Source organism: Anolis sagrei, chromosome 4 (assembly GCF_037176765.1).
Source record: "Anolis sagrei isolate rAnoSag1 chromosome 4, rAnoSag1.mat, whole genome shotgun sequence".
In the NCBI taxonomy this organism is placed as follows: domain Eukaryota; kingdom Metazoa; phylum Chordata; class Lepidosauria; order Squamata; family Dactyloidae; genus Anolis; species Anolis sagrei.
The window spans coordinates 230,862,689-230,934,777 of record NC_090024.1 but is presented as its reverse complement, the minus strand read 5'-3'; positions in this window follow the sequence as shown (position 1 = coordinate 230,934,777).

Below are 72,089 nucleotides of genomic sequence, written 5' to 3'. Positions count from 1 at the left end.
ATTTTAAAGAAATAGAGTGCATAGAGATCAGTATACATAATTTAAAATACGAATGGCTAAAATATACCAAGAATGGATAAAATGCCCCCCCCCCCTTTTTTTAACATAACACACACTTTAGGCCACAGCTGTGGAAATCGAGGAAAATGCACCAATACACTTAAAGGACACTCAACTTGGGAGAAAGAAATATATTAAAATTGATTTAATTTCATGTAGTAGAAGAGACCTGAATTCTATTTATGGTCCCAATTAGAGGAAACCCACTGAATCACTGAATGTTCATAAATGTTGAGTCACCATTCCGCAATTGATTCAATGTGTCTACTGTGGTTGGGTTGTCAATAAGATAATCTTGATACAAAGTATAGATCAGAATAAAATGTTGATGAAATTTTTAGAAACTCAATAAAACGAGAATGTCACTTTTGACTCTTTGTGACCTCATGGACCAGCCCACACCAGAGCTCCCTGTCGGCTGTGGCCACCCTCAGCTCCTTCAAAGTCAGGCCAGTCACTTCAAGGATACCATCCATTCATCTTGCCCTTGGTCTGCCCCTATTCCCTTTTCCTTCCATTTTCCCAGCATCATTGTCTTCTCAAATCTTTCCAGTCTTCTCATTATGTGGCTGAAGTACTTCAACTTTGCCTTTAATATCCTTCCCTCTAGTGAGCACTCAGGCATTATTTCCTGGAGTATGGAATGGTTTGATCTTATTCAATCATATTAGTGTATTCCTTTAGTGTAAGCTAACACAGCCTAGAACACAAATGGACTGTCTCAGTAAGAATTTGTCTATGTATACTTTTGCATCCCACTTTTCTATGTGAGGAATTGTCCAATGCTCTGGTCAGCTAGTATCCCAGTCCGCAAGTAGTTGGAATACAGGTGAAAAGTTTTCCCATTTGGTGTAGGTTCATCCATTCTTCCATGCATGTATAGAGATGCTTATATTCACACTTGTTAGGATTGGGGTTAGAAGCATTTATAGCTCTGCTGGGGAAAAAACACATGGAGTTGATGAGATAGTTTATAAAGAAAATGAATCTGTTGGGCCTCTGCCTTTGACGGAATTAGAATTGCCTAACTTCTAAAGAGAATACCGCTGGTTGGAGATAGATTTCAGGTAACTGAAATTGATCAAGCCTTCTAAAGAAACAAATCCCAACATGTTTCAAGTCTCCATAGCATCTTTTCCAAGGTTCTCGTGCATAGATTTCATGATACTGGAATTATAGTGGACTCAGATACACTCTTAAGCACCGACTTTTAGCATAGATTTATTTGACTTGTATCATCCAGTCATTCACTCTTAAAATAAGACTGGCACTGAACAGAAGACTTTACTAGATCATCTCCAACATCTCTTCCAACTACATTCTCTGCTTCTCCCTTGTCTTCTCTCCTCCTCGTTATGCACATCCTATATTGCTTAATCACTGTCTCTAATAACAACAATAACACAGCTTTGAGGATGTGCCTTTAGGAGACAATCCCCTTCATCACACCACCTACCCATTTGTCTGATACATGTCTTGCCTATACAGAGCCAGAGATATTTATATGGAATGCATGCCCCAGTGCATTAATATTGGTGTGCCTTCCTCAAGGTTTTAAGTCAGTTCCAGATAATATGCATTTTTGCTGTCACCAGCAGTGAAGACTGACTCATTGTTTATGGAATATTTCCTGTCAAAGTCTGCAAGTTTTGAAGCGCTTATTTGAAGAAAAGGAATATGAGGGGAGAGGGAAAGCCCTCACTTGTCAAATAAGATAGCACACCTCCATACTTTTGGAAGCTACAATATAGTGGCTGTTAAAAAAGAAAACAAACCCGAACCCTGAAGAGTTGGCAACAAGAGATCCTCTACAGCTACAGAAAATAATAGGATTCCTTTAGTGTAACACCCTATTTAGATATGCAGTAGAATTAAGTGATAGCTGCCTGAGGTGACAAGAGATAACTATTGTCAGTTCACATTATATGTAGGTGTGTATATGTATACAGGTGTGTGCAGGGGAGAGAAATTCAATGTTAAATGTTCTCCCATGTCAAAGATTTCCTATTAATAAGAAAGCACATTGTAAAGTTTTTTTCTGCCTGCTACTGTATTAATTTTCTACTTGTTTGGTTTTTTTTTCATTTGCAAAGGCAACTAAAATGTGGTATAGTCCACGTCTACTGTATAAGGGATGTCTAGTACCTTCCATATCAGTAGAGTAGAGAATTCACTCTGGGGTTTAGTCTAAACTTTAATTTTATCCAAATTGCTGAAGCCTATTTTCCAAACAGGATCAACATCTTTCAAATCATAGCATCTTAGTGTTAGAAGAGACTACATGAGGCTTCTAGTCCAAGCCTTTGCCATGCAGGAAACATGCAATCAAAGCACCCCCTACAGATGGCCATCTTGCCTCTGTTTAAAAGCCTTCAAAGAAGGAGCTTCCATCACACTCTAAGGCAAAGATTTCCATCGTTGAACAGCTCTTAGGGTCTGGAAGTTCTTCCTAATGTTCAGGTGGAATCTCCTTTCTTGTAATCTGTACCCATTGTTCCATGTCCTAGTTTCCATGGCAGTAGAAAACAACCCTGCTCCCTCTTCCTCATGGCATCCTTTTACATATTCATACACAGCCATTGAGTCTCCTCTTAACCTTTTCTTCTGCAGGCTAAACATAACCAGCATTGTTAGCTGCTCATCATAGGGCATCTTTTATAGCACGTTTAAAGTCTGGAGTAAAACCTGGCATCCTACTGATATGGAAACCTTACCTGAGGGCAACAGGTGACCTTAAAGGATGCAAAATGACACACACAGAGATTCATCCTTCCAACACCTGGCTTAATCATCCTATGATAAGAATAATCTAACATTATCTTGGCATTGGTATATTTCCTGATAAATAAAAGATTAATTACTAGATTTAGGTTAGGTTTAGGAAATAGCATAATCTAGAAATTGCTGAAGATTATGAGAAACATGCATCCAATAAAAAAACACAGCTTAAAATGAAGTATGAAAATGTTCAGATCCTTTGGGTTAGATAAGTTCATAAAGCATAAAGGAGTGATTTACCATGATGGTGGAGCAGGCAGAGGTATTGCCTAGTCTGTTGGTGTGTGGGTGAATATCTAAACACCTAGCATTTCCCATGAAACTCATACCAGTCCACAATTTTCACCATGAGTAGAACACTGATAAAATAGCGAAGAGTAGAGACATCACACTGGCAATGAAGATCCGCATAGTTAAAGCCATGATATTCCCCATAGTCACCTATGGATGTGAGAGCTGGATGACAGGGAAGGCTGAGTGAAGGAAGATAGATGTTTTTAAACTGTGGTGTTGGAGGAAAGTTCTGAGAGTGCCTTGGACCGCAAGAAGATCCAACCAGTCCATTCTTCAGGAAATAAAGCCCGACTGCTCATTGGAGGGAAGGATTGTAGAGACAAAGATGAAGTACTTTGGCTATATCATGAGAAGACAGGAAAGCTTAGAGAAGACAACGCTACTGGGGGAAATGGAAGGAAAAAGGAAGAGGGGCCGACCAAGGGCAAGATGGATGGATGGGATCCTGGAGAACCTAGATAATTTCTAAAGCAGTAAATGTTGTATTCACTTTCTTATATTAAGAGTTCAAGTTCATCTTGCTTGTTTTCCATGTTCTTTGCATTAGTATAGAGACATCTAAAGTTATGTATTATTCTCCTCAGTTTATTCCTTCTTCTTTTTTCATTGGATTCTTTTACCTTTGGCCTAGTTCCCACTGTATCATTAAGATCATTATTCTAAGTACTTGGCATCCTTTGGGATGTCATCTTCCTCCCCCATATAACTCAGTTTAAACTCCTCCTAATCATATTTGTGAGTTTCCTTGCAAACCGATTCTTTCCAAATGCTTTGAGGTGCAACAGATCTACTGCTAGAATTCTGTCTTCATGAACATGTTTATCACAGTCCACAAAGACAAACCAGTCTTGATGGCATAATCTATAGAGTTGGTATTTCACTTCTTGTATTGTTCTCCCTCTTTCCGAGCCATGCCTTTCAACAGGAATAAGTGATGGAATAGGAATCTGTGCTGCAAGGTTCTTTAACTTCCTTTCATTACAATATGTTGAAGATTCTTTTCCTTGCATTATATATCTTTCTGCAAGCTATGCATCTTTCCAAACAGGTGAATAACTAGAGAAATGGGTGTAATGACCAAGAACTGAAAAAAACATGTTTTTGCACAATAGGGAGAATACTTTAGGGATTCGTCATTCTTGTCTGGGGAGGATGAAGTGCACAAATATTTAAATGCTTATGCATAAGGCAGCTGCTTCACTGTCTGATTGTTGTTTTCCAGTTGAGAACTGAAGGGGTTTTCTATAACTTTAATGATTGTGTAGAAGAGGAGATTTCAGTAGGTACTGCTCATGCAACCAACAAGAAATACTTGCTGAAATTGTTTCTGCTGCGCAATGATTAAAGTTAGCCCTCTCCAATTTTTAGTCTGGCAACTCCAGTCAATAGACTTGGTCCTATAATTAAGCAAAGGGTAGCAGCTGCCTTGTTCATAAGCATATAAATATTAAAGGTAAAAGAGCCTTCTCCAGTTGTCACTTGGTGAACTCTGCTGCTAACAAAGAGCTGGTTGTAGCAGAGCATGACAAGTCATTAAGTGTTGTGTTAGTCAACGAACCGCATCCACTGACAAAGACTTGTTTTCCCCAATACTTGGCCATTCTGAGGTTCAGAGTGCAGAGCGGTTTTGTTGCATGGTTTGAATATTTTGCAACTTTTAGCACACAGGAGATAGAAAAATATTTAGGGAAAAGGATAAAAAGAACTGTTCTGTTACACCTGCTGTTTTTTTCCGATATGCAAGATGTTTAAAGGTGAATGAGCACTGAATGTGCAATATTTCACACTCAGCCTGAAATAATAAATCAGGGAGCAGTTTTACCACTTGACTCTACTGAATGTGTAAAACTGAACTTTGTTCCTTTATTTATTTGTTTACTTTTTTGCAGTATCTGTTCTGCATATTTGTAGAGCACAGAGAGGATAACAACTTCTTAGAAACATTCCCACAAATAACACTGATATGAAAAATGGTGAAAAATGTTAACTAAAAGAAGAAAGAAATGAAAAGTTCAATTTGATTCTAATTATCACATATACAAAAATGTGATAAAAATAAAATCGGTCCTAACTTTAGTTTGGGGGAGACCCAAAAAACAGAATGGTCTGCACAGAAAATACAATTAATAACTATTTAATTATGGGAAAAAATAGAGTTCAAGAGTTATTTTACACTAAATTCACATGTGGCAGTTTTCTGCATGAAAAAGTAATTTTTTTTCTGCAGAAACTGCCACATATGAACTATACACAGAACAAGTCCCCAATTGCAAAGATTATGATTGATCCAAGTTTCTTCTCATCAGATTTTTTGAACACTTGAAAAAGATGGTTTGCCAAATTTTGCAGTTATTTAAAAATATTGTTTTTGTTGATAGATAACAGAGGAGCATGTGCAAAGAACTCATCTCTTTTGTGGACAATAGATATGCTATTAAAGGGGCACAGAAGAATTATGCTTGAAACATGTGACCCATTGATGGTAAGTAGCACAGTAGAAGAGGTGATTCATGGCAATATTTATACACAAGAATTTCTATATATTTTGTTCCAATTCTGTTTGGTTTCTTTCAAAGATTCATAATTGACAATTATCATAGTGGTATTTAGTATTTGACAAAGACAGCTTTTACGATTTTACAGTAGGTAGTTAACACCCTGGTTACATCCCATCTGGTGTACTGCAAAATTCTCTACATAGGGCCACCTTTGAAGATAGTTCGGAAGCTACAACCTGTGTCTTCCCTATTCCCTGATCTATCTTTTGACTGACCAGGAGTACCTCTGTCTTGTCTGGATTAAGTTTCATTTTGTTTGCCCTCATCTAGTCCATTACTGATGACAAGCACTGGTTTAGGGTCTGGACAGCTTCCTTAGCATCAGGGGGAAAGGAATAGAAGCACTCCAACACCAACCCTGAGACCACTCCGCCTAGCTCAGGAAGGGAGTCTGTTGAGAAGCAGGGTGAGAGTTACTGCAACAGAATACCTATTCCATCCTGGATAACCACCTTTAGGGAAACACACTCAAATGCTGTTGACTGTAGAATGGGGAATCTGGTTAGGGGGACAGAATCACAATAGACCACTGCAACTCCACCTCCCCACCACTCAGGTCAAGTCCTGGATAGCAGCTGTTTTTTCCATTTACTTACCTTGCCCTCAAGCTCTGTTTCTGAGTTTTCCCTTTGTATGTGAAGAGTGAAGAGAGAGGGGGCCAGAAGAGAGTTCCATCTTGTCTCCTGTGCTATGCTAATAATATAATAATATAATATAATATAATATAATATAATATAATATTTATAATATTACAATGTAAAACAATATAATACTACTAATAATACAATATTATAATTATATATTTATTACATGTAATATTACTAATAATATTACAATATAATGGTATAGTACAATATAGTAATACATAATACTGATATTGTAGTATGCTAATAATATAATAATATAATATATTGTATGTCTGTGTGTGTGCACATATATGTGTGTGTATGTGTGTGTGTGTGTGTGTGTATGTATGTGTGTATATATATATATATATATATATATATATATATATATATATATTGTAAGTCGCTCTGAGTCCCCTTCAGGGTGAGAAGGGTGGCATATAAATGTCATGAATAAAAGTAGGAGACATGATCCTGGTTAAGTCAGAGCTTCAGTCCGATCACGTCTGTACCTTCTAAGATTCTGCATTGGACATATGAGCTTTCCAGGCACAACAGACCCATATACAGCATGGCTTAATAAGCCATAACAACAAATGTGCTAATGGAACTCCTGCTGTGGGGAAGCAATTTTTGGTGGCAGCCACACCTCCCACATAACATGATGTGCAGATTAGTTTATAGTTCTAACCTCCAGTAAAAAAAAAAGTGGAATGCTGTTAAGGACTAACATAGCTTAATTGGTAGGCTGAACAATTAAAACTTTACTTGATTAAACAGGAGGGGTGAATTTGATTAAATTGAGAGGGTGGTTCCACTTCTTGCTGTCTGAGACCATTCCCTGTAATAGGAATGAAAAAGAAAATATTACAAGTGCTCTTTGCTTCTCATGAGGAGCAGCAGTTTTTTCTAGCTGGATTGTTTGTATTGTTACATTTTTTCAAGAATTTCAGTTCAACATAACACAAGAAGCTCAGTGGAATCTTTTTGCTATTCACTTGTTTTTGTCTATTATCCTTCCTATTATCCTTTGATTCTCCAAAACTGGCATCTTTGGATTGGGTTTTGAGGGGTACAAAGTTGGGAAAGATGATTTACCCCAAAGTATTCCATGATTATGGTCCCCCCATTAGATGGATATCATTTTCCCTGAAAAATCATTTCTATCAAAGGCAGCTGTGTTTGCAAACATATTTCAGATTCATTAATTACCTAATTGGTTGCTAGATTGCTTTGAAAATCATCAACTGGATTCCGTCCCTTGTGCTAATTCTTGTCAAGAAGTTTGAAAGCAAAAGCCCAGTCTCCTTCACTTTTTGTGATATGTCAGAATGCAAACACCATGTTCAAGGCATGTTGCTATGGAGATAGTGATCCATTTTGGGGACTGAACATTTCCAAGAAGTTAAGCCCCTTTCCACTAAACAGTACTTAGAGATTTTAATGTAGGCTTCTCTGTTTTATAAGAAGCTGGTTATGGATTTGACAGGTACAACCAAGGCTGATGAAATGAAGTGGTAACTAGGATATACATAGCTTGAGCAAGATATCTGATAAGGCATGTTTGCAGTGTGTTTTTGCTAGAAAGGGATCTTTAATATATGGGAGAACTACCACCGCATTGCAAATATTGCTTTTTGGGGCAAGCTCTCTCAGCATGTGGTGGACGATGAATTCCAAACATTTTTGGAGGAAACAGATTATCTGGACCCAATCTGATTTCATAGGTCATGGTATGGAGTAGTCTAGACCTATGACTTAATGTATATGAAAGTGAGGGAGGTCTGTTTATCTGCCCTGAACTCTGCGCAATAGTCTGGATAATGGTATCTATTGGATTGACTCTGTCAGATGATACTCACTGAATCTGTGGCCCTATTTATAGATCCAGTCACTATTCCATTAGACCTATGAAAGTGCTGTACCAGTAACTCTTTGCTGTAATTAGGTGGATGGACAATGATGTTAAGATGTAGGTTTTGTCCAGGAATTGAGTATTTTTATCCATTTTCTTGTACCAGTCTAAAAGGTTTGGGAAAGAGAATGTGTCTTGTTTGAACATGGTCTCAATTCGCTGTACAGGTACCAAATTCATTCTCACTCTTATTTTATAATGCCAATAACTTTCAGTGGTTTGCTGAATTCAAAATGTTCTCAACAGATTGAAGAACTGAACTGAAAGTTACAAAATGAATTTCAGGAGACATAAAAGTAAGGTACTAGATCTAGGCAGAGAAAATGAAATGTACAACTATAGGATGGGTAATGATGACCGGCTTGAAAGCAGTACATGTGGAAAAGCTTTTAGGAGGTCACAAGTAAAACATGAGTCAACATGCATGAGCCTGGGTTGTTGCAGGTTTTTCAGGCTGTATGGCCATGTTCTAGAAGCATTCTCTCCTGATGTTTCACATGCATCTATGGCAGGCATCCTTAGAGGTTGTGGGTCTGTTGGAAACTACAAAAATTGAGTTTATAAACAGACCTCACAACCTTTGAGGACGCCTGCCATAGATGCAGGTGAAATGTCAGGAGAGAATGCTTCTAGAACATGGCCATTTAGCCCAAAAAATCTACAACCGGCCATGAAAGCCTTGGACAATACATGAATGAGCCTATTTACTGTCAAGGGAGATATTTAATCAAGACAAGCAATTATTTGGTTTTAAACTGAGTAAATCAGAATTTGAGTTGCAATTTTGTGCTAATGATGAACATTTAATTACCAAGATGTATAAGATGTTATTGAAATAGGAAATGAAAAATGAGCATGTTAAAGAATGTATGACAAGGTGTGCACAAATTGCTGGGTACAATATAATGTTGGATCAATGGGGGAAATGTAGACTAAAGAGTTAGCATTCACATTGTGTTATAATTCGAAACAGAATTTCTATAAAATGATGTATCAGTGGTGTATTACTTCTGAAAAGCTTTCTAACATTTTTAAAGAAGTCTCTTACATTTGCTGGAAATGTAAATGACAAGTAGAGTCATTTTATTATATGTGGTGGACAGGTAGGTATGCTAAGAAATACTGGATAAAATCCATAAACTGAATCTAGAAAATTTTGGCAAAAAATATCCAGAGACCTTTTTACTTGGATTGACTGATAAAAACGACTATGGTAGATTGTTACAATATATGACCACAGTGGCTATATTGCTTTACTCACAGAAATGGGGGAACACAGCAGCACCACCAACAGAAGATTAGATGATAAAAATGATGGATTCGCCTCAATGCTATGGAAACTGAATGACAGTTACAGTGGTGTCAAAATGCATTAATTCTACAGTGTAGATACACCCCAAAAGGCAGACCTTACCATGCAATGAGCTGGTTCATTCCACTGCTAAACAGTTCTTACTGTAAAAAAACAAACAAACTTATTTCCAATGTTTAGGTGGAATCTATTTTCTTATAATTTAAATGCATTGGTTTATGTACTTGTTTCTGGAGCATCTTCTACAAAACATCTTTTTGGCTATTTAAACATAGTTATCATGTATATTGGCTATTGGCTATGTATCATGTATATTTGGCTATTTAAACATAGTTATCATGTATATTGCTAGCATCAAATTGTGCCTTTTGTAAGCCGCCCTGAGTCCCCCTTCGGGTGTTGAGAAGGGCGGGATAGAAATGTTCAAAATAAATAAATAAATGTCACATCTCTGTCTTTGCTTCTCCAAGCTAAACATACCCATTTTCTTCAGTTTTCTTCAGATAAGGCTTGATTTCTAAACCTTTTGGAGTGGATCTACACAGCAGAATTAATACAGTTTGATATCATTGTAACTGTCATGGCTCAGTACCATGTTATCCTGGGCTTTATAATTTGATGAGACACGAACACTCTGACAAAGGCCCAAGATCTTGTAAGGCCACATTTTTCATCATGGCAATTAAAGTGGTGTCAAATTGCAGTAATTCAGCAGTGGAAACACATCTTTGTGGGTTTCCATAGAGGCTGGGTGGGCATCTTTCAGGACTGTTTTAGTCATTTATTTCTAGCTGGCATAAGATTGGACTAAATGGCCACAGGATCCTTTCCAACTCTCAAGTTTCTTTGATTCTCTGAGTGCCTGTGGAACAGGATTATGAACCTGTGTTGTGTCTTCCCTACATGGCTGGCAATGCAGCAGTCTCTTAGAATTGGGATGTTAACTTTTCTTTCTTTCTTTCTTTCTTTCTTTCTTTCTTTCTTTCCAGCTATGAAAAACAGTGTGATGATTACAGAGAATAAAGGCAACACAGAGACTGCCTTTGCACAGGAGGTGGCACAAGAAACATGCTGAGATCCACTCCTTTCCCTGAATGTTTCATTAAAATAAAAAATGCTGTGAGACCAAAATTTTGTAGCAGTTAATTTTCTTTGGTTTATAATATTCTATTCTGACTCCATTCTTACAGAAGTCAGTGGTTTTTCATCTGATCCACCATTTACAAGCTGTGTACCCCTGCCCAGATTTTTATGCACGCAACTGTTTTCCTCATGCAAACATGTTGAGCTTAATCAGTTATTCTGACTATAAAGCTCATATTTGCTCAGCACAAATATATAGATTACATTTCAAGGATTAAGGAGGGTGCAAAAGAGGGGAAGTACCTGAAAAGAGCTTTGTAGTGTTACGATTATGAAGCATGACAATGCTATATTATCTTTGGTTATCCACTTTTTGATCTTAAAAAACATACAGTGGAGTAGCAAGATAATCCGGGGCTACATTCATGGGATTACTCTCTCTCTGTGTGTGTGTGTCTATATGGGGACATGTGCCTTGTGGCAACCTCGTGAGTTTCTTAGGTTTCCTTAGGCAATAAATATTCAGAGGTGGCTTTGTTAGTTTCTTTCTCTGAAACAGAGGCCCCTTCTAAACTGTCCTTATATCCAGAATCTGATCTCAGATTATCTGCTTTGAACTCGATTACACGAGTCTCCGCTGTCATATAATCTTGGATCAGATTCTGGGATATAAGGACAGTGTAGAAGGGGGCAGAATCTATAGCATCTGGTAACCATTGGCAATCTCCCATCTAATCATTATTTATTTATTTATTTACTATATTTCTATACCACCCTTCTCAGCTTGAGGGTGACTCAGGGCGGTTTACAAAATGGTGCATTTCGATGCCACAATAATACAAAAACAGCTAAAAGAATATAACATGCATAAAATTTCATAAACAGTAAAATCCATAAAAAGCATAAATCCTCCACATCTCAATACCAAAATCGTTATCCAATTACAATTATCCAGTCGTTCCGAGGTCAAGAAGTTATGTGCTACACTGCATTTGAGAAAGCCTGCTCACAAAGCTAGGTTTTGACTTTTTTATGAAATATTAAGAGGGTGGGGGCTGATCTAATGTCCCTAGAGAGGGTGTTCCACAGCTGAGGGGCCACCACAGAGAAGGCCCTATCTCTCGTCCCCGCCAACCAAACCTGTGAAGAATGTGGGACTGAGAGCAGGGCCTCCCCATAAGATCTTAAATTCCTAGATGGTTCATAAGGAGAAATACATTTGGACAGATATGCAGGGCCAGAACCATTTAGGGCTTTATAGGCTAAAGCCAGCACTTTGAATTGTGCTCAGTAGCAGACTGGCAGCCAGTGGAGCTGGCACAACAGAGGAGTTGTGTGCTCCCTGAGCGCTGCTCCTGTTAACAACCTGGCTGCTGCCCATTGGACCATTTGAAGCTTCCGAACAGTCTTCAAAGGCAACCCCATGTAGAGAGCGTTGCAGTACTCTATAGGGGATGTAACCAGAGCGTGGACTACCATGGCTAATTCAGACTTCCCAAGGTATAGGCACAGCTAGCGCACAAGTTTAATTGTGCGAATGCTCTCCTGGTCACCGCCGAGACCTGGGGTTCCAGACTCAGCAATGAATCCAGGATCACACCTAAGCTGTGAACCTGTGCCATCAGGGGGAGTGTAACCCCACCCAGCACAGGCTGTAACCCTATGCCCTGTTCAGCCTTAAGATTGACCAGGAGTACTTCTGTCTTGTCTGGATTCAATTTCTACTTGTTTGCCCTCATCCAGACCGTCACAGCAGCCAAGCACCAGTTCAGGACCTGGACAGCCTCCTTAGTAGAAGGTGGGAAGGAGTGACAGAGTTGGACGTCATCTGTGTACAGGTGACACCGTACCCCAAAACTCTGGATGATCTCCCCCAATGGCTTCATGTAGATGTTAAACAACATGGGAGATAGTCTTGAACCCTGTGGGACTCCACAAGACATGTGCTTGAAACCACTCCAGCTAGCTCAGGTAAGGAGAGTGTAGTGCAGCAGGTTGGACGGTACACTAACAGAATCCTTATTCTGCCCTGGTCACCTATCCTCAGGTGAACACATTCAAAGTTGGTAGACTGTGGGATTGGGCACCTGGTCAGCGAGATGGAATCCCTATAGACCACCGCAACCCCACCTCCCCGCCCTCCAGATCTCGGCTGATGCTGCACGGAGAATCCTGGTGGACAAAGCTGGGTCAGATTATCTGATTTGAACTGGATTGTATGGCAATGTAGACTCATATAATCCATTTCAAAGCAAATAATGTGGATTATCTGCTTTGGTAATTTGGATTGTATAGCAGTGTAGAAGGGGGCTATGAAAGGACCTTAAAGCACAAGGAGTCAAGTTGATTGCCAGTGGAGCATTGTGCATTTTTAAAAAATAATCAAACATCATAAGTGTCAATCTTGCATACACCTTCACTGTATTGTTTAATAATCATCAATATAGGCAAGAAGGCTTGATCAGGTTTCAGTGGGCTATCTGCAACTGCATGTGGCCCTGGGGCTGAAGGCTTGCTACCTGTGTTCTAATAGCTTCTGTGTCTCAGTTGAAAATTTATGCACATGGGTATCTTTGCATCACAGTATCAGGGCATTCAAAATGCTGATTGAGACTAGTTATAGAGAACATAAAACCTTATTGTTGAAACGGGTCTATTTCTGGGAGAAATCAACATGCTCCTTACAACTTTTAAAGCCCAATACAGCTTTATCCAGGCATTCTGAAAGACCATACAAGACAACTCCCATATGAATGGGAAGTGCATTCCATATCTTACTGTGAAAACAAGAAAACATGGATGATAGCAAACCTTATTGAAATAAGGACTTTTCACCAAATGTTACCACAGAGACACCCAGAGGATTCCTAGGGAGCTAATTCTCTAGAAATGCACTAGATCTTCCAGGGTAACTGTATGGTATCTTCTGAAAGAAGCATGCCATGGAATCACCAGGACAACCAAGAACATTCCTAAGGAGGATATATTTTGTCAGATGTAGGTAGGTGTAACCATGAGTATTGGTCCTATAAGGGTCATACCTTATGGGAGCCAGTTCCAACTTTAAGATCTGTAGGGAAGGATGGACTCAAAGTTCTACCACCTTCCCAGGCAGATTTGGTGAGGACAAGAGAGCAGGTTTCTTGGTGGCTGCTCCCATGTTTTGAAAAACATTTTTGGGGCAAATATGGTTGAACCCATCCCAGCTTGCTTTTGGTTTCTAACTTGTTCCAACTTTTAATGGAGAGTGTTGTGCCTGTACCTTATTATGCTGTAAAATAAATGCACTTTTAATAACTGTTTTTAAAGTTCTGTTTTTGTTTAATTGTCCTTTGCATTGATTTTTTAAGCTCTACTTTGATAGAAGCTGTGACTGTAATCTGCTTTGAATCCCATGCTGGGAGAAATTCAGATTATCCATTACATAAATAAAAATTCTCCCAGAATCCCCTAGTCAATGTGACATTAAGGATATGTAGCCCCCCCCCCCCCCAAATAAATGCAAATAAAAATGAGAGGGGAAAGGAAAATTTGAAGACTTGTTTAAATGCTGTTTTCATTTTGATATGATTACCAATAACTGTAGAGGGGAAATAATTGACAAAGTTACATTATGATCACTTGGTCTAAGCAGAAGGAATAGGGCAGATTCTAAGTACCTAGAGACCAGTCAGTCAGCTGCCATTTGGTGCTTCCCTCCCTTGCAAATTTCCAAACAGTTTTGTTATGAATACCTTTTATCACCAAGGGCTCTATATCTTCCAGACTCTACTCTGCTGCCACTACAGAAGCAATAGTAATAAGTAGCAGCTGGGTCAAGGGTCAAAACAATTCCCACTGAGCGTAAAAACCCAGCAAAAAAGCATTAAAAAGATCATGAAGCAAATGCATAATAGGAAAAGAGATGATTTCATTACCATTTTCATTTATTACAGGGCATTTGCCCTTTACGGACAAAGGCTATGAATACCACGCATAGGTAACTGCAGGTTCATCACTATTTGTTTATGAAACTCATTGAAAGCAATTTACCTCTGAACATGTTCAGAATTCTCTCTTTTTTCTCTGTTTGGCAACAAAGATCAATTAGGGAAAGGGAAATGACCTCTTTGCCAATGTGGCAATAGTTTCAACAGAATTTCTTGTACTTTTAGTAAGGACCACATTCTGACTCAGGAGCTATCACACAACACTTGTACTGTCAGAGATGGGGTTTTGGATTTGCCATGCATCATGGTAAATTCATGGGGTCCTGGCAGGGTATGTGGAGAACCTGTCCCATGCCCTGCATTGTTCAACTAACCACTGACTCCATCCCACTGGGGGAAGGGTCCACTTCCCTCCCGCCAACTTCCCCCATTGTTTCAAAGGCAGCATGGGAAGCCTCCCATATCACTGAAGTGGTCTGTGCCACTTCCTCACCCCTTTCACCCCGGAGTCTGACCGGAAATAAATGTGTGATGTAATGGGCTCCCTTGAGAAAGGAGTAGAGGAGTACAACAGAAAAAATCTGTCCATCTAATGAGGTTGCAAGATGACATGAAAAGGCAGCAGAACTTGGAAAAGCTGCCTTTATGAACTCCTGCTCTCAGAATTCCCTTGTCACTTTAGTTCAGTAACTCAGAAAGCTGTCCATAAAATACTTTGCAAGCTTTAGAAGGACATTTTTCAATTGTTGAGAATATATTTTATTTTTTATATCTCACAATATTTATAGCCTGCCCTATATCTTAACATCTGAGGGGTAGCATAGAATCAAATCAAATTTTAATATATATATATTTGCAATTGTACCAAAAGATTAAAATATATTAAATAATTTCTCAGTTAAAAATTGTCAGTTTCAGCACTGGTCATGTCAGAATCACAGACGCCTTAAAGGGCCAGACTCAGAGTTAGTTCCATAACAGAGTTTATTAAAACAAAGGAAAAAGACTCAGAGACACTTAACTCAATGCCTCTGGTCAAAACACAAAGGTAAAACCAGTCCTGGTTCAAAAAGGTAAACAAAAGTATAATCCGGATTATCGGGACAAAAGAACCGAATCAAACACAGTACTCCAAAGTCACACAAAAAAAGCACAGCATGCAAATGGTTAACAAAGCAGAGAAGCCGCAGAGAGGTAAGCATAGTCAAGCGAAGCCCAGGGTCGTACCACGAGAATCCAAACTAGCGAAGTTCTAAAGTCCACAGAAGCAGAGTCGTAGTCAAGCCGGTCCAAGATCAAGGAAGGGGGAAATCCACCCTCACGAGAATCCAATCCGAGTAGAAAGCACACACGAACAGAAGCAGCAACCTGCAGATCCCAAACCAAATGCCGAACACGAAACAGGCAGCGACAAATCCAAACAGTACCCAATGCATGAATGTATACCAACACCTTGCCTTCTGCAAAGATTCCCCATTTCTGAACCCACTTTTATTACACATTATTATCATCAGAAGATGAACTGACCACCGCCCCATGATTATCCCTTGCAGCTGCTCCCAACTCTTCATGTGAAGTCCTATGCCCATCCCTCCATCTTATCCATCTCCTGTCAAGACTTAGATCCCCCCAAGACTCAGTTATATTCCTCTATTGCCAGCCTTCACTTCCAGAGAATCCCATAAATGTATCACTAAATGTTGGCTAAATGGGCAAACAACAGCTTACAAACAGCTTACACTTCTTTTACCTTAGTCCAATCCACAGTGTCATCCCTGTCTTTCCCACTCTGTGACCCATCATCCCCAGAGAAACTCTCAAATGATTCATCTGTAGGTGCCGTAAGTATATCCCGGATCCTCTTCCTTTGGCGCTCCTCATCCAATTCCTGCTCCCAAGTAACCCTCTTTCTTCCTCTATTCTCATCCATTGTGTCTCCTTCCTCTCCCTCACTCGTTGACCCTTCATCCCCAGAGAACCCCTCAAATGAGTCCTCATCTGTAGGTGCCATAAGTATATCCCGAATCTTTTTCCTCTGTTGCTTTACATCTGACTCCTGCTCGCAAGTAACCCTTTCCCCCCTTCTGGCATCCATACTACTGCTTGCAACATTACTTACAGGCTCTACTACAACAGGCCACATACCCTAAGGCATGAGTTCCTATACTGTTATGGAAACTAAGCAAAGAAAATCTGGTTGGGACTATAGCAGGGACTATACAAGGGACTATAGCAGGCATGGGCAAACTTCGGCGCTCCAGGTGTTCTGGGCTTCAATTCTCAGAAATTCCAGTCATCTTAACAGCTGTTCGGAATCATGGGAATTGAAGGCCAAAACACCCGGAGAGCCCAAGTTTTCCCATACCTGGACTATAGGCTATATTTCAGAAGTGGTAAACAACCTCTGAACATTCCTTTCTTAAAATAACACTATGAAATTCATTTGGTTGGCATGTCAATAGATGACTTGAAAGCACATTGTTGTTCATTTCTGACTTATGGTGACTCTTTCATAGTATTTTCTGAGGTGAGAATTTGTCACTCACCCACAGTAGGTTTACTGGGTTTTGATGGCTGAGGGGGGATTTGAAACATGGTTTCCAGAGTCATATTCCAACATTCAAATTACTTTCGTACAAATTCTATCTGGAAATTTGTACTCAAAAGGCAAAGCAAGCTATCTTGCTGAACTTGGAAAATTGTAAATTCAAGGAAGTTACTTTATCAACCTCTGTTCCAGCAGTAGTCTTCTGAACAAAACTATTCCTTGAATAGCTTGATGTTCATGAAAATTGGTATTGGGTAAGTAGGGATCCCAAACTGCTGCCAAAGAAGGATGTTGATGGGTGATGAAGCCTTCAATAGCCTGTTGAAAGCTCTGTCACGAGCTGGGTCTGCATATACCGCTTATCTATATGTTGTGCCAACCCTGTCCAGATCAAACAGAAAACCTAGAATTGTAATTTCTGAAATTACTACAGCCTTCATGACTTAGGATTGCAGCAACACAACAATAACCACAAATTGAATGTTTAATGCATTAGATGGGCATTAAAACGCAAGTTTGAGCTATCTCATCAGTCGAGTACTTGGTTTGGCCCTGATTCAGTTTTCTGTCCATTTTATTTTAAAATACATGCATTGATCCTGGGCAGAAGGAACTGTCTGAGAACAAGTAAATAACATTGGAATCTATTTTGTATCAAAACAGGGGCACTTAAAATGTTATTTTTTGCTCATGGAGAGGAGTCAAGATACAGGGTCATTATCCACTGTCCTAGTTATCCTATATATTCTGAGATTGATAAATTACATGTAGATTAAATGAAATTCAGTCCCAAAGGAGACACAGTATGGTGTAATGGTTTGAGTGGTGGATTGCAAGTCTGAAGACCAGGTTCCAAATCCTCTTGTCCATAGAAACCCTTTGAGCAATGATGCGTATGTCAATAAACCCTGTGATAGGTTTGGCTTAGGGTTGCCATAAGCTGGAAACTGCTTGAAATTGAACTACAATGAGAAATTCTCACAACTTAAATAAAAAGTCATGTCTTTAAAAAAGTAGATTTAAAAACAATTCAGCACAAACTAGGCCCAGATAACATATTGTTTTGGGAATTGGGATACTATTTTTCTTCCAACCAGTGTAACATTTTGTGGCTAAAAGGATGAAATGCTATATTGGGGTAATATAATGCAAACCTCATATAGAGAGATATGCATTAGGGCTCTGCAAAGAGTCATTTGTACCTTGTATGTCAGATTTATTTTGTAAGATTCATACATAGAGGTAAGGTAAAGGTTTTTCCTTGCCATTAAGTCTAGTTGTTTCTGACTGTGGGTTGATGGTCATCTCAATTTCTAAGCCAAAGAGCAAGAATTGTCTGCAGATGCCTCCAAGGTCATGTGGTCATGACTGCATGGAGCACTGTTACCTTCCCGCTGGAGCAGTATCTATTGATCTACTCACATTTGCATGTTTTCAAACTGCTAGTTTAGCAGAATCTGAGGCTAACAGTGGGAGCTCACCCTGCTCCCCAGATATGTACCACTGGCCATTCAGTCAGAAAATTCAGCAGCTCAGTGGTTTAACCTGCTGCGCCACTGGGTGCTTCATAAGATTCATACCTACAACACAATATTAAAAAATGTGAGCGATGCTCATGCAAAAACCTTAACATTTTAAACACTGATGTATAACTTTTCGGAAGAGTTATGTAAGTCTCGTAAGTGGCTCCAGGTCTCTGTCGCAGGCACCACTTCTCCCCCAAAAGGGCTGAGTATGGTTTCCCCAAAGGGCCCTGAGGCTCTTTCCCCAAAGGCGAGGCTGGGGGTGGGTGGGCAGAATGGAAAGGGGGGTGCCTGGCTGGATGGGTAGGCAAGGAAAAAGCCCCTTCAGCGCATGGTCAGCCCAGAGATAGATAGGCAGACACCATTATATTGAGGCTTTAACAAGGGCAACCCCAGTATTCTGAAGCAAGCAGAATTCTGGGAAATATAGTTTAGCATGGGGTCTTTTGAATTCTCTGCCACAGGGGTCCTCACCTTCCTAAAATACATTTCCCAAAAATCAGATTATTGCCTTGTGCCTCCTCCTTCTCCCTGAAAGTTTTGGTGGGGAAAAAGCCGTGTTCATTCTTCTAAAGGGATTTTGAGATAAAAGGGGATTGTTGGGAGTGGAATCAATCCTGTGAGTTAGGCAAAGTAAGGAGGCAATAAATTCAAAGTTTACCTAGTAGGTTTCATAATGATGATGATGATGATGATGATGATGATGATGATGATGATGATTCAAAGGCTAGATAGGCCACTGTTGTGGGTTACTTTAACTATGATTTTCCTGCCTGGCAGAAGGGAGTTGGACTGGATGGCCCCTGGGTCTTCAACTGAAATGGTACTGTTAAGTTTATGTTGTTTAAAATTCCCTGAAACTCAGTAGATGCACAAATCTTTCTGAAACATGGGGGGAATGATGCCCTGGTTGTGTTGTATCATTGAAAATAGAAATTCAAGGAGATAGCTCTTGCAGTTTTTTTTAAAAAAATGTTGTTCATAAAAACTTTAGAAAATTCCCAGAAATCAGTTGATGTGTGTAACGTTCTGAAACTTGGGCACGGGGATGGACAGTGGTAAATGTGTTCTATAGTTGTAGCAAATTTCATCCCAATAGCTCTAAAATGAGGGAGAAAGGAGCCTCAGAAGCTCTCCACTTGTGCAATTACATAACTTAAATGTAATGAAAGTTTCATTATGTCATAGTTACGATGCAGACCCCTACTGACATTTTAGGAACACAGTATAAACACCCCCCCCCCCCCAATTTAGTAATAAATTTCATTGATTGCACAGGCCAAATATGCATTATGTGTGCTATGCCACGTTTGTGTTGAATGGCAATTTTAAACTACCAAATGTGTAACTGAGTGTTCAACCAAATATGAATGTGCATCCACATGTATCCATGTACAGTGTACACCTGTGAAGAAAGCACTTTGAATATCTACACAAATCCATCTACATTCTAGACATGACTGCAATGGTGTCACATTCACAGATCTGCCTCTGCGGTCTTAAACTGAATGTGGACATTCCCCATGGGACAAAAAGCTGTCCACTTTGCTCTGCAGGGGAACTTATGTATACACTAACATGGTTCCGCCAAACTGCTCCATGCTATTCATGAGACACTGAAGCTAAAGTGACAAGCAATGATGGAAAACTTGGTTGGACCCATTCAAGGGAAACGGAAAACTACCAATGAGGTGACACTAAAATTCTCCTTGGGATCAAGAAAAAAGAAGAGGTGTACCGAAAACCCTAAACACAACCCTAACCCAGGCATTTTTCCATTTGAATCTTCTCTAGGGATTAAAAAAAATAGGTGACAAGTATGTGTCTCCGTGATAGCATTATGATGGCACCTTTATCTATTTTTGTTTCTTTTGTTTTTGAGTTATAAATGAGGGTCTGCCTATGTTTTAACATTTTATTTTTATCTATAACATTTTATTCCTCCTGTTTTGTTTTCTCTCCTGTCTAGAGGTCACAGGTTCCATCTAGGAAATACATGAACCAATATTATTAACTCTAGGTTGATGTACATACAGGATGACATTATAAATGCCATTGCTGTGCAGTCATGGTAGAAATGCTGTTACTATGAATAGTTGAGCAAATAAAAGCAAAGAGTGGATGGAAAATAAGATAAGGATCACCAAATTCATGCTGGAATGATCCCAGATTGTAGAAGGGGGCATAAAAAAGTAGGAGAGAAAAATCTTACAGAATAAAGGTGCAAATCTAGGCAATTTAAAATTTCTAGTATTCTTCATAATTCTGACAGCTGCTTCCACATTTATTTTTTAATGCTAAAAGCCCACAAAAGGCTTGCAATAACATAATCCCTGTCATGTATATATACACAATATGTTTACAACCCTTATAAAACAATTAAAATTGGAAGCGGAGCAGGATAAGATATATGCAAGCACCAGAATGCAACAAATGTGAGAAATTAAAAGAAGCAAAAGACAAAAACTCATGTCAAGTTGCATGTGAGACAAAAATAATTTGAGACTTCTCTGACATTCAATAGGGGTGTGCAGATTTCTGTTTGGCAATTTGGGAAAGTTTGGTGATCCAGCAGCTGGATTGCAGAAAATAGATTGAGCAGGACCCAACCAAAGCCTTAACTGGAACTGGATCTTCTGGGGGTGATGGTGGAGGCTAAAGTATGTGGGCTGAGCCGCAAATCAGGCAAGAGTGGGCACCTGGTGGCAGAGGTTCCTCCTCTTCTTTCTTCCCCAGCAGCCTCCTCCATTCCCTCCCAAAGCCTCCCCTAGCCTGGTGAAGAGCCCGCTTGAGGCAAATAGGGCTGGAAAGAGAGAGAGAAAAAGAGAGAGAAAGGCAGAAAAGGTTTTGCTAGGCACCCCTCCAGATAGGGCCCCACTGGGAACCTCTCACATTTCTTTCTCAGCCAATCAGAGGCCTGGTTGACTGTGTCCATTCTCCTCCTGCGTGCCAGTTGAGACTTCAATTTCCAGAACCCCCTCTTGTGGGTTTTTAAAAAATGTTATGGTAAAACCTTTTTATATTTTCTCCAAAATCAGTGGATTGGTGAAATGCTCTGAAATATAAATAGGGCTAACAATTGAGGTAAGTTTCATACTGATAGGCCTAAAAATGATAGAGAAGCAAATCTCTAAATTTCCCCCATTTGTGCCAATGGACCGAATCTTACTGGAATGAAAATGGCAGCCCCCCCCCCCCCCCCAATGTTGAGAATTTCTTGGAAATTAGGGAAAAATAGGGGGGGGGGGCAGAAAGGGGAAACAAAACAGCCCTAAAATTCAAACCTTTCAAACCTTACAGGCTCGGTGCCACAACAGAAAAGGTCTTGATCTGATCCTAGCTTATCATATGTCAAGGATCATACTGGGTGGGCAATAATTTGTCAAATTAGAAACATTCTTCCAAATTTTCTACTCTAACTACAGATTAAACCTCCCTTGCCTGGAATTCTAAGATCTGAAATACTTCATCGACCAGAATTATCCACATCAGTCACTAAGATAGAGATATCATTGCTTTCTAGTGGCTCGATATACACAGACTTATGTATTATTTATTTATTTATTTATTTACGTATTTATACCCCACTTTTCTCAACCCCAAAGGGGACTCAGAGCGGCTTACAGATTATGGAAACATTCAATGCCGCATCATACAACAATTAATAAATATAACATATCAAATTATAAAACAAAATATATAGATGCAATTAGTGTAACAACAAATAATAAATATAACATATCAAATTATAAAACATATAAATGCAATAAAACATATTAAAAATAGTTTTAACAGAGCAGATGTTCCATCAGGGGAAGAATGAAATGCCAAACCGAGGTGGCAGTGTTCACTCAAGAGAGGGCTCAGGTGAATCAGGGCCATGGCTGGAAGAAACAAATGTTGGTATCTCTGTGCTGACCCAAGGATGCTGAAATGGAGGCCAGTCAAGATAGAGTCCAGCAGCACCAGAAGCTGAGTGAGTCCCTAGAAGCTGAGCCAGAGGCAGCAAGAGAAATAAATGCTGCCCCTTCCCTCAAAGCCCCTGGAGATGGTACCTTCACTTCTTGCTTAGACCTGAGGCCCTGCAGGCGTGGTTCTTTTTATGCCCCAGCCTCTGGGGCAAGCAGGTGTTCTTGCTGGCCTTCAGCTGCAGAGTCAGGGCCTCAATTCTGCCAGGAGTGAGTCCACAGGAGCTGAGCCAGAGGCAGAGGCGGCCCTAGGTAATTTTCAATGGTAAGCAAACAGTATTTTGGCACCCCTCCCCCCCCCCAACCAATCAAATATATATATTTTCTGTTCGTTGTGGGAGTTCTGTGTGCCATATTTGGTTCAATTCCATCATTGGGGGAGTTCAGAATGCTCTTTGATTGTAGATGAACTATACATCCCAGTAACTACAACTCACATATGTCAAGGTCTATTTTCCCCCAAGAGCGCCCCTGGGCAAAATCAACTATACTGCAAATGCTTACTTTGCGTAATGGGTTAAGCCGCCCCTGGCCAGAGGCAACAGGAGAAACAAACGCTGCCCCTTCCCTCAAAGCCCCTGGTGATGGTACCTTCACTTCTTGCTTAGGCCTTTGTACTATGCACCAAATTATTTTAAAACATTGTGTTATTAAATTTCCACCAGGCTATGGATATAAGGTATCTATCAAACATAAACTAATTTAATATTTAAGCCTCATCTCCAAGATTTCTCATTATTTATTTTTTATTTATTTACTATGTTTGTATACCGCCCTTCTCAGCCCGCATATACGCAAATACAGGTACTCAAAAGTTTTAAAAAATCCAAAATCCCAAACTTCAAAACCCAAGCATCCTAAGTAAGGAACACAATTGGTTGGAATGAGAGAGAAGACCTTCTTGGTGTCTGCCCCAGACTCTGGAACTCCCTGCCCAGGGAAGTCCGAATGGTCCCCTCCCTGCTGTTCTGATAGTAGGCTAAATCTTTTTTATTCTGGCAGTCTTTAAAAGATTTTAAAGATCATGTCAGGGTTATTCCAGATAGGCCTTTATCCCAGGAGAATCCACGTTTAAAAGATGAGGATCTTCCTGGGGGCCCATCTATACTCACCCCAGAAAGTGCACACTTTCTGGGGTGGGTGTCCAGATGTTCTACTGGAAATTCCCAGTAGAATACCAGGACATTGTAACCCCCTCCCCAAAAGCCCCTAAACAGAGTAAAAAAAAGAGAAAAGAACTCACACAGCCTCCCTGGGATGGCTGCCAGAATTCTACTGGCACACACAAATAATGGACCAGGAGAAAGGGTGGGGGCAGGAGCAATTTTCCTCTCCCCCCCCCCTTCTTCTTGCACGTCATTTGTATGCACCAGCAGAACCTTGGCAGCTGTCTCATTGAACCCAGGTGAGTTCTTTTTCTTTTTTTTGCTCCGTTTAGGGGACTTTTGGGGAGGGGGGTCAGTATTCCCACAGTTTTCCAGGCTAATTTAGCCCAGAAAACTGTGGGAATATGGTCTGTACTAAATACCAGAAGTAGTGGGTTTATCCTGTGCCTTTCCTTTTGTGGCAGATTAATTTGTGGCAGATTAATTCTAGCTTGTCCAGGATGCTGTCTGGACAGCCCCCTTTTAAAGTTTCTGCATTAATGGGGCTGTCTCAATCCGCTCTCAGGAGCTGCTGTGCTTTTATATGTTTATATGGATTTAACCTTAATTGTTTTTAATACTTATATGTTTAGTACTGTTTTAATATTTGTATATTTTAAATTGCATTGCAATTTTTTTAATGTTAGCTGCTTTGATCTCCTTATGAAGAGAAAAGCGGGATATAAATAACAGCAGCAACAACAACAACAAAAATAATAGAAGATAAAAAGAGAGAAATGAACCCACTTACCTTGAAAGATGGATCGTTGTCCTGCATCTAAATAATTTATGTCATTGGAGGGACTGAAGGAATCAATTAATGGTCGTAGGATTTCAGTTGAGGTCAAAAAGCAAATTTTCTTACCTCTATATTCAACCATACCTGAAATTAGTTGGTAAGAAGTGAAGCCAGAGGAGTGGATTGTAGAGTAATTTAGTGGACAGTTTTTTATGTAGACACTCCGTTTGTGGAATCTGAACCTCTAAATATTTAACACCACACTGTTGGGAAATATAGACTGTATTATAATTACAAAGTGGGCAAAAGTTCTACTTTTTCACTTAAACTTACATTTGCAATAAATATATCACTTCTATTTATTTTTTTACTGTTTATTCATCTTCTATACTATGGGCGTAATACTTTTTCTGGCTCTTGTCCTTGTTCCTTCTTTGAATTTATCCTTTTTTCCCATTTAAAACAATGCTACTCAAAGTGGCAGTCCCTGCATCAGTGCTAATTCTCATGCCATTGGCTGCTAGTTCTTGGAAAGTTTCCAGGAAAGAAAGATTCATTCTAGTATCAGTTCTTGGCAGACTGATGAAAGTTTTGCTGGTCCTCTACATCTGATAGAAAGCATGTCTCTTCCTAATGTTTAGTGGAATCTTTTCCCCCCCCAGTAATTTGAATCCATTTCTCCATAACTTGTTTCTGGGGCAGAAGAGACCAAACATGCTCTATCTCTCCTTTCAAATCCTTAAATATACCCATCATGTCATCTTTTGATCTTTTCATCACCTCTTAACCATCTCTCTTATAGGCTAAACATACCCAAGTGTGATAGGATTAAATTTGAATATTTTTTTAAAATGACTTTTTATTGTGATAAACTGTATTCTCTATTAGGATTAAGATTTCCAATGACTTTAAATTATTTTAATACTATAATGTAGATTTATGTTGATGTGGCGGCAAAAAAAGCCAATGGGATTTTGGCCTGCATCAATAGGAGCATAGTCTAGATCTAGGGAAGTAATGCTACCCCTCTATTCCACTTTGATTAGACCACACCTGGAATATTGTGTCCAATTCTGGGCACCACAATTCAAGAGAGATATTGACAAGCTGGAATGTGTCCAGAGGAGGGCGACTAAAATGATCAAGGGTCTGGAGAACAAGCCCTATGAGGAGCGGCTTAAGGAGCTGGGCATGATTAGCCTGAAGAAGAGAAGGCTGAGAGGAGATATGATAGCCATGTATAAATATGTGAGAGGAAGCCGGAGGGAGGAAGCTTGTTTTCTGCTTCCTTGGAGACTTGAACGTGGAACAATGGCTTCAAACTACAAGGGAGGAGATTCCATCTGAACACGAGGAAGAACTTCCTGACTGTGAGAGCCGTTCAGCAGTGGAACTCTCTGCCCCAGAGTGTGGTAGAGGCTCCTTCTTTGGAAGCTTTTAAACAGAGGCTGGATGGCCATCTGTCAGAGGTGATTTGAATGCAACATTCCTGCTTCTTGGCAGGGGGTTGGACTGGATGGCCCATGAGGTCTCTTCCAACTCTTTGATTCTATGATTCTATGATTGTTTGATAACTACCTAATTTGTATCACCATCATCATATCTTCATACAGTGCAAAGAAAAGTTGTCTTTATGAACCCATATTAGTCTAGAAACTTACAATTAGATTAGTTTGGTTAAAAATGTGGACTCAACTAAATTGTACCTCATATTTCACATGCCAAGAGCAATATGGCCAGATTTGATGAATTCAGAATTTTATGTGTATTCCTGTATGTGTAGAATCACAGAGAACAGACCATTTATCTGCAATATACTGAGGACACAATTGTGTGTATCTGATCTAACCCTGTAGTTCTTCATTCTGAAAGCAATATTTGTAAAGAAGCCTGTTTTCAGAAACACAGTTTTAGCTGGATCTGAATGATGATCTTTCTATAGGCCATCCTTTACTTCTAAGTCATAGAATCATAGAAAGATAAAGTTGGAAGTGACCACAAGGGCATCACAGCACAACCCCAATTTTATTTTATTTTTCAGTAGTTGTACTGCTAGTGAATTGTGGACATCCAAACCCAGGATGCAATAAAAAAAACTTTTTTTAAAAAAAAATATTTTCCTCTGAATCTATTCCTGTAAGAAAATATCAGTGGGTGGGAAAAATGTGCAAACTCTAACACAATATTGTATACTTTTCCTATTCTTTTTTTTACAAATGTACAACACATTTTTTCAGCCTGACCGAACCACAATTGTCTCTAGTATTGGATAAGGATATACAATGTGGTCTAAAGCAAATGATTCTTAAACTCTAGCCTTCAATGTATTTTGGACTTTAACTGCCAGAGCCCTTAGCTGTCTTGCTACCTCATCACACTAGAGAATGAAACCACTTTAAATCTGGTTGCTGTCTCCTGCAGAATTCTGGGGTTTGTAGTTTAGGGAGGAGCTTTTAACAGCCTCACTAAACTACAAACCACAGAATTCTGCAGGAAGCAGAAACCAGATTTAAAGTGGATTCATTCTCTAGTGTGATGAAGCCCTTGCAATGATCAGGGATGCTGGCAGCTTACATTCTAAACAACTGGAAGACCCGAATTTGGGGATCATTGCACTAGAGCATGAAATGTTGGTTTTCTGGACATTAGTTCCTATATTCCTGATGATATTTCTCTCAATTACAGGTACATGGGCTACTTCTAATTTTCATTTTGACAATCCTGCCCATGAGGGACCAAGTCCTGAGCACTGCACTTTATGGATACTAAAATCAGGGCTGACAGATAGCTTCTGTACCTTTAATGATTGCATAGATGTGGGATTTTAGCAGTGTCATTTCTAATACAGCCAGGTAACAAGCAACATGTACTGAAATTCCTCTTCTATAAAACCATGAAGATACATGGGTCTACTCAGTTTTTCATTCCACAACTCTGCTGCTTACGCTAGATTTCCACCAAGAGTCTAGGCGACTAAGGATACATCTACACTACAGGATTAATACACTATAGGATTGGGTATCACTCTTTAAATGCTATGACTCCATACTATACAGTCCTGGAATTTGTAATTTGATGAAGCACCAATAATCTTTGGCAAAGAAAGTCAAAGACTTTGTAAAACTACAGCTCCCATGATTCCATACCTTTGAGCCATGGCAGTTAAAGTGATACCCAACTGCATTAATTCTACAGTGTAGACCCACACTATGTGTTACAGGATTTCCACCCACTTTCCACTTTCACACATGTTTTTGGGTGGCTGACATTTACCAAAATCTAGCATGAATTTCAGTGTGTGTCTGTGTGTTTTCTCTGATGCTCCAGACTTTATCCCAATTGCATATTTAGCACTATCTCCCTTCTAAATAAGGCATTGCTCTTGCGTTTCAAATGTGTGTTATGAACATAGAGGCTGGCCTAATTTATCACATTGAAAATGGACTGGCTTTTTCTTTTTTGTGTGTGGCCACGACAGTATAATTAGATACCCTCTTCAGGAGATGTATTAAGCATATAGAAATATATTAAACAGCTGTTGTGCTTCCATTCCAGGCCACTAATTTGTGCCTTTTTCTTGCTTGCTCACCTTATCACGAGAACCACTGCATCGTCATACATTCCCTGTTGCTGCTCCCTGAGCAAACCAAGCAGCCGGGATCCTGTTAACAGCAGGATAGGTTCTCTCTCTCTCTCTCTGTGCATGTTAAGCAGTTGGAGCTCCGACTGAGATTCGTCTCCCTTTGTAGCCATTTCAGCAAACATTAATTATGCAGCCATCAAAATAATTTCCCCATGCATAATGCTGACCTCATTCACTAGAGGGCAACACAAGCCCAGCTTAAAAAGCCTCCCAAATTCTCCTCTTGACTTCTCCTTTCGGTGACAGAGCACATTTAATAAGACTCTGCCTGGGTTGTCTCATGAAGAATGCCCTATTAATTTTGCATAAGTGCAAAGTTACTTCTCAAAAAGCCAGTTAGCTCTGTTGAATAATCATGATCCTGTCTCCCAACAGGAACCTAAGAGATAGGTATTCCTATTGTATCTTGCTTCCATCCTTCGTGCGAAAGGCAAACTAAGAATATGTCCATGCTTTGGAGACTGATCCTTTATCTAAAGTCTCCCTCCAGAGCATCATTTAATAAAGCCCCTTCTGAACATTAAACACTATCTGTAGATCAAAACATGTGGGTTTATTTGCAATATCAGAACAACTACAGTTTGGACTCTGGAGAGTATGCTGCATTAGAGGAGAAAAAATTCAGGAACCTACCTGGTTCACTCAAATTAGACTTTTTTTTATTTGAGGAGAGCTGTTTCACCTTAGCCTCTCACCAGGTGAATTGATAATTCTTTTTTAAAATCCATAGTCTCTGGAAGATGCAGGGATTTCTAACCCAAATTCTGACAGCTGCAAAGCCCTCTTTGCCAGCAATCCACTCCGCTATCATAAAACAAAAATGAGAGGGCTGACATTGTCTCTGCCAAGAGCCTGGAAAAAGTAATTAGTTGACAACGAGCCTCCGTTGTTAGTGCCGCTAATTTAATTTTTAAAAAGTTCACTCAGCATCGTAAAAGGGAAGGGGAAAAAAACTGACTCCTAGATCTTCTTCTTCTGAGCAGTAAATATAAAAGAGCTATTAAATGCTGTGTTTTATTGGAAAGAACTCTGGGTATGAAGGGGGGCTGATTATATGGGCATGGACCAAACCAACTGGAAAATAATTATAGGAATTTATCTTTTGTTCTGAGATGCAATAATGGACACTACAAATAAAGACTTGGTGAGTTATTTCCTTTTTCTAGTCATCGCCTAGATAATGCCCTATTTTTCCAGTTTTAAACATTTTTAAATGGAAGATATTTTTCCCCTTCCTCCACCCTTTTGCCCACCAATGTCTCTTTATAAAAGACAATCATTAGGAACTGTTGAAAACATCCATAGTATAAAGCGATTGCTTTCTCTCACACACATACATAGCTAGTGCATTCCCTTTCAAATCCTTTCTCCTCAAGGGAGGATGCACATGTAGTAATGTATTGTTTTGCTTTCAAATAGGAGGAGCAAGGGAGCGGATGAAGGACGGTGGTATGGAGTGGGGTGGATGGAAAGGGAAGATGTGCAAATATATTTTTCTATTATACAGTTGACAGTGCCTTGGGAAAACAAGCCTAAGAAATGTGCAACCTTGAGGAATGTGTATATGCTGCCAGGGACGGTTTCAATGTGAACCCTCTGATTGCCTCTTCAAAGTTCATAATCATTCAGCTGTGCTGGGCAAAGGAAGCCCTTGGAATCTATGAAGTAACTAGCCTTTATGGTTTGGGGCAAGTTACATTGTTAGCCTTCTAAGAATATGTACCTTCTGCTGAAATTCTCATCAAAATTTTCACTGGTGATTTCTTTTCCAGCAGCAATCAGTTTCTGACATAGTTAGTATTCAGCCTTTGACAGTAGCCAACAGCTGAAATTCTGCGGCAATTATTATTTGGAAGTCTCTTCCTTGCTGTAGCATTTCACAAATATTGCTCTAACTCAGTTCCATCAGAAAATATCTAATATCATCTCAGTTATCATTGTTATCATGATTCGACAGTATTTATTTAACATCCAATGATTTGTTTTCAGAAGCATATTTCAGAGTGACACATGTCATATCTATTTGGGAATATACATGAAGAACCACCCTCAAAAAATCAAACAAAACCCTTCATGACCTCAGAGAACTTTCAAAGATTATGTAGAATCATAGGGTTTGAATGGGCTGCAAGAACTATCCAGTCCAACCTTTTTCCATGCAGGTATACACAACTAAATCACTCATTAAATTGTGGTCACACAACATCTGTTTTATCTTGCAAATTCCTTGCAGCACTGGCTAGTTGGAGGAAGTCGGCAAAGCCATCAATCAACTAAAAATAACAAAGCCAGTGGATCTGATGGGATCCCTGCTGAAATCTTTAAAGAGGGCAGGCTTGAACTGACACAACAATATGCTGACAATAATGTAGTTTGTGCTCATTAAGAGGAAAATCTACAAGCCACTTTAAACACCTTCATTGAAGCATATGAAAATCTTGGCCTCTCACTGAACACTGACAAAACCAAAGTCCTCTACCAGCGGGCACCAACCAATCCCTCTTTTTTGTTGTTGTTTATTTGTTCAGTCATTTCCAACTCTTTGTGACCTCATGGACCACCCCACGCCAGAGCTCCCTGTTGGCTGTCACCACCCCCAGCTCCTTCAAAGCCAAGCCAGTCACTTCAAGGATACACTCCATCCATCTTGCCCTTGATCGGCCCCTCTTCCTTGTTTCCTTCCATTTTCCCCAGCATCATTGTCTTCTCTAAGCTTTCTTGTCTTCTTATTATGTGGCCAAAGTACTTCATATTTGCCTCTAATATCCTTCCCTCCAATGAGCAGTTGGGTTTTATTTCCTGAAGTATGGAATGGTTGTTGGATCTTCTTGCAGTCCAAGGCACTCTCAGAATTTTCCTCCAACCCCACAGTTCAAAAGCATCTGTCTTCCTTCATTCAGCCTTCCTTATGGTCCAGCTCTAACATCCATAGGTTACTATGGGGAATACCATTGCTTTAACTATGTGGATGCCAAAAATAAAGCTTAATGGTGTAGTGATGGAAAATGTTGACCATTTTCACTACCTAGGCAGCCTGCTCTCCACAAAAGTCAACACTGATGCAGAACTGTGAGCGCAGCATTTTTTTTAATGAAGCAGATAGTGTTCAAAAATTGGGACATTCATAGGGATACCAAGATGCTTGTTTATAAAGCTATTGTCCTTTCAACTCTGCTGTATGCCTGTGAATTCACTCTTGAATTCTGGAACGATTCCATCAGTTTCCCACCCCACCCCCAAAATCCTGCAGATCTATTGGGAAGACAGGCAGATAGATGATAGAAGATTCTTGAAGAAGCAAAGAGGTGATGATCCTCCACCATCACCAGCAATGTGGTGATGACCCTCCACCATCAATTTTGCTGGACTGACCACATTGTCTAAATTCCCAATCACCATCTCCAAAGCAACTACTTTATTCTCAGCTCAGTAATGGGAAATGGACTGTCAGTGAACAGCTAAAGAGATTTGAAGATGGACTAAAGCTAATCTAAACAAATATTGAGTAAACACTGAGAACTGGGAAGCCCTGACAATCTAGTGCAGGTATGGGCAAACTAAGGCCTGTGGGCTGAATAAGGCCTGTTGGTTTTTTTCCCCCCCACCCGGAGGGCAATGAAGAAAAGAAGAAAGGGAGTGGCGGCAGAGGGTAGGCAGGACGCTTTGGCATGGCATTACTAGGATTCGAAGAAAGGAAGCAAGGAGGAAGCAAGGAAGAAGGAACAAAGGGCTTTTTCTTATTCTGGTGGGCTGTAGAGGTGGGGAAAGGGGTGCTATCGGAGAGGAGGAGGGGCCTTTGGGAGTAAAGCAAGCCAGAGACAAAGAGGAAGATATGTAAGTGAGAAATGCCAGGAGAAGAGCCGCTGAGGTTGGAGATTGGAGAGGTGAGGGCAAGGCGTAGACAGGACAGGTGATGGCTTCATTCTTCTCTTTCCTTACCTGCCTTCTTTCTTACCTCTAAGCCCACAGGACTCTCCACCACCCCTCCACCCTCAAAGGCCAGGGTTCCACCTGTTTGAGCCACCCCTCAGCACGTCCTTCCTCCTCCTTGCCTTTGGACTTGTCACAATGCCAGGGCTCTGCCAGTATTCAGGCAGAGGTGAATCAAACAAACACCCAGTTTGTATCAAACAGTTTAATTAAAGCAGCACTTGCTTTCTGCCTGTTTTAATAGTCCAAAATATAACCTAAAGATAGCACTTAGCCACAAAATATAAAACAAAAACTGATAGCAAGTGCTACACTGTCCAGTGGTCAAATGCCGAGAGTTCAATGAGCAAAGTCCAGAGATCAAGAGTCTATACCATAGTCAAAAATCAGCCCAAAGATTCAAGGTTCCGGGGTTCCAAGAGTTCAGGAAAAAGGTCAGGACACTGAAAATCCAGAAACCTGGGGAAAAACCAGCAGCATCTACCACCAAGATAAGACAAATACTTTTCTCCCAAAAATCGGCCAGATCAGCCCCAAAGTTAGCTCCTTAAATCCAGTAACACCCAGCTGCAACCTATCCCTTGCATGCCTCCACCCTGAAATTGCTTTTACCTGTAAACTGTTACTTACAAATTACATTAACCCTTCCATCACCAACTGCTAGGTCTGCCACCACCAACCATCATCACCTGGGATCCCTCTAAAAATAGGAATGGGAAATGATGTGATTTCGTGTGGGCTTATGAGGGGTGGCACGGTGACTTGAGGTCTCTGGAAGGGAAACTGATCACATAGCTACTTTGGGTGGAGCTTCACATTCTACCAGTATGAGCTAGGACACTGCTTCTTAAACTGTAGGTCCTGACTATAAATGTGGTTCTGTAAGAGAAAATGGGAGTTACAAAATTTGACAATAGTAAAAGATTTCTGAACCTAGTGGCTGTTATAGACATTTACACATATCTGTAAACAGCCATGTGCATTGTTTACAGTGGAATTGTAAAATGTTTCAGTGACCGTTCATAAAAAGAAAATCAGTCTGTTTAGTAGGGGTGTGCTTTTTTTTTTTTTTGGTTAGTCCTTGTAATTTGGATGAAATTTGTTAAATTCGTCCTTACGAGACAATATCCAATATGTGGGCATGGCCCACACCAAAAATTTAAGAATAGAAAATTACCCCATACTTTTTTGTTTTAGTTTTGTAAATCTCGGAAGGCTCCCAAAGTCAGTTTCATATTTAGTGCAAAGAAGAAAAGCTGAAGAAGCAAAGCCAGAAAGACTGCCTTAGTGCCTTGCCTTTGTAAATTAATGGTCTCTCGGTATTAGGAGTGGGGAAAAGAGAGAGCAGTGTAGAAATGAAACGGTAGCACCCCCAGTTTTGTAACAACTTTTGAACCATTTTTTATGGATCACACATCCCTACTGTTTAGCAAGCTTTGCAAATTCTGATTTATTACACTATGTAACATTTTTTTTTTTAAAAAAAAATGTTCCTGGTTTAAAAGTGTTATTTGTTTAATTGTATTGTACTTACTTTGAAAGTAGTTATTATACTCCAGAAATGTTATTTTGTGGCTGCCACGAACTGTATTGAATTGGTTGAGACTCTGTGATATATTTATTGAACGACTATACCAAAATGTGCTGCAGGATGTCCCACAAAAACTTTTTTTTTAAGTTTAATAAACTTTCCCCATGTTTTTATGATAGAACCAGTTAGAAAATTACATTTATAACCCAGGGACAAAACTCATGATACATAGTGTTATTAGTAAATGTTTGATTTTTATACCTATTTTATATACCCATATACCTGTGGTCTCAAACAAATTCTCAGGTGGAAAGGAGTCCTGAGTGGAAAAAGTTGAAGGAGCCCTGATCTATTGTCCCTTGTGTTGTGTTGCCTGGAAGGTCCAAACATAAAAAAAAAAAAACACTGGATTTCTGCATCCTCTGGGGTTGCTCTCCTATAGGTATTAGGTACCTGTTAAAATAAGACCAGATCATCAGAAAAGGTTAAAAATATTATTTATCAGATGTGCACAATCCTTCAATTTTTCCCCATACCTCCTGTATCAAAACAGACTTTAAAACACACCACTTTAATGTCACTCTCTGAGTCCACTGAGCAATTTTTTTTCCTTTCCTCAAATGGTCCATTCCCTCTTTCACCTGGGTGTTTAACAATTTCCTTTGAAATGTAACTCATTATACAAAGCAGAACTAAATAAAAAGAAATACTCTAGAGAGGAGAACAGATTGCTAGATATAGATTAGATGTGCAGCTTAATCCTTCACAAGCATTAAATATTTAACATAATCACACCACAGGTGACAGGAAGATATCTGCATTGTTTAATTAGACTTAATTAAACATAAGAAAAAATCTAATATTAATTTAGGTCTAGTTTCTGAATTGATTACAGGAAGAAGAAAGGAACCCACTCCCCCATCTTTTATTGAGAACCTAATAAAACATATTCCTCCATCCATTAAGAGAAAACCTTGGCATAGCAGTGCTTACGATCAATGTTTTAAAAAAACCCTTCAGAATAAAATACTTTATTCTGTTTGGAAGTTGCCACATCCATTCTTGGTAATTCATGCAACTTCATTTAATCAAAAGTAGGAAGCCTGTAACAAAGATGGACTGAACAACTGTACCACCATAGTAAATGAGAGAAATTTAATTTAAAGTAAATATTGCTAAAATAATTGAATATCAAATCAATGAATACGAAGATCAGGACTGTCTTTATCACAGTATTTTTCATTTCTATGTATAGGTATGAAAACTGGAAAACAAAGTAAACTGCTGAAGGGATTTTTTTTTCATGTCAAGAGCGACTTCAGAAACTGCAAGTCATTTCTGGGGTCAGAGAATTGGCTGTCTGCAAAGAGGTTGCCCAGATGTTTGATGTTATACCATCCTTGTGGGAGGCTTCTCTCATGTCCCCGCATGGGGAGCTGGAGCTGTCAGAGGGGACTCAACTCCACTCTCACCAGATTTTAACCGCTGACCTCTCGGTCAGCAGTCCTTCCAGCACAAGGGTTTAACCCACTGTGCCACTGGGGACACTGAGGGAAAATAATTCACTTGAACTGCCGCCCTGGAGGAGAGCTATACCATTGACTTCCAAAAGATGTATGAATGTGCTTCTGGAGTATATTAAGCCTGAACTAGAAGTCAAATATATTAAGCCTGAACTAAAAATCACAGCTAAACTGAGGCTATTTGAACTTTAGTGATACTTTGAGTAGATTTGACTCATTGGAAAAGACAAGAATTCTAGGAAAAGCTGAAAATAGTAATGGTTGTGGAAAGCATCCCGTAGCTGTGGAAAGGAAGTTACGGTCCTGGATTTGCAAGATTTGTGTGGGACTGTCAATCACAGTTTCTTTCAGAAATGGCTCTTTCATTTCAGAACAGGTACTTTTAAAAATGTAACTCCAGTCATATCTATCGACTACCTATCTATCTGGGCTAACATCCCCGTTGCATTTGCTTTGCTGTCGGTTCCCCTGTTCAGAAGACTTCACCTTACTTTCTGTCCCTGTGAGAATTAGATATACACATAGGATGTATATATATGTGTGTGTGTGTGTGCATATGTGTGTTTACATGTGTGTGTGTGTGTGTCCTATTTTGGGAATAGGACTCAGAACGTTCAAATTGTACTTGGTTACAAATTACAAAGTACTTGGTTACAAATTCATCTACATTTTTCTAGGACTAACTCTCAATGAACCGAATGGGATAAACAAAATTGGATCACATGGTTCTGTTGGAAAATGATTCTCAAACATATAGCCTGAAAATGAGGTTTCTAGGTGCAGAATCCATTTCAGTATGTCTCTAACACAGGGGGTTTGTTTTTAAAAAAATGCTGAATCCTTTTATATTTGTTGTGGTACTTTGACTACATTTGCATAGGAAGAGTATAATCCCTCTGCATAGCCTTTTTTGTTTGCATTGTTTACAAGAAAATGGAACATTTAATGATGAGAGGGACCTAATGTCCTATAAAAGTCAGTTTTATTCACAATTCATATTAACACAGCTAGCTGGGATGGGAAGTAAGCCAAAGGAGATGTTGCCTTGCAAAGCAGGGATGGTATCAAATGTTATGAATCATTTTCTGATAGCATTTTGACACCTCTCTCAGTGGAAAAGTTATGGCCTAGGACTCTATTTAAGAGCAGATGAGATGAGCACATCTGCCATAGTCAAGATCTATGGAAGCTTTCTGTAATTTAGCACTTACTTTGTAATCCTTGTCATTAATTGGTAGACCTGCCAATGGATCCAACTCAATAAGAAGTCTTTGCATTGATTTCAATTACATTGGGTATCTTGAATGAATCTGAAATGTCCTCATGCTCCTGCCCAATTTCCTTTGCATGTTTTTTCAGAAGTAAATATTACTATACTCAATAAGAGATAGTGACCAAGATCCTATATCTCTGTGTAGCCGTAAGGATTATGGGTGCAGCTACACTGTAGAATAAATGCAGTTTGATCCCACTTTAACAACCATAGTTGAGTGGTATGGTAGCATGTGCAGTGTAGTTTTACAAGATATTTAGTCTTGTTCTTATTTCAGTTTTCTGGTGACTTCTTTCAGGCATAATCTGACTAAGCATCAGAGCTAGGGACTGTAATCCAAAAAGTAACCTTTCTAAACTCTGCAAATACTTTTGCTTCTTCTTGATCAAACAGGTGCACTGGCATTGATAAGCACCACAAATCCAGACATGCCTACAGTCCCACAGAAATGGGATATATACGAGTAGCCTATAATATTCCATTGGTGTTAGTGAAATGGCCTGGATGTTGCTTTTAGAAGTCTGCCTAGAACAGATGTGAGGAACTCTTATTTCTCTACCCATAGATGCCACCAATGATCTTACCATGTTAAAGATCTCCTGAGATTCTTTCACAGATTCTGTGCACATCTCCCTAGCTTTTTCTATGAGACTGCCAACAAGTTTCATACTACAGAAAATGCCATATCTATGCTTTGTAATGTTTTGCTAAGCTGAAGGAATTATGACAGAAGCTTTCTTAGGATGTGTACTGTTACTACAAATTCAGCATTCAGAACAGCTAAAAGAAGGGTCCAGCTTGAGAAGAGGTTGTACTGTTGTATGGAAGACTTTCTTTTAGTTCTTCAAGTGTTCTCACCATCACACTGTATAGTTCAACAGAACATAACACTACATTATGTCACTCAACCCAATGAATTTCCCAAAGCTGGTCGTTTGCTCTTGATTCAGGGAAACAGCCTTTTATGTATTTTTTCAATAGTTCCAGTCTGATGTATTGCACACAGATAATATTGATCCTTGGCAGTTTCTGACAGGTGGAATGCTGCACAACTTTGCTAAGGCTAGATTTTGTGAGTGAATGTAGACAGCCATTTGATACTTCTGTGATATAATTGCCTGTGCACCACTAATATGACCACTCATATTAGCAGCTCCTTCATAACCCTGTCCACACTAGTATTGCAAATTCAGCCCATCTTCTTTCCAGTGTTTACAAAATAATGTCTGCAAGTCCTCCACCTGTCATATCACTTATCTTCACAAAGTCTATAAAGTCTTCTCTTATTCCTGCTGCTTCCAGATTGATGTACCTTACTGAGAGTGAGAACTGTTCTGAGGTACTCACATTCAAAGTTTCCACCTACCAAAACAGAGAAACACTATGGTGCATTGTAATTTTCAACATTTTTTTACTATCTTGTTATCACAAATGTCTATTAGTTTATTCTGTATTTGAGAACTAGCATACTGGGCATTCATAGCTGCAGTTTCGAGATGACTTATGGTCAGTGTCTTGATCTAAATTCCACACAGTACTTACAGAGTGCACCATGTACATGAAATAAGTAGACTAGCCAGGGAAATTGTTGAACCATTTTAATTGAAAAATTAGATTCCTCTTCTTAAGCACAGGAAATTCATATCATGGCAATGGAGTCTGTGGATTTTACACTAAATGGGCTTTCACACAATTATCAGAAACAGTCTTGTTTATATAAAGCCAAAGGTCTAATAATGACACAGGTTCTTGTCTTTGCTCCTGTTTCATGGTTTCTTTCTAAGCCACCCTGAGTCCCCTTTCCAGGGGTTGAGAAGGGCGGGGTACAAATATTTGAAATAAATAAATAAATAAATTTGGCAGGGCTTGGATTAGATGAACCAGTGATAGACACAATAAGTGTACACAATTTCCTTGTTTTTACCTGCAATCCAGGTGTGCATGTTCTGGGGTCTTCATCAGCATCAGCTTCTGCAATGGTTCTCAACCTGCTGCTTATTTGATCTTCAATAATTGGCTTTTCCTTTTTCACCATGAACTCAAAAATGTTCTGTTGCTTTGATAGACATGTAGGGATCTTCTGGAGTCAGGTAGATGAACAGAAACACTAACAGCAATCAACAGGGCTTTAAGTCTCTGAACAGCAACTAAAGCTAGCAGACAATTGCAAAGTAAGACAACTGTGTTTGGAATGACCCACAACTGCTTTCATGCCTTCCTTTTATACCCCAGGGGGAGGAGCAAAAAGATCTCTGAAAGGTGGAAGAGCAAGAGAGCAATGATGTGACTACTTTCAAGTATTTTTAAATAATTTCAAAAACTATTAAAGATAATTACATGGTGTAAAAAAAACAAATGAAACTCCATAATAAAATCTATAATTCTGTTCAAATTTCACAAAAAGTTTGATTAGAATTAGAGATACAGCATTTTGAAAGATCTCTCATACATATATCTTCATTTTAAATTGGAATATCTAAAAATCAGGATCTATGACCTACACATATTATTACATTTTTAGAAACCACCTTTAATACCTCATTATTTAAAAAATACTTGATAGTTTAGGAGAAATAAACATGTAAACTTTTGTATTGTATGTCTGGAAACTTCATAAATTGTATTTTAAACTTATTTTTTCTAGCGGAGTTTAACCTGGAGAGACTGATTCTGATTCTGATGTCTGTTTTGGTGATGATGTTGTCTTCATGTTGTCTTCATGTTAAAGATTAAACAACTGTGACATCAAAACTTCCACTATGTAATATATTAATATGGTAAATAAATAAATAAATAAATAAATAAATATGTCAGCTATCGCTGCTATTACAATGTAAATTGACAGAAAGGTTGGTAATGATAGTGCGAATAAATTATTAAAATTCGGTAGAGGGAGTGCTTGCAGTTTTGGAGGAACTCTTACATTTGCTTCTCATTGACCTAGCATGGGGATTTGGTTAACCAGTTAAAATTCATAGTAAACCTGATTTTAAAAAAAACCCTGAAATATTTCAGGGTGGGGGAGGTTTGAACCCATAAACTGCCCCTTGACTATGGGTTGGCTGGTACTTGATCAATGCTCTCAGAGTTTTATCTCACTGGTATTAAAAATTGTCCTCTATTATTTATTTATTTATTTTATTTATTTATTTGCTGCATTTGTTAACCGCCGTTCTCAGCCCTAGGGCGACTCACGGCAGTGTACAACATATAAAAGACAATTTACAATAAAGCCAAGACGACAAAAAACCAACATATCACTAATACACAATCATCTAATTATACTAAAAATAATCCGCTCCGTCTTATCGTAGAATCATAACCAAGCTCGTAATCCATATACCGTTCCAGTTGTCATTTCCAGTTACTGTAGCACTCAGTTAAATGCCTTCTCGAATAGCCATGTCTTCAGGCTCTTACGGAAGGACATAAGGGAGGGCGCCTGTCTGATGTCAACAGGGAGGGTGTTCCACAGCCGGGGGGCCACCACCAAGAAGGCCCTCTCTCTCGTCCCCGCCAGACGTGCCTGTGAAGCAGGCAGGATCGAGAGAAGGGCCTCCCCAGACGATCTCAAGGATGTCATATCTGGTCATACCAAAAGATTTGTGCTTTTTTTTTCTGAGAAAGAACATCAGGGAAGACAGGTGATTATGTTCTGTCTGTGGACTTTCAAAGGAATGATCTGACTCATCATCATTCTATACCTTTAATGCACTTTAATTATTTGGATTTTGTCATGATGCCAATGCGTATGATAAGGCTTATCTGTTTTTAAATATTCTTCGGTTAGTCATTTAAGTTTATACATTTATATTGATGCTATTTATTTATTGTTTTGATCTGTTTTGTTTGTTCATTATGGCATTGAATGTTTGCTACTTTTGTTCTGGAAACCACCCTGAGTCCACTTGGGGAGATAGGGTCAATAACAAATGAAGTTTATGTTTGTATGTATGCATTAGGTTTGTTTGATCAAGGAAAAAATGGTTCAAAACTCGTTTCGGATGTAGGGGTGCTGATGATTTAGTTCAGAAATTATTTCCAAATTTTTACAAAAATGTTTTCAGAATTTTCTGAAATTTCTGAAATTTACAAACCATTTCGGTAATGAAGGGCTCGATTGCGCAATATGCGAAAAGCTGCAAACAGAACAGGGAAAACTTCCGGGGATTCCCTCTCCCTCAGTTTTAGATTGCTACTGATAAAACTTCCCACTGTGGTAAAAAACATCCTCCTCTGTCAGCATATTAAATTTCGACATGTTTAGACAATCCATGGGTTTTAGAAAAAAAAAATTAAGTAATTTCAGTAATCTAATAATCTGAATTTAGTAATCTGACTGCTTGTGCAAGGAACGTATTAGGAGACAAGGGGATTTCTGGTATCCCAAAGTACGAAGTCTAATCCAAAGGGAAAGGAAGGGTCTTGATAGTTGATTTGACTGCTTGTGCAAGTAACTTATTAGGAGACAGGGGGATTTCTGGTATCTTAAAGTACAAAATCAAACCCAAAGGGAAAGGAAGGGTATGAAAAGTGGAATTGGCTGTATGTGCAAGAAAACTATTAGGAGAAAAGTAGATTTCTGGTATCCTGAAGTACTAAGTCTAACCCAAAGGCAAAGGAAGGGTATTCAAAGTTGAAATCACTGCTTCTAAAAGGGAAATTGGCAGTGGCAGGCAAGAGAACACTTTTCTCAGCTGCCCTTGTGTGCTGCCCTGCCCTGCCCTTCTTCCCTCCACACAAGTGGAAAGGCAAAAAAGCTTCACAGGCAACGTGCCTTCTAACATCCGTTCTCCCCTGTTGTTGCCTTCCCAAAAAGTTTGTTCTCTTCCCTTACCCTGTTGTTCCCTTCCCAAGGAGTGGCACCATTCCCACCCAAGCTCCCTCCGCTTTCACTTCCCGGGCTCGCAATGACCCACTGAGGCACACGCAGCCCTTTTTAAAGTGCAATGGCTGCTGTGACGAAACCCCTCCCATCCCCACATGGTTTCCCCTCATTGACTGGAGGCAAGAATCCCAGCTTGCAAGCTGCTGCTTGCCTCCAAATGCTGAGTAATTTTGGATTCACTTCCTGAGTTGAAACAAAGATGGCGACAGTGGCTTTGAAAGGGCAAGGATACTTCCAGGTTCAGAAATCTCTGCGAAATCGCTTCAAAAAGAAATTTGATCTGAATTTAATCCAAATTACGAGAGTTCTGACTGGACGTAACCATGCCTAGTATGCATGTATGTATGTATTTAAATAGGTTGAAAATACTGTAGATAATAGATGGCCTTTGGGGATGCGACAGCTGGGCTCTTCTGTATTCTCAAGAAAGTCTACTGTTCAAGCTCCTATTGCAGAAGTGAATATGTTGGGGGTACATATACTGACTTCACCATTCCTTAAAATCATCTGCTCTATGATATTGATTTCATGCATATACATTTTTCTTCTGAAAACTGTCAGGGAGCAGCATTTACTCACAGGCACAAGGATGTGTTCCTTCTCCCAGTGAAGAGAATATCTACCAAATGATGATGCAACCACCAAGAGAAGAGTGACTTTTCAGACCCAGTTTCCTTCCTCAAATGTAAGTGCAAAGCAAACCTGAAATAAAGTGCTGGAAGGAAAACAGTGTTCTAAACATATTTGCATTGATGGAAAAGATGATTTCCTTTGTAGGCATCAAGATCACACATTTCAAACACACTGGATCAGATAGACACAATATCTGCAAAGTGAAAAAAGATGAAACAGAGCATCATTTCTCTGTGAATACTAGCCTTTTCCCCTTCTTCCTCCCCCAGTTCTTCTTGTTAGTTTTCAGTGTGATCTTGCAGACAAAACCGCCATCCTTTCTCTGCAGGAGGAAGGCATTCATCAAACAGTGATTCTTTAAAAGGAGCACAGTGGCTGCTATTCAAAGAAGAGACTTTCTAATAGTGATCAGGGGACCTTATAGAGATAGTTGAAACCCTCCCTGGAAATCTTATACAGAAATCCATTGAACTTTCTTCAAATTTTTTACAGATGACTTGCTTGGGAAGGACCTTCTGGCTTCACCTCAGATGTTGCTTTCAGAGAAATTTGGTGGCAAGAGTTAAATGTGTGTTCCCCCTGAAGGCACTTGGCAAATGCTATTGAAATTTTCTTCAAGAAAAGACATGAAGAACTACAGGATGCCTGTATTTTTAGTTGCTGTGCAAAAGAAGAACATTTATCAGGGGTGTTAAATCTCCTTCTCTATGAAACTCTTAGCATAGAAAAACTGCCTCCTTTTGCAACGATCACTGTGACACTCCTGCCTTCTATTACATTACTTTTCCCACCAGATGTTAGTTTCTGCCTAAATCTCTGTTGTCACCCTAGGTGAAGACTTTCATCAATCTCTCAGCTACCCCCAAGAGTGAGGGCTTCCCTTATTCCTTCCTCTGCCACTAGGACCTCATTTTGTCTTTGGCGACCTTCTAGATATACTTAAAATTGATAGGCATGATATCATGGAATTTCTATTCCCACTGGACACCACTTTTCTCTATTTCCTGCTGTCATAAAAGATGCCATGTATGGACTATTTGAAGCAAATATTTCACTCTCACACTTTTCTACAAAATCTACTAATGTGGACTCTTAAACCTCACTCATTATTTCCTAAACCGGAATAGCTCTCTAAACCTTAATCTCTGAACTCACTCATATACTCCACACCAAAACCTCAACTTCCAAACATCAAACCACCTATCAACCACCAATCTTATTCAAATCCCATCAAATATTCTACCAGTCACCTCTCACTCTCGGCAACCCATTCACTCACACTCTCCCAACAGCTCAGTGCTTTACCATAACAACTAAGGCATTTAAAAATTCCATAAAAAGCCCAAGACATCACAGCCACACTACTAATGTTGGGTTCCATGCATCCAAATGATATTTCACTTATGGAGTTCTTAAGGTAAACCTATTATGTGGTTTTCTCGGCAAAATGTGCTCAGAGCACATTTATCATTGTCTTTCTCTGAGGCTGAGAGAATGTGGATTGCCCTAGGTCATACAGTGGGTTTCCATGGTCTAGGAGGGATTTCAACCCTGCTCTGATAGAGCCCTAGTCCATAGTCATATTGCTATACCATGGTGGCTCTCTTGTCCTGTGATGTCCTGGACATTTATTGAAAAATGTAGGTTTTTAATTGTTTGCATAATAGAGTGCAGTGTGCCCCTCTTATTCCTGGGACCAATATTTGCTTTTTCCCTTACTTGATTTCTAGGCATTTGCTAGATCCTCTGATGCAATTCTGTTGTGAGTTTCCAGCAGATGTTAACCATGGAGTCAATCTAGAGGACACAGAAATTATAGAGGTGTTATGTGTATTTTCTAGGTCCTCCCCTTCTCTCTCTCTCTCTCCGCCCACAATTGATGCCTGAGATCATCTGTACCCACTGGAATTGACCATAGTTATGCCTTAAGATCTAGAAAGGATGAAGAGGTGTTCTTGCTATGCATTTTCTGGATCTTCCAGTGTATGTTTCCATGTATGCCTCATTTCAATAGGTATTGCTATTATTTGCAGTTTTACATTTCTACAGTAAATAAGGAGTATGTCCTCCCAGAGATGGAGGTCATGCTGTATAAAGTAAATTGCTTTTGGGAGAGGGAGGGGGAATGAAAAGTTGGACTGAATGCCAGTTGGTGGGATTTTTTATGATATTTACAAAAGGCTGGTGAATTGTTGATAGCTGGTTTTGGTAATGATCACAAATATTGAATTAGGAAGTGGGAATGTTTAGTCTGGGTCAAAATGTGTGGAAGGTTAAGGGCAGTGGTTCCCAGCCTTTTTTGTTTTTACCAGGGACCATTTTGACCACTCTCCGCTCTCCAACATTAGTACCAAAAGGGTTACAAATCAGTTTTTGGTCAACTTTAGATTTGGTTTGGTTATTTGGGGTACTGATTCAGAAAATTGCATTGGACAGCTAGATCACATCAGCTCTAGTTTCTGATACAGAACATATGCCATCCAGTAGTTGTCGTCTGCTTGCCCATAGAAAACTGTATTTAATAAGCCTCGACACTATACGAGGGTTTTGCTAGACCAGTTGCTCTCATTGCAATAGTGTAGTAATGGTGAGACTGCAGACTATAGTTTAGTTCTTGTGGACCACTGGTGGTCATGGACCACAGGTTGAGAACCACTAGTTTAGGGTAAAGAGTCAGACAGATAAACTGTTTTAATGTAGCACAAATTCTATGTAAAATCATACTGCATTATTTATTTATTTATTTTAAAAAAATTATATTCCGTCCTTCTCACCCCGAAGGAGACTCAGGGTGGAGCACAGCATATACACGGCAAACATTCAATGCCGGGACACAAATTCACATACACATACATAAATATTAAAAAACATTTATCAAAATATTAAAATACACCATTTAAAACCGTCCTAGTCATTCGTGTCAAGTCTAATTGGCCTGGTCATCTTTCCTATTTCCGCTTTATTGCCCTGTCCCGAAAGCTTGGTCCCACAGCCAAGTTTTTACCATCCTTCTAAAGGACAGGAGGGAGGGGGCCGACCTGATCTCACCAGGAAGGGAGTTCCATAGCCAGGGAGCAATCACCAAGAAGGCCCTGTCTCTCATCCCCACCAATCGTGCTTGTGATCTTAATCTCCGTGATGGTTCATAGGAGGAGATGTGTTTGGACAGGTAATTTGGGCCGGGACTGTTTAGGGTTTTATAGGCCAAAGCCAGCACTTTGAATTGTACCCAATAGCAAACTGGCAGCCAGTGGAGATGGCGTAACATGGGAGTTGTATGCTCCCTGTATGCCGCCCCAGTTATTAACCTGGCTGCCTCTCGTTGGACTATTTGAAGCTTTTGAGCAGTCTTCAAAGGCAACCCCACATAGAGTGTGTTGCAGTAGTCTATCCTAGATGTAAGAAGAGCGTGGACCACAGTGGCCAAGTCTGACTTTCCAAGGTATGGGCGCAGCTGGTGCACAAGTTTTAATTGTTTTTGAACTCTCGGCGTTTGACCACTGGACCCTTTTCACTATTAAGTTATTTTTGCTATCAGTTTTTGTTTATTCTGTAGCTGACTGCTATATTTATGTTTTGGTCTATTAAAACAGCCAGCAAGTAAGTGCTGTTTTAATTAAACTATTAGATAAAACTGGGAGTTTGATTCATCTCTACCTAAATAAGGTAGAGCCCTGGCAATGTGACAGATACTCTCTGGCCTATTTAAAGTTTGATTTTCCTGGAGAATTGCCAGAGACCTATTCAAGAGGGGATGCACAGTTCCGTTTTGAAACACCTTCCTTACTTTAATTCCCCATTCTTGTAGGGAGGGCCTAAGTGCATATAACTCATATATGGAGAGTATCAACGTCTCCATAAGTTATTAATAAACAAAGGAAGTTGATGTTGTACTCTCTACGAAGCTATTTTGTGGCTGTGATCTTAAATTCCTTCTTCCTAAGAATCTGACTTAGGGACACCTTGATAGCTTTAGATGAACACCATCTCCCTCTATTCAAATGAGTATCTAAGATATCAAAAGCCAGCTCGTTTGGTTGGAAGATTATTTGTTGCACATCACTTTCTGGCTTGCAGGGTGATTCATTTCCCCTCCTAGTGGTGGTAAAATGATTCTCTCCCCCTCAAATCTTCCCCTCCCCCTTCCCTTACCAGATCCTCCCGCTCCTCCCTCTCCGTAGTTCCATCTTTAGCATGACATGAGGTCACCCCTCCTCTCCCTTCCACACACAAAATGGGTCTATTGCTAATGAAGAAACATATTTTGACATTAATATTGAAATCTGAAATATATACAGGAAGTCTTTACTTATGGGTGATTTACAAAGATCTGAGTTAAGAGAGGATCCTTATGAGGATATGAAGTAATTAGATAAGAGACTGGTGGTGTTTATGTGTAATGCTTTTAATACAATTAATTATTTTTTGATTTGTTATATTTAATTTCTGTAAATGAATACTTTTTTGTTTTTATACAATATAGGCAGGAGCGCTATCTAACTGAAAGCTTGGAGTCAGACAAGGTGTCTGTTGGACAGCTTTGAGGACAAAGGGGTGGTATCCAGTGGAGTCAGAAGTTGCATAAAACTTCATAGGATCCTTGAGGGCATTTAAATGGTTTCAACAGTTGGTGTCACACAAGGGGGACAGGAGAAAGTCTTTACACTGTGGCAGAAGTAAGGTTCTGACTCTTGCAGGGAGCACTCTGGAAGTTTTCATACTTGATGAGTTGAAGGGTAGAAACTTCACATTTGGGTTCGACAATACACTTCACATTTGACCACAGTGGTGGGATATCCCAAGGTGAACCCTCACTATTGGTGGAAGTATGGTGGGATAAGGATGGGAAAACCCCACCGTTATCATAACACTTTCCACAAAATCCTCTGTTCATTCTGGCTGAATGATTCTGGTAACTTTCCCCCATTTTCAAAATATTTAACCCTGAAAATCGACATTCAAATAACAGTCCCAAAATAGAACTGCCCTATTCAATTGGTGGAATTTACGCAACTGGTGATATTATTAAGCAGCTGATTCAACAAATCTTCTTCAATTGGAGTTATAATTTAGATTTTGGCCTAAGTTCTCTCCATTTTGTGTAGTGGTGGCCGATCAGTGTCAGGTGTATTTTGGTCTAAACTTTAAATGAGCTATCTAATGGCTACAGTTCAGAATAACTTGAATAACTCTATGTGTTTGGGTAAGAAAGTATGATGTAACACTGGTAGGTATGCAGCAATTATTTAGGATAAAGAGTCTGACTCTTTACCTTAAACCTCACCACCTCTGGGGATGCTTGCCATAGATGCAGGCGAAACGTCAGGAGAGAATGCCTCTAGAACATGGCCATATAACCCAAAAAAACCTACAACAACCCAGTGATTCCAGCCATGAAAGCCTTCGACAATACATGCAGCAATTGTGTTTGCTGTGCTATGGGTACACCTGGTTAGATACATGGTAGGTCAGTTACAAATTCTGGCCTTGAAAAAAAATAACTGAATTGGTCAAGGAGAGCCTATACTAGCAGCTGAGCTACAACAGGAACAGCAAATCAATTCCACAATGGGATAAAAAACACAACAATCCATTAATTACTGTATTTTGTGGGTTTAGTCAAACAGTTTCAAACCAATCCCCCAAATTCTCTAAAAGTGAAGGGGAAATTAAACTAGTGTCATGTCAATCTTATTTTTTTTTTCACCTGGAGAACTTTCTGCGATAAGCTTTGACAAGGCAATTCATCAAATTATTGAAAAGCAAAGACCGGCAGAGCTGTGTTTATTGCCGCAGGCAGCATTTTAGCACTATCAATACCCTACTGTATTTGTCATAAATCTGACATTCAAATCCCACCTAACTAGAAAACTACCTTCTATGCCTGGGTCAGGAAGGAAACACGAACGGGAAGGCAAAGGGCATGGAATCATTTGCATTTCCTTTCTTCTAACTGGTAAGCTGATTACACACATTCAGTATTTTGTTAGAAATAGTCAATCATTTCAGGAAGAAAAATGTCTTTAAGTGCTCATTATGGCAAGGCATTCATCGTTGTGAGTAAACCTACCCTGCTGTGATTGTGAGATTGAGTTTGTCTTGTAAATATGGAAGGTGAACCTCTTGGCTATATTTTTGTAAGCTCTGAAGGGGATGGGAAATGACTTCACATTGCTGATGGAACAGGAACCACTGACAAATACGGCTATAACAACCTTGGTGTATGTGTGTGTGTGTGTGTGTGTACACCAAGGTTGTTATAGCCGTATTTGTCAGTGGTTCCTGTTATATATCACAATTAGAATTCTATAACCCTCATGGCCATGGCGGCATATGCAGGCATAAACCTCAGAGTTCTGGGATTTGGGGACTATAATAATCTAGATCAGTGGTTCTCAACTTGTGGGTCCCCACAGCTGGTAAGCTTGCTGGGATTTCTGGGAGTTGTAGGCCAAAACACCTGGGGACCCACAGGTTGAGAACCACTGCTCTAGATGGCATGCATAGGCATTACCTTTCTGGGCTAGTATGAAGTCTGTTGCAGAAAAAGGTAACCCATATCTATTTACACAACGCTACACCCCTGATAGTAGGTTTACAGCATTCCCCAGGAGATTCACAGATATAGCTCAATCCCCTCAGTTGTTGATCAGCTGCTGCATTGAGAGGGTGGTGGAGGGGACACACTGATTCTATCTTCCTTCTTAGATAGGCAAGTCAGTGCCAAATTTTGATAGTATGGTTTTTCGCTGTGCTTTGGGGAGGGTGCAAATGACTGGGCTGGGTCACATACAGCCTACAGATATGTTGTTTACCCTTTTAAAAAAAATACAGGATAGCCCTGTGGCTTCTCCCAGCCATTTATGCACAATACAATATATCAGAAGTAAAGTACCCCCAAAATCCTGTGCATAAACGTGTTTGTGTAAACAAGGTATTCTCTAAAGACCACATAAACAACCATATTCTTACTTGATGCCCAAAGAAATCCAGTGTTGAGCCAATTTGGTTTCAAATGGGAGGGCATTTTACCACAGGAGTGCCAAATCCATGAAGGCTCTCTCCCATGTCCTGACACTATATTGACCACTGATGCACTTGAACTGCACAGAGAGGAAGACTTGTCCAGCAAACCTCATGGCTGACAATGGTTACCTATTTTGCTGTTTCTTGAAAATAGACAAAACTATTTGGGAGAGTGATCTCTTACGGGAGCAGTTGGGGCAGTCTGTCATCCCTGGCTTGAGCTCCCAACCTCCCCTTGGGCATGACACCAAATCTCCTAAGAGCAATTCTGGGTTTACATGGTTGCTCAAAAGCCACTTCTTAACCTGAAAGGCTAATTAAGATGTATAAGCCTCTAAAGTCACTTTTGACTTCTAACTAGAGCCAAGACCACAAAGATCAGCATCAAGAACAGGATATTAATCCCCCCCCCCCAAAGATCATTTGATCCACAAGGAAGGGTTCAAAATTCCCATCCAACAAATAGTGTCAGTAGGTAGCATCATATTGAGAGAAATAATAATGTTGATGTTCTTATTCAGCTGAAAAATGTAGATGAACCTTAGCAAAAACCCTATTTTCTTCAATAGAGCCCACCACACATGTACTTTACACCTACTAATATTTGCTTCTACTCCTTAATTAAAATAAAGTGTTTTTAGAGGTTTTGTATTTGTTTGTGGGCATGAGAGAGTGACTATCACAATATAAATAGAAACCACACTTCATGGTAGCTTTTTTTCTTATATAAAATAACTTTGATGCTTTTCCAAGTAATTAATGGACCTGGTTACCCAAGAAAACAGAATAATGATTATAATTAGAAGTATTCAGTGACTTTGCTTTCCACTGTTAAAATGTAGTTATAGGCAGGGTTTTTAATTAAAACCCTCTTGATATTTAGGTATCTCTCTGTTTCTTTGTGATTAAAAGAGAGGATTTTTATTGCATTGGTGGAATTGCTTCATAACAGAAATTCGTGTGTGTGTGTGTGTGTGTGTGTGTGTGTGTGAGAGAGAGAGAGAGAGAGAGAGAGAGAGAGAGAGAGAGAGAGTATGAATGAATGATTCCGTTTGACTGATTTGTTGGTTTTAATGATCTTAAACATGAAATTGCCGTCTTGGGATGGTATAACACAATGTCTAGAATCCCATTATAATTATTAGTTTTTCAAATTCTCACAATTTAATCATAAATTGATCTAGTCCCAATCTGTATATTCTCGCTCTTTTGCTAGCATTGCTCCATCCTAAAACATTCCAGAACTTTACCTCCTGGCTTTTATACATACTGATGTTTCTGGTGGTGACAAGTAAAAATATATAATTTGCAGATTGAAGCCATGCAGTGCCATGTTCCAATGTCTATTGGTTTCTCCTCATGCAAGCAACAAAAGGAAATTAATCATTAGTACTGACTAGAATCGGTCTCATTGGCTATTAAGAACTTTTCAGCATACTTGAGAAATCCATGTGAGAAATCCTGGTGTGTGGTTTCTAGGTTTCATTAGCTAGCACACAAAAGAAATCTGTGCCCCTTTACTGCAATTTGTTGGTAATATGTAGAAGAAACTTTAAAAGGAGCTCTCTTGGAAAATGAAGTGTGTAGGGGAACTATTGCTAGATTCTTTTATTAACACAGTGATACCCTGACAGGAAGGGGGGGGGGGAGAGAGAGAGAGATATATAATTCTGCTCAGTCTCAGATAAAAAAATAATTTCAAAGGAAAGTCACCCTTTGAATGGTTTTATAGAACACCAGAACTCTGAAATCTAACCTGCACCGGAAAATTGCAGATTAATGAATTAGCCTGAAATCTCACAGCCCTGTCTACAAAACTTCTATTTTCAACACTACAATTGGTTTTTAAAAATAATGTAACTTCATCTCTTAGCAATGCACTTCTTCATTCTCATGTTTTTGGGAAATGCAGAACAAATGCAGCCTTGATTAATGAAATCCTGATTATAAAATCAGAGCTATATCACTGTTTTTCACCTGTTTCCTTTTCTCATGCGGTGACTAGAATACACCAACAAAGCCCTCTCACAATTTAAAACAACCAAAGCTTAGCTAGCATATAATAGCCAGAGGAAGACAGAAGGGGTGGTGGGCCAAATGTATGCCTGCGTCCTTGCTGCTGGATTCACAAGATGATATTGTAGGAATATTTGGTTACTATAGCAGAGTGCAGCATAGCAAGTGCTATGTATGAGTTTATGTTAGGAGACATGAGTGACAATATGCAGCATGCTCTGGTAAACTCATGTTTTGATTGTTGTGGGTAATACATCTCAAATAAGAGTAGATAGACAAAATAAAGTTAGCTAAATTTTAGTAGAAGAGTCCCTAATGCTGACTCTCAAGTCACTGTGTAAGGCAAAAACGGCATGATGTTCCCTTCTGAAACAAGGGCAATAAAGCACTAAAAAACTTTTGGGAAGAATAAATGAATATCCTCTATATGCTTGCAGGAAGCAAAATGCCTTGAGTTACATAGATCTAAGAAGCAGAAGTGAAAAACAAGACAGGAGGCATGCACCACAGGGTTCCCTCTGTCTCTAATGGCTGTATATACAAATGCTGATTATTCTCTACTAACAACAGATAACATGTTTCCAGGTCTTCAGAATGCAACGAGCTACTGTCTGGCCACACCTCTGTCCCTTTTGGCCAGTAAATGCCTGGGGGAATCAACCGGCTTAAAAGCTCTAAGAACCCATCCAGACAATACCTTTATTGCAATACCTACCAGAATAAAGGAGGGGCTGCCCAGACAACATTCTGGACAATCCCAATTTAATTCGCTACAAACCAGGAAAACCCTGGTTTGTAGCGAATTAATTAGATAGTGGGTTTATTCTGCACCTTCTAAATAAGCCCGGTAAACTGTGGGAAGCCTCACCCTTCCCCCGAAGTCCCCAGACCCCTTAGAAAAGTAATAAAAACTTACCCAGCCTCCATTACAAGCTTTGGCCGGCTCTCCTGCCATGTAGAAATGACACACCAGGAGTGGGGGGGGGGGGGGGAGAAGAGGGAGGGAAATTGCTCCCCCCGCTCTCCTTGCATATCATTTCTACATGCCAAGAGAGTCGGCCGAGGCTTGTAATGGAGGCTGGGTAAGTTTTTCTTACTTTTCTAAGGAGTCTGGGAGCTTTGGAAGAGGGGGTGGGGACTCCAGATGTTCTATTGGGATAGTCCCAAGAGAATGTCTGAACACCCACTCCAGAAAGCATATGCTTCCTGTGGTGGGTGTGGACAGGCTCCCAGGAAAATCCATGTTTTTTAAACACGGATTCTCCTGGGATAAAGGACTGTTTGGATCCAGTCTAAGTGAAAACTGCAGAGTAATGCTGAATGCCTCCATCTGTACCAAAGTGCATAATAATGCTGAATGCTTCCATCTGCACCAACCAAAATTTTAGAATAGCTTTTAGTTATACTGGTGTACATCACCAAAAGGATGCCTGCTTCTATGATATAATGTACATAACTCCTGTATAAGTCTAGAAAGTTTATTCCCAGTATTGACTCCCAAAAACCGGATCAATTTATCCATAGGCCATTGTGAGAACTGTTTCTTATCTCTTATCAAAAATAGTACAGAAAAAAGCAAGAACTTCTTCTGTCCCAGGAGAACCTAAAAGAAGCATCAGCCCCCTTTATGCTCTCCACAACTATACTGTTTCTGAACTTTTTGAATATCTGGTTGGAAAAATGGTGGTGCCATGGGAAGCTGGCCCCTCAAGGCAGTGCTGATGCTTTCCCCTCTCCACTGAATGACCCTTGACCTATCCATTTAGGTTTTCCCCTGACATTAAGTCCAGTCATGTCTGACTCTGGGGTGTGGTGCTCATCTCCATTTCTAAGCCGAAGAGCCAGCGTTGTCCATAGACACCCCAAGGTCATGTGGCCAGCATGACTGCATGGAGTGCCGCTACCTTCCCGCCGGAGCGGTACCCATTGATCTATTCACATTTGCATGCTTTCGAACTGCTAGGTTGGCAGAAGCTAGGGCTGACAGCGGAAGCTCATGCCGCTCCCTGGAATCGAACCTGCGACCTTTTGGTCAACAAGCTCAGCAGCTCAGTGCTTTAACCCACTGCGCCACCGGGGGGCCCCTTGACCTATCCATAGGTCACATTAAAATCCATAACTTTGGTCTCTAAACCTGTCCTTAACTTATACATGGAGTTGATTTATGTATAGGTAGGTGTATACTGGGACATTAAAGGTTAAATCTCCTCAAACACAAATGCATGAAAATGGATAGTAATATGGACTGAATAAACAATAAAGCAAATGGATGGCAATATGGGTAAAACTAATGCAAGCCAAGCTTATTGAACACTTTGAGGGATGGGGGTTATAAGTCTTCACAGTTTCAATTCCTCAGCTTTAAGAGCAAAAGCCAAGGTCATGAAGTATTTAAAAAAATTCTAAGCCTCTTGTTATAAAAGTAAACACCCACTGTAAATGCAGAGTTTTTTTGGAACCCAAAGAGAGAGGGAGAAAGAAGCTGAGAGCTCAGCCAATATGTAAACAAGCAACATTATGCAAATGAGTTTTATGAAAATGAGAGGCATCTTTACTCAAGCTATTTACATGCTTTGTAATGGTTTTGAAAAAAACAACAGATTTTTAAAGCAAAGCTAGCTGTCTTGCAATTATGTTTTCTCGCTGTGTGGGTAGGACTTTCTCATGACAAATGCTTCAGTTTAGAGAACAATACTTTTCAATGACTCTTCCTATAAGTGGCCTTCCTATTAAGCATGTAAGACTTTGTCTAAATCAAGAGTGCCTTGTGGCCACACACAGCCTCAGGAATACATTTTGCCTACCCGCACTGTAGAAAATATAAATGCCCCAACACTTCAGTAACAACAATCAGCCAGATGTACTGGGAAGTTCACGCATAGTGCATGATCTATTTGCTCAACACGGAGAATAACAAATAATTCAATTTGTTCTTTGCCACCCAAACCAATAAGGGTGATAAAGAACTGTCTCAGGGCCCATCCAGATAGGGTCTTTATTGCAGGAACTCCTGCAATAAAGGAAGGGCTGTCCAGACAACGTTCTGGGCAGTCCTGACTTAATTCGCTCAAACCAAGAAAACCCTGGTTTGTAGCAAATTAATCTGATAGTGGATTTATTCTGCACCTTCTTGAAAGGCGCATGAGAAAGGCACGATTTCTGGGTCTGGACTGTGGAATACTGCAGTCCAGACAGTATTCCCAGAGTTTACCAGGCTAAATAAGCCTGGTAAACTGTGGGTATACCCAACCCCCCTCCCCCCAAGTCTCTAGATCTCTTAGAAAACCAAGAAAAACTTACATGCCCTCCATTTGAAGCCCCGGTGGGCTCTCCTAGCACATAGAAATGACGTGGTAGGAGACCCGGGGGGGGGGGGGGAGGAGGGAGGAAAATCGCTGCCCACCCCTGCTCTCCTGGTGCATCATCTCTACACGCCAGGAGAGCCTGCTGGAGCTCCAAATTTATTTATTTATTTACAACATTTGTACCCCGCCCATATCAGCCTGAAGGTGACTCAGGGTGGCGTACAAGTCGGCAACAATTAGATGCCTTATATAAAAATACATATATCCATACAAAGCAAAAACATCACAATACATTTAAAAACCATAAAAGCAACGAATAATAAAAATTATAAAAACTATGTCTTCTTGTTCAAATCCTTAACCATTCCATTGTCTTAGCTGTTCCTAGTTCATGTAAGCCCCTTAACTTTCTGAACTTGGGATTTTAGAAAAAAAGCACACACTACACTATGCAGAATTGAATTCTACTTTAAAAACTAATAGAAAGAAAGAAAGGTACTTGATAGTACTATAAATCGCCCCACAGTATGGGAAGGAATGGAACAGGTTGGTTTGGTTGGTCAATTATACTAGACTACAATTATTCTTCTCCCTTCATCCCCAAATGTATGTTTGGTTGTTGTTTGTGTTAATTGTTCCATCTCCCAGGAGTTTGATTTGCATTGCCCCATAGTTGTAGGAAATAGCACCCCTTTTTGCATTTCTTCCAGGGTTGTTACAGACTCAGCAACACCCTGATAGTTAAGTATTAACAGAGGCTTGAAGTCAGCCTGCAAAGCCTTTGCTGCTGTTGGCTTGCAAAAGTATCTTTTTGATTTTGAGACCGCCCCTTTTTCCTGGGGATGAAATCTACATTTTGAGAAGCTTTTCCGCCTTCTACAGTATAGCAAAAGACTCAGATGTGTTTGTGGTCAAGCCAGGCCAGCTCAGATAAGCCATTGTAAGTACTAACCTCTTGCCTTTAAAACTAGTTCTGAGTTTAGAGAGGGAAAGACCTGCTCTTTCTAAACTAGCAACTCAGCACTAGGGCAGAGAATATCCCAGGATTTCTCTGCCATTGGAAGAAGCTCTAACTACTTCGCCTCCAAGCCAGCTTTGAGTTTAGATAGGGAAAGACCTGCTCTTTCTAGTATAGCAACTCAGGGCTAGGGCTAGGGTAGAGAGTATTTCAGGATTTCTCTGCCATTGGAAGAAGTTAACTCAGCAGCTGAAGGGAAAAGTAAGAAAGGAACATCCACATGATTTTATAAGTTGACTGTTTGTATTTGTAACCTCAACAAGTTGTGCCAAGCCTGTCAAGGACTTTGAGAAAATAAAAATCTTGTTTGATGTTCAATCTGGAGATGTCTTAGTTGCTGGGACTCCTGAGCTTCAAAGTAAGGCCCCCGCGGTCCACCCGGCTAAAGAAAGAAGCACATCATAGTTTCAACCTTAAAGTGCCTAGGTGTGACTGCACATTAATATTGACCCTGCAGCAACAGCAAGCAGCAACAGCAGCACCCCCTGACATTTTGAGATTGTAGAAAATAAAGCACTGCACTTTGCATAATTGAATAAAACTTTTAAAACCAATAGAAAGGAAAGCAAGAAGACTGGACTAGAATTAAAATAGAATTGAAATAGTCTAGAAAATAAAGAAAACAGTTTTTAGAACAAAATCTAAAGGAGAAAAAAGTAAAAAACAAACAAACCAAATTGAATTCTTAAGGAACACCCCACCCCACCCCACACCACACCACACCACCCCACACCACACACAAACACAAAGAAAAAATAAACTAAGCTTGCATAGCACATGCAAAAGCCTTTGAGAACAGACACATTCAGCTCCTATCTCCTGCACTACCCTCGCTCTCCTTCCCACCTTTCTCCCAGATCGCTCACATAATGGCAGTAGAGCCAGCAGCCTCTCCTCCCTTTCCCTCTCCCTCAGCCATGATAGGCTGAGGAAAGTATGTGACATGCTAAGTTTCACATCGCGCCACCCAGGATTGTTTTCTTGCACTGAAAAAGAAGCTGACTCACTACGACTTAGAAAGAGTAACAGACGTCTTATGAAAACTTTGTAAATGGCTGTTTTCATTAATTTGTATTAGTGGGGCTGTTGCTCTGGCTTCGTAAATTGGGTCGTAAGTATAGATTTACAGAAACGCTTACGACTTACCTGAATATTTGCACAACCCTAATATGTATGAAGTCAGTGGGAATAATAATTGAAAATTTGGAGCAAGATGTCAACAGTATGCTGATGGTACACATTTGTGTATTTTTCCACAACAACAACAACAAACATGGGTGCAGTGATGGATTAAATAAAGATCAATAAAGTGAGCTTGAATCATACCAGGATAAGGATAATTTGATACATGGTCATTTTGTCCTGGAGGTAATTCAATTATTCTTTCTGGGTGGATTTGCACTATTTTTCTAGGAGGAGGACACAGTTTGAGAATGTTCCTGTTTTTATCCTGATTACTTGAGGGCTAGTGACTTGCTATTGATATATAGTGCTGCAGAATTTGAGGAGGCACGAGTGGAGGGTGAAAAAGAGAAACGTGCCAAGAGGAAGGCGCGTCAAGCCAACCCTGGCCGAGACCGCCTTCCACCTGGAAACCAATGCCCTCACTGCGGAAGAAGATGCAGAGCAAGAATAGGGCTCCACAGCCACATATGGACCCACAAGAATATTGGAAGACAATCATCCTCGGAAAGCGAGGGATCGCCTAAGAAGATTGATATATGCATATTTTACCAGCTTTGGTTAGTCTGACAGTTAAAATCATAGGAAATGTTAAGGTTAGATGTTTATTTGTGGCACAGTATAAAGCTGGATGTTATTTTTATTTTATTTTATTTTGAGCATTTGTATCCTGTCCTTCTCAACCCCTGAGGGGGGATTCAGGGTGGCTTACAACAAACAAACAAACAACCACAGTACAAACAATTAACATTAAATAGGACAACAAGATTATAAAATGCATTAAAATATTAGCTATTAAAATATTAAAATACAACCAAGCCTAAGTCTGCAAATCAAAATCATAGTCCAGAGTACCAGTCCAAGATCTATTCATTAACAATTCTCATGAGTCATTGCAGTTGTTGTTCAGTCAGCTGCCCAAATGCTTGGTCCCAAGGCCAAGATTTAAGCTTTTTTCTAAAGGAGTGGAGAGAGGGGTTTGCCCTGATTTCACTTGGGAGTGTGTTCCATAGATGGGGGCCACCACAGAGAAGGCCTTGTCTCTCATCCCCACCAATTGCGCTTGCGAGGGTGGCAGGATTGAGAACAGGGCCTCCCCTGACAACCATAAACTCCGACGTCGGTCACAGAGGGAGATATGTTCAGACAAGTAAACTGGGCCAGAACTGTATCAAGTATTAGAAATGTATGTATTGTCTTTCTAATGTTTTCATTACACACATTAATTACAGTGCTAGGCTGTGAATATGATACTATGAGAAGGGAGAAAAATACCTAATTGTCTACTCCTTTCCCATAATTCACAATTTTCCAGGAACAAAACAAAACAAAACAAAAGGCTTGGCCACCTCCAGATGCAAAATGCTGAACTACATGATCTTTGCATAGATCCAACAAAGCAGTGGATGTTTAAAGTGTGCTTTTGAAACTTGGCATGGTTATCTGCAGTTTTCAAGAGAAATGTCATTGCAAATAATTGGGTTTTTTTCTTAATACACCACCAATTAACCCAGAAATCAGCTCACCCATTTTAATCAATTCAAATAATCCTTCAAATACTTTTTAAAAAAATGCTAGTTTGCATGTTTGTTACATGAAGTTGAGCTAATGTGAGAGGGACTGGGTCAAGTCAACCCAATAGTTTTAACCTTCAGCCTGCACAATCAGCTACTCATTTATCAGAAAATGTTTGAAATCAGTATGGTTTTTACCTATCCCTCCTCCCCTTCTCATCATTAGCACGTGAGAGAAAGAACAGAAACTCACTCAATCAGTTTCAAAATCATTGGAACTTTATCTTTACTCCTTTCACGACGTATGATGAAGTAGCTGATTTGACATCAAAAAAAGATGCGGAAGACTTTAAACATAGTGGGGTGTCTTTATTCAATTATGAGTCTCTTCCACAAAACTCATTATCCTTCCAAACTCCAGTCATCTCCCTTCATTTTCTTTTGCTTTTCTCTCCTTCCTAGTGATGAAACTTCCTGACACTTCTGTCAGCTAGGACATCTTCCAGTCTGAAGATGTTCATCCAGTAGTCATATGCCCAAAATCAAAGTGAAAATTCTTCTCTTTCCCACCATGATAATTGTTTCAGCAAGTTGCAAAACTCCAGGAGGCTTCAAGAATACTACTGCCTGTTTCCCAGGTCTCACACTGTGTGTTCAAAGGCATATCAGTTACTTCAAGTGCCTTTTTAAGTATCTCTCATGGTAATATTAAATATCTCCCTCCTTTCCCATAAATAATTAATGTTTATAGCAATGAGTTTGAAAACACTTCACTGTAAGTTGAGGATGGTTATGTTTTGTCTTGTTTTCTTCTGCAAAAGGAAGTTGTGGAGTTTGTTTGGAAGAAGGAGCCTTAACTATATTAGGGTGGATCCGTTTGTTTATGCTGTAAGTCACATTTGCATATGCTCAGCTGCATATGAGGGAACCACCCTAGATACAGCTCTCATTGAGAATATCCTTCCCTCTGCCACTCTCTCGGCCTCAGAGGAAAGCTCTCTGAACACATATAGTCAATAAAATTCCATGTTAAGTTTACTGTTGTTGTTGTGTGCCATCAAGTAATTTCCAAATGATGGCGACTCTAAGGCAAACCTATCATGGAGTTTTCTGCAGTTGAGAGCATGCAACCCACCAAATGGATTTCCATGGCAGAGCAGGGAATCAAATGCTGGTTTCCAGAATCATCATCCAATGCTCAAACCACAACACCGTGCTGTTTCTTTAGGTTCACTTAATGTCATCATAACTCTAAATGACTTATAGGTACACAATAGCAACAACTCCCAGTATGGTGAAGGACTGTGTTGTATGTGTAACCACACCTTGTGGTCCTTCTACAAATTCTGTAAAACTCAGAAGTAACAGGGTAAAAAAAAAAGAGGGGGTGGCTAAATGATGTTTAGCCAGAGTGAGTGAGGGATCAGGTTAAGAGGTAAAACTCACATGTTAAAAAGGTGAAAAAGTGCACTATTGCATGACTGTATATTCCTGCAGTCATGCAAAACATGTGCTTTACTTTTCTCCCCCCTGTGTAGACTGCTCCAGTGCATGTATCACACAAACACACAGGTGGTTCAAAGAATGCACAAATGGAGAGCAATTAGAACTCTCTGAAACTCTTTTGCACTTTATAATCTTAAACAGAGGTTGAATTAGAAATTGGGAGAAGAGAGAATTCTGGCTGAAGTTTTTAAACAAATCCCTCCATTTTTGCACTGGACCTCATATGTGCACATGCAAATCTTCTTGTATTTACATTAAGATATTTGCATGTGCGCCTATACACTCCAATGCATAACAGAGGGATTTTTTAAAAGAAAACATCCACTGGATATTCCCTATCTGCCCTCTATCTTGATCCTCTGCAAAGGAAGGCTGTGAGGACAATGGGGGACCACATCCTGGGACTGACAGGTCTCTTTGTGGACATGCTGTCAGGTCCCAGGATTTTTTTACTCCGTAACACGGATTTTGGTGCTGTCTGGAAATGCCTTGAGTTAATAATGGGAAAGGTTTAAGCTGGAAACCCCTCTTCAGTGCCACAAGTGTGGTTGAATAGTGATAGACATGAATTCAAAATTAGATTTCAAAGAATTCAGTACTAAAAGTCATGGGACTGAACAAATGAAACCGATGTTTTCACACATCTCAGTGAATATCCAATTATGGTGGGTTAAGGAGCCTTTCCCCAATGTTGTCTATGCCATGGGAGCAGATACCCATGGGAATAGTCTGCAGAAATAATATCAGTATTATGTGTCTTACAACCCTTTTGTCACTCAGAAACTAGGAAACATTGCAGCTGTGGCTGGGATTGGACTAATGAGGGGAGTGAGGTTTAAATCATCTGTATCTGTTGGAAGGGAGAGTGAAGAAGTAAAATGCACATAACATTTTTTCTAAACTAGGAAAAAAATCCTAAAATATAACGTTTTTAAATATAATTGCACCAACAAACCATCTATACATGTTTTGTCCTGTTGTCATACAACTTTATGGATGCATTTCACTTGTTTGAGTTGCAAACACAGGTCAGCTGCAAGAAATGTTCTCCCGTTATTTAATATTGTTTTGAGGATAATTTTATGCAAAGCCAACAGCATATCGACTTTTCCAGATGGTTGACAAACCAACTGCCAGCCAATATTTGATGCCTTTGATGGGATACATTAATGAAATGATTTTTTAGCTTTGCAGAAGGAGAACATTATTCATCAGATGGCTTTTGTATTTTGTTATCTGTGTTGCTTCAGAGTGGACAAATAAAACACTCTGTTGATGCTTCTGTGGAGTTACTCACCAGAAGGTTCAGCCCTGTGCTCCATCTTGTATAGGTGAAGACAGATGCAACATTTTAAGACTAGAAAAGTCAGAGAGGCACTTTGATAGCACCACTACTTATCTGGAGACAAGGATGCATTTTTATTTCCCACAGTAAACTGTGAAGAACAAAACTATTGGAATGATTCAGCTTCACTGAGAAAAGCAAGCAGTGGAGGTATAATCATGTATTGGCTAGTGTTTGTTACATCTCACTAGCACACCTTTATTTATTTATTTATTTGCTTCATTTCTACCCTGCCCTTCTCCCACAAGGGGATTCAGGGCAGCTTACATAAGCATCAGTGATGCTGTCAATATACACTTGATTTAAAAAAATGAAGCTCAGTTAAAACATTATAAAAGTCAGCAATTAAAAAATTAACATTCAATTAACATGCCATTAAACCAAGGTCCAGTCAGATAAATCCAATGTCGTAATGTCGTATGGTTCAAATTCCTTTTCAAGCCACCATTTTCCACTAGTCCATGTCTCTAGTTGAATGCCTGGTTCCACAACCAGGTCTTCGATTATCTCCTGAAGGACAGGGGGGAGGTGGCCAGCCTGATGTCCTTAGGGAGGGAGTTACACATATGGGGGGCCACTGCTGAAAAGGCCCTGTCTCTGGTCCCCACCAACCGCAATGGCAAGAGTGGCAGGATTGAAAGCAGGGCCTCTCCTGATGATCTTAAACTGTGTGATGGTTAATAGCAGGAGATTTGTTCAGACAGGTAAACTGGGCCAGAACCATTTAGGGCTTTAAAGGTTAAAACTGTTGGGGTTCAGCCTCTGTGTGAACCTGATTCATTGATTGTATTTCCAACTGAGCAAGTTACTGAACATGTATCTCTCGCTGATAGTGTTGAAACTGATGTTGATGCTGAGGTCAGTGGCGGGGAAAGTGAAACTAAACAGCCGGATGAAAATGTTTTGGAATCCAGCCATGATAGCTCTCCAGAGGAAATCACACCTGGGTTTTTTAATGAGGACCGAAGGGAACAGATAGCTGGAAACAGGAGTGATTCACAGTTTCTACGAAGGTCAAATAGATTACAGGAGAGACAGGCCCAGGCTTCAAAGTCAAGGGCCATTTCAAGGAATAGTTTCTTTGGTTTAAGGGGCCTTCCCCCGGTTGTCTCGTTAGATCAAGCAACGTTTTAGACTGTGGCTGTGCCTTGGCAGAATTCCTGTGTTCCATGGCTGGTAATCCCAGAGGCTTCTAGTTTTCAAGTACACGGTTAGTGAGATGCTAACAGGTTCCTGGTTTTTGTATTGTGGTTTTTGGAATTTTGCTCAAGTCCAAAGATTTTCCTGACTGCTGTGTTTCTATTGTGGCTTTTTGACTTTGCATTTACCTTTCTTTTGTAACCAATTTTTCATCAATAAAAAAGGATTGTTTTTCCTACATTCCAGTGTGGTGGATTTAATCTTATGGTCATGTTTCCTGATCTGGGATGCAACAGAAACCTGCACTTTGAATTGCACCTGGAAGCTAATTAGCAACTGCAAAGAAGTATCAATGCCACCAATAAAATGTAAAGTCGTGCGTTAATCCCACCAAATGGGACCACCAAAAATGTAAGGAAGTTCCTAGACTGCTATTAAATTAAACTGCCACCAATATGTTTAGAGACGCTGGTCTTAAAGTCTCTGTTTAGGTTGTGAGGTAACTTTGGTAGAGTGGAATGCACCAAACGTAAAATCAATGGAGGAGGCAGGTTTAAAATACAAAGAGAACAAGTTTATTGTTAAACAAAGCGTAATTGTTGCAATATTGAGATGTTGAGCTTGGCATATGCTTGATGGTTACAATATGGCTTGGTTGAGATACATTCAGGCTTTAGATGTTACAATCTTATAAACTCCTTCTACAGTGAAGTGCTTTATTATTTCAGTGTTCCTTGTTGTGAATATTCTCACTGTTTGTCCTATACCGGATCAAACCACTGATCTCCAGTCTTACACTACTGGCGATCCTAAAACCCCCTCTGTTAGATTCTTTTTAACTCAAGCAATCTAACGAGGTTTCCCTTCAGCTCCCTTGCTGAAGAAATATTCACAAACACTAAAACTAACTGAATCTATACTGCTTCACACCACAGAGCCCTAACTGACTCTGCCCTCTTCTCAGGGTCTCTTCCTCCTGACTGAACTACTTTTCCAGAGTCCTATCTGACTCTGCTCCTCCTCTCAGGGTCTCATCCTCCTGACTCAACTACTTTCTCAGAGTCCCTACTTGACTCTGCTACTTTCCCAGAGTCTTATCTGACTCTGCTCCTCTCAGGGTCTCATCCTCCTGACTGAAAATTAACTGTCACTTTCAAACCTTTTTCTCCTTAAGCTCCGCCCACCTCCTCTTCTGCCTTGTCACCATGGCAACCTATCTCTCACAGCTAGGCCATAGCAACCAATGTAAAACATAAATACAGTTTAAACACAGTATAATAAACACTTTATAATAAACACATCTCTACAGCAACCAGTAGAGCTGATGCAACAAAGGAGTGGTTCTTTCTCTGTATGTCGCTCCTGTTAGCAACCTGACTGCCGAGCATTGGACTAGTTGAAGCTTCCAAGTGGTTTTCAAAGGCAGCCCCACATAGAGATCATTGCAGTAGTCTAATCGGGATGTAACCAGAGTGTGAACCACTGTGGCCAAGTCAGACTTCCCAAGGAATGGTCACAGCTGGTGCACAAGTTTTAATTGTGCAAAAGGTCTCCCGGCCACCGCTGAAACCTGGGGTTCCAGGCTCAGCGATGAATCCAGGATCACTCCCAAACTGTGAACCTGCATCTTCAGGGGCAGCGTAACCCTGTCTAACACAGGTTGTAACCCTATCCCCTGTTCGGCCTTTCGACTGACCAGGAGTACCTCTGTCTTGTCTGGAATAAGTTTCAATCTGTTCGCCCTCATCCAGGCCAACACAGCAGCCAAGCACCAGTTCAGAACCTGCACAGCCTCCTTAGTGACAGGTGGGAAGGAGTAATAGAGCTGAACATCATACACGTACAGATGACATCTGATCCCAAAACTTTGAATGATCTCTCCCAACGGCTTCATGTAAATGTTAAACAACATGGGAGACTGTATGGAACCCTGCGGGACCCCACAAGTCAATGGTTGTGAGGGCGAGCAGGTGTCCCCCAGCAACATCTTCTGAGAACGAAGATGTTCAAGGAACGACTGGAGCCACTGCAGAGCAGTACCCCTGATACCCATATCTCTGAGGCGTCCCAGAAGGATACCATGGTCGACGGTATCGAAGGCCGTTGAGAGGTCCAGCAGAACCAACAGGGACACACTCCCCCTGTCTAGCTCCCGGCATAGATTATCTACTAAGGTGACCAAGGCTGTTTCGGTACCATGTCCCGGTCTGAAGCTAGACTGTGATTGCCAGGTCTAGATAATCAGTGACTACCAAGAATTCCTGGAGTTGTGAGGCCACCACACGTTCCAGGACTTTGCCCAAGAAGGGGAGATTGGAAACTGGCTGAAGGTTGTCTAATTGGGTGGGGTCTAGTGATGGTTTCTTCTACTGATATTGAAACCTTACAGATTTGTATCCCTACTCCTTGACTGGGATTTTCTGCTAAAGCAAGGTTTCGAGGAGAGGTATTGTTACCATATTCAAGTAATAGAGCTTTTCCAGACAGCTATATAACCCAGAATATCAAAGCAGATAATTCACAATATCTGCTTTGAACTGGAACTGGATTATCTGAGCCAACACTGCCAGATTATCCAGTTCAATGTGGATTGTATACAGCTGTGTTCCCCAGAAGAAAACAAGAGGAGGCTCTGGGACATCCTGGAAATATTCTAGCATGAGGGATATGATTCATGGACTGAATTCATGCATGAATCCCATCACTTGACTAAAGGTAAACTGTGAAAGAGTGTGAATGAAAAAGAAGGCACTGGTTAAAATGGTTTAGAGGGGATGTGGGAAGGCAACCAAAATTAGTTAAAAATTTAGTTTCTCGTAAGGAAAAAATCTGACCTGTAGAATCCAAATGACTAGCAGTGAACCAACTGACCAAATAAAATAGAAAAGATGAAAATCTCTCTCTTTAATATATGTTTGCTAGAGCTTACTTTTTGATTTTTTGAGTAATTGAACCAGATTCATTGTATCAATCATCACTCACAGGAACATACTGGGTTTTGAAAAATGACATAACTAGCAGTATGTAAGGGGTGCAAACTAACCATGTGACACATGGGGGTGGGGGAGAGTTGATACTGAAATGATTGTATAGACAGACAGACAGACAGACAGACAGATATAGTGCAATGTTTCAGTAAAAAAAAAGTTAATTTATAACATCTCCCTGGGGATGAGCTCCATTGAACCCAGTGGAACGTAATTCTGAGTGAACATGTACATAATTGCACTTTAAGTCTGTGGCTTAGATTTCACTTTGAGTAATAATAACCCAGAAGCAGAAATCAGTGCTAGGAAAGCATCAGTGACCACAGACGTAATTTGTTATATTTGTCCCTGGGATTTGCTTTTGTGTTTTTTTTTTTTTTTGGTGTCACTAAATCGTACAAAGCATTGGTGTTGGTTGCAGAATTACTCTTTCATCTCTGCCTGATAAGCTACTTATAATGAGAGAGGTGAATAAAATCTTACTGCTGTAGGAGAACCAAGATATCATTGTTTTCACTAACAGAATAGTTTTGCCTTCTGCATGCTGGCACTGATGTAATACCTACAGACTCTCAACAGAGATAGCTAGACTTGCATTATCATCAAACTTGGGAATAACAGATGGTTTGCCTCAATGTGATCCTGATTTCTGTATGAAGGAAATACAGAGGAGTCTAAAATAAAGATCCAAATTGTGTAGCCCTATTTAGCACTTCTGTCCTACCCCTTATCATCACAAGTCTGTGATGAAAACACTTTAAAAATATTGTAGCTGTTTTGATGTTGTTAGGTGCTGAATTTTAAAAATACAATAGAAATGTCATACCACACACAGTACTTTTACATGTTTCTTTACAGATTTCAAATAATCACATATTGCAAGATACTTTAGAACAAAAAGTTCCTATAGAACCACCATACATTTTTTTAAAAGTTATGACCCACAGTAATGCAGGCATCAGACAAAATAAAAACATAGTAGTTAAAACATGCTTTAAACAATGACAATTTAAACATAAATATCTATACAACCTTAAATAAATTATTCCTCAATTGTTTTAATAAAAATACTTTGGCTAGGTACTGGAAAGAAAGTGAGGTTGATGTCAATTAGACCTCCAATGAAAAAATAGATAGATAGATAAATTTTATTATGGGCCAGAGACCCTTATTACACTGTACAATACAAGTTATACAGGTAATGAGATTAAGAATATCCAGTGGATAAAATCTGCAAACAGTAAAAGCTGCTAAAAACAAGGTTAAAAGCTACAAGAAGATCTCCAGTGAGAAGGAATCCCACAATGTGTACAACAGATGAGAAGGCACAGTATTACTGCTCCCATAGATAGAATAGAGAAGGGTGCCATTCCTGTTGACTTCATCTCAATCAAGTCTATGTTGCATTTCTTCTTTTTAACAAGCCCAGGGTCACTAGTCATGTGATCATTGGGACCATTTGATGTTCTATATAACTCTTTTTTTTTGTACAATCAAAACATAACATATAGATTACATGTCTTACGCTGACACTTCTCCCTGCATCTCTCACTTCAAGCATGATTTCCTGAACATCTTTACATGTTGGAGAAACTTTATTTTAAAAGGTAGCATCAACATCTTTTGATTGCCCTTATAAATATGAATGGTGGCATTTATGTAAGGACTGGCTTGTGTTTTCTGCTTTTATATCTTGAAGGCTAGAAGCAAAGATATATGTTATAATCATTAATTAAGTCATATTATCCCTCTTTTTAATGTTTTTTTTCTGTGCTAATGTGGAGAGTTTACATATGTAGCTTTCCCTTAATGTTGCTTTATAGATATAAAAAGTTGTGTGCGTTAATAAACATATTATGAAAATGAATCCCAATCAAATTTGCAGATGATACAAAATTGGGAGGGTAGAAAACACATTAAAATGCAAAGGGACCTTGTTAAGCTAGAAAATGGGTTCAAATTCAGTAGAGACAGATGTAAAATTCTACATTTAGACCATAAAAACCAAATGTACTAGTATAGGATATGTCTCATCAGTACTACATATGAAAAAAGACCCTTGGATTGTCATTGATCATAAATTGAACATAAACCAACAGTGAAATGCTGCAACAAAAAAGGCAAATGCTGCCTTAGTCTGCTTGATAGAATAGAAACGAGACAACACATTTCGATTGAATATAATGCCCACCTCATCTTTTAAATCATTGATGAAAATACTAAAGAGTGGTGGCCTTAGGACAGAATCCTGCAGCACTCCACTTGAGACCCCCTTCAAATTTGAAGCAAAGCCATTTGGATAACTCTTTGAGCATTGTTTCCCAATCCATCAGATGGATTTGTCAATGAAGCCACAAGCATGAGCCTGCAAGATCCAAGTAGGGCTGTTGATGATAAACTGACTTGATTGACAATTAACATTAGCAAAATTGATTTATTACCTCCAAATTTATGTATTTTAGATGGGGGTTTGGTCTTTCCTTATACTGTCACATTAAAGATCAGATTATTCCCAGTTAAACAATTAAAGCATCTCTCTAGGCTCATCTTTCTACATGTCATCCAACAAACTCTATTGATTAGAAAGTCATATGTTCAAGGAATGACTGTGCCATTCCTTGACATTCTTGTATAACTGGAATTTCTTCACAAAACAACAGAATTTGTGGGGTTAACCATATTTATGTGGCAGTTCCTAAAGAGCACATCTGTTCCTGGAAGGGGAAAAAAAATCAAAGAACAACCAAAAGTAGTGATTGATTTATGATCTGTTAAATTGCATCTATGCAATGTCGACAATAGAAACAAAAACAAAAGCAAAACAACCAAAGAAGAAGAAACCACAGGGGAAGAGGCTGTGGGAGAAATCGTGAGTAGAACAGCTGCTATACAATCATTCTGTACAGGATCTGTAGGCAGAGAACATGAAAAAGAGATGATACACTATCTTATAGAACATCAGCACAAAACTCATGCTGTTAAACTCAAGCCATGCTGTCTAATTTCCATGCATTAATAAGAGTTGATCTATATCTGAAGACAATGAGTCTTTAGGGTTTAAGGCAAGTTTTTCCTGGCTGGGATGTAGTTCTCTACATCTTTATCACATATGGCAGGTAAACTGATATTGCTGCTGGACTATCTCCTTTGGGCCCAATCATATGCTGTGTGTATTACCCTACTGGTTTGCCCCCTAATAGTTGTTATTCCATCCCTTAACTATTGATGAATAAAACCCATCACTAGTTCCCATTCCCACTAGGTTCTCATTTCTTTTCTTAGTACAATGGCTTTTCCACTTTGTTGGCATGTCAGAAGTAATGTGACAGAAGGGATTGAGATTCTTCTCTCCCCCTATCCGTAACAATTTTAAAGTTGTCAGTTTTCCCTTTACTTTAGATGTTATTGATTTCTATTCAATGGATGTTAGAAAATAGACTACTCATTGTATCGGATATTCTTGTGGGGGCTCATAGAAAAATACTTACTTTATGACTATAGTTTTCTTGTATTCTATGTGTACATTGTGCATGGAAAAATATTTCATGGGATTCAACAGCCTTAATGAAAGCAGACTTGTGAAAAGAAATGTATGTCATGTTCTGAATTTGCACATTTCCAAGACTGCATAGAATCACATATTTTCAAATGCAAGCAGCTAAAATATACATACACTATTTTATATATATATATGATTTTGTCAATGGAGGAGATGTGTTAAATGCTCAAAAATGTATACCAAATTCAATGGTCCATGCGACAGACCATTAACTCTCTACTCACACAGTTTGGCTGGGCTGTTGATGATGGTTTCCCAATGGCAACCACACATCTCCATGACTAATTGGTGGCTGGGGTAATGCTGGTGCATGCCCAAGAATTGTTCACTTGCACTACTGTATATGGAAAGAAGTAATATCTATTGGCTTCCTAGATCTCCAATAAGTACACTAGAGATTCAAGAATGTGATGGCTCATCTTCTCTACTAACTGCAACCAAACATGACTGGATGCTTTGCCTGTGTCCATTTCTGGCAAAGAAAAGACCAATGTCTACACACTAAAGCATGCTTATGCGAGGGAAGGCATTTTACAAGGGGCCACCATCTTGTGTAATTAACTTAGATACATATTGCTTTAACACTAGGGTAAGCAAACATATGTCACCAAGAGGATTCTGGAAAATTTCCCCTAACTGAGTGTGAAACAAGAACAGGAAGATAATGAAGGTCGGAATCATAAATGCAATGAATCTGAGAACATGATTTTTACATCCCTAATCTCCTACTTTTTGTATTCCCAGGTGTTCTGTCAGACACTTTAAAAATCTGTTTCTTGGTACACAAGTCACCTTGATATTGTGATGTACTGAAGTTTTTGGTTTTATCATAATAGGAGCTGGAAAATCCACTCAACTGTATGATACAGCTGCTCCTATGACTCTGTTACCACACCCCTGAGACATAGGTCACTGTCACATCCTTGCCATTTTTGCCACATTATTCCCATATGCTGGTTAGTGACTGTGGATAGGACACATTGATGTGGAACTGAAAGTATCAAACAGTAACTCAGCGGAAGAAAATATTTCAACCTGTACCTTTTGGATTGTCCCCCTAGGAGGACAGCCAGAATGGTAAGAGGCCTAGAAACAAAGTTGATTTTCAGTTATCTGAAGAGCTGCTATGCAGAGGATACTTGTTCTCTGTTGTTCCAAAGGGCAGGACTAGAATGAGAGAATTGAATTGTCAAGGAGGCAGATTTTAGCTAAACACAAGGAGAAGTTTCATGAACTTAACAGAACAGACTGCCTTGAAAGGTGATGGTCTTTCCTCTCATGGAACTATTCTAAAGTGATGCTGAATGACTATCTGTTAGGCATGGTGAAAATGAATTCTACATTAGGCAGAGAGTGAATGCAAACACATGTGGGTAATTAATGTCCACCAGATGTTATGGGATGGCAACCCCTAGGATCTTTGATAACAATCTTGATGACTATTCTATACTGAATAAAGCTGATGCCAACTGAAGTCAGTTGCAATTAGCAGTCCTCATTGCTTGACTGGATGTTCTCCAAGCTCCCTTTTAACCCTATGATTCTAATACAAGGTGTAAACAATACAGCTATACTTAACTTCCTGATGTCTGGGAGATTATAGGAGATTTCATTAAAAAGACCCTCTTAACTTTCTAGGCTATGGAATAGGTGAATCTGTTATTAGTGAGCAAAAAAGCTTGATACTTTGGCCTAGTTTTGTGCCCAAACTAGCTCTACATCTTGCAACTAGTACTAGAAGGGGATGGTTTGTCAAAAACCTGTGCCATTTTCAATCTCGTTTTCAACAGTAGAATATGCTGGCTGGAAGTGTGTGAAGTCTCTTTCTCTGGAAGGCTTTAAACAGAGACTGTATACTATCTGTTCAGGGTGTTTTGGTGGATAATTCTTGCATGGCAGGGAGTTGGATTGGATGGCCACCTTTATGATTCTATTATTCTACTATACATCAGGTCTTATGGTATGCCCGATTTGTACAAGTGCAACACATATGCAAACACCTTTGGACTTTGTCAATAGACCCTAGTAGCAACGGCAACATGTTGGGCTTCGTTCAGTTGCTTCAGACTCTTCGTGACCTCACGGACCAGATGATCATGATGGGCACCCAACATTTAAAGCCACCTCACATATTAAATTCAAACTTTATTCTTTTTCATCACTGCTTTCTTTCTTGAAATTTATCTCTTCATCTGGAGACTTGGAAAAGCATTTACATTCCAGCTGGTACCCTGAGACCTGGCAACTCTTAAATACAAATTTCCATGAATTTAAGATTTAATGTGACTCTTTCATTATTTTTCCTATCAGTACCCAGGTGAAGTCACATTTGACTTAGAAGTGAGTTTTGCCTCAGAAATCCACATATCCACCTCCCACATAAGCTGGCAGGAAATGTTCCTAACCTTCCATTGATCAGTTGGCAAGAACTTGCATCAATGTCACAGACATTTGCAGGTGCTTGCCATGTATTTCCACAGCAGGGAAAGTCCCTGCTAAGGATTACCTGAAGGAACAATATGCACCACAAACAATGAAAATTGTGAAAATGTTTAGGATATTAAATTTGACATCAAGGTTCTTTAGAAGTGCATTTACTGATTGAGAAGGGCAAAATAATGCAATATGTTTCAGAGGAAAGGAAAAGACCAAATTTTTCTCCAATGTTTATCCTTAGATACAAGACAAATGAAAACTAAGAAATCCAAGAAAATAACACAAATTATTTCTGAAACAAAAAACATTGCTGAGTCTCTGTGTCCTTGCAATTAACTGAATTGCTGGATTCAGTATGGAACTTAATGTGGACTTGTATCTCTAGGAACTGGAATGAGGCAGTTCTGTAATATCCTTGTCCAGTAAAGAGTTGCTGTTCTACATAGGAGTGCCAGCAAAATGACAGATGCACATCAGGACCCATGCACAATGAGACCACTGTTCAGAAGGACAAATGTCACATTACAATGGGACAATATCTAGGAGTGCTGGTGCATATTGGTAGAGCCTGAAGCACATCTGGACACTCTTGATAGTTTTCTATGCATCTTCCTAATTCACTAGCAGAGTTTCTTACCACCTTCACTATGTAGCTAAATATATTTAAATATGCACAATGTACTCATGATAATAAAAACACAAAGCGAACCATGCAACTGTTTACACAACTCTAAGACTTACCGTACAAAAGAGAAAAACATTTAAGTAAGTATTGTCAAAGGCTTTCATGGTGGGAATCATTGGTTGTGCAATCACACACAACAACTCAAAACTTACAAACATAAAAAAAACAACTCATATAAGTAAGATCTTTATTTTTATTTTTTTGTGTTACTCCCTCCCTCCTTCTCTCTTTCTCTCTCTCTGTAGAAACCTAGAATTGAGTATCCTAATAAAAGGCATTGCTGGTCGATTACAACTCCAAGCAGGAATATTGCAACACTGGGCCAAGTTATTCAAGATCATATTACATTTAGGACTACCACTGCAATATATATTTTTCTAAGTCTTTCAGAAGCTAGCATTTTTACAGTAGAAAATAACATCATTTATGACCTTTTCTTTTTTGCTTTAAAAGGAACAAACACAATACTGT